This window comes from Adiantum capillus-veneris, chromosome 1, assembly GCF_014529385.1.
Source record: "Adiantum capillus-veneris isolate H3 chromosome 1, ASM1452938v2, whole genome shotgun sequence".
In the NCBI taxonomy this organism is placed as follows: domain Eukaryota; kingdom Viridiplantae; phylum Streptophyta; class Polypodiopsida; order Polypodiales; family Pteridaceae; genus Adiantum; species Adiantum capillus-veneris.
Window position 1 is genome coordinate 118,505,709 of NC_140931.1, and position 72,089 is coordinate 118,577,797.

At 43.1% G+C, this 72,089-nt stretch overlaps 1 protein-coding gene across 1 annotated transcript; it reads right to left on the bottom strand.

The window, feature by feature from the left end:
• Positions 1 to 15,252: 15,252 nt before the first annotated feature.
• Positions 15,253 to 54,969, bottom strand: BTR1L (binding to TOMV RNA 1L (long form)). The gene is made up of 8 exons (XM_086520007.1): positions 54,706 to 54,969; positions 54,315 to 54,556; positions 54,143 to 54,246; positions 16,340 to 16,533; positions 16,177 to 16,250; positions 15,948 to 16,085; positions 15,810 to 15,871; positions 15,253 to 15,670 (listed from the first exon to the last, which is right to left on the bottom strand). Exons 1-8 carry the CDS (start codon positions 54,785 to 54,787, stop codon positions 15,571 to 15,573), a joined length of 996 nt encoding a protein of 331 aa, XP_086376133.1. The 5' UTR covers positions 54,788 to 54,969; the 3' UTR covers positions 15,253 to 15,570.
• Between the last annotated feature and the right edge of the window lie 17,120 nt (positions 54,970 to 72,089).

The window sequence follows — 72,089 nt, forward strand, 5'->3', positions numbered from 1 at the left end:
CTTCATATATACAAATAATAAGGAGATCCTTACCACATTCTTAGAGGTTTGGTCCACCCACACAGTGTATCTTCTACACTTTTCCTCACTCTCACTGCATGCACCACGCATCGCTTTCGCACCTAGCGCTCTCACAAGTGGTATCGAAGCTTCAATTTTGCGTAGGTATAGTGCGACAGTTGAGTCGACGTCTTTGCAACAACAAGTGCATTGGCGGCAACAGATTCAAGAGAAGGGAGTAACTTGGCAACATTTGTACATTATAGGTTTGCAAGTGGTCTTGCTCGTGTACACGAAAGCTTCTACATCGACATTATGTGTGTGCAAATTGCAGTATTAAAGAGAAGCTCAGATCTGAGCTTAGACATGTGTATTTGACTTGTATAGAGCTTATATAGCAAGCCATTGTTAAATTTTGCAGAGAAAAAGCAAGAACAATAAATAATACAACTTGTTTTTGCTATTTTTGGCTCCCTAAACAACATTTTTTGTATATCTCTGTCATAAGGAGTTAAATAGTATGATCCAGGAGTTTAGGTTGGGATTTTGACACATTCTAGATGTGATGGTGATGTCTATTTTTTGAAATTCTAACCAAGATTGTAGAAGATGCAATAGCAACAAGTTCGTGCTTTTTTTTTGGGTCAAAAAATGGTGTTTTTGACTTATGTCACATCAGAATTTTGAAATTTTGAGCGCTGAATTTTTTGCAGCAGCATGCAACAATTTTGACAAATAGAAGCTTGGCAGTTTGGATTCCTACATCGCAAAGAGATTATCTCTCGATATGTATGTTACACTATGGTGCTATTTAAGAGAAAATTTACCTTGCATTTGCATGTGCAAGTCATTTATTAGGATGTGACTTCCAGATTGTTAGACATCTTAATGCGGTTTTGTACGCATTGCATGACTGTGTGGGACATTCCAGAGAGTGATTTTAGCATGGTGTTGTGTGGCTTTACTATGTATGCATATGCGGATACGGATTGAGCTTATTACAGCTTACAAATGAGAGGTTCATAGGTATACAAGTGTTTCCGACAGGTGAACAATGTTGATAGAGCTTATGGTACATGTCTCAATTTCCATGCTTATGGTACATGTCTCAACTTCCATGCTTATGGTACATGTATATTTAAAAATGCATCACTTTTTGTGAAGGGGTGTGATGAATGCCAACGTTACAAAACCACATAGGGGAAGGATAAGATGCCCTTACATCCTATTGAAGTGACTGAACCATTTGAAAAATGGGACTTAGACTTTGTAGGTCCAATTAGTATGACAGCCTGTAACATTTAATCTGGATACATTCAATTTGGCAGCCTGTAACATTCAATCTGGATATATTATTGTTGACATTGACTATGTGACAAAGTGGGCAGAAGCTAAGGTAACACGCAAGGCTGATGCAAGGTCATCAGCTAAGTTTCTCTTTGAGAACATTATTAGACAATTTGGTTGTCCCTTTGAAATTGCGAGTGACAATGGTACCCATTTTAAAATGAAGTAATAGGGGAACTCACAACAAGCTTCATGACGTTGTAGTGTGCCCAAGATTAGAACCCCAAAATGAGTCTGCATTCTCCATAAGTAGGCAACTCCTTATATTACCATCAAGTAGTTACATGAGAGGCATTCACACCATGGCCTATCCGGCCATGTCACCATACACACCACATCTCCCCCCTCAGGGAGAAAAAGAAAAAAATTGTTTTTTTATATAGCTTTGGACAAAGCAACGACTTGAAAGTGGACACGACTTGACTCAACTCCAACGCCTCATGCGGGGGGAGTGAGTTTACAATGGCTTTGGACTTGGGGCTTGAATGACTTGGGACTTGACAAGAGAAAGGACTAAAAAAATGTCGAATAGGATGGCCAAAAATGGGTTGGCTACGTCCAATTGGGCACACCACGTCAAGGCATGGAAAATATCCAAACACAACCACTACACTAGGTCGCTATCCCAAAGCTAGTGGTTATTCACGGTATGACTAAAGGGGTTGCGTCATAGCAGCAAGGACGTGACTCTATTTTTGTGACATACATCTATCTCCAAAAGGAGTTTGGTGTGTGGCTAAGGCTGTTACAACATGCAAGATCATGAGCTATGAAAAATGGAGCTAAAAAGAAAGAAAAATACTAGACTGCATGAAAGTATAATCAATGTCACAAGGAACGGAATCAAATCTGCAAAGTATTCTAGTTGCTTGTATCCAAAAATGAGGACATAAATAGTTGCATCAATCATAATGATCAAGACTAAATTGAACCTTAACAACAAACACCTCTTGCAACAACATTGTTGCAGCTACTCTTGTTGCTAGGAAATTATTCAGGCCATGCTACCATCTGAATCATTCTCACATGCTGGTAATGGGGAGCAACTGAGCAAAAAGGAGCCATTAAAAAATGGGAGGACCAACCACCATTAGTGCATGCAACTTGCATTTACCGTACCTTGCAACATTAGGAGGATTGTTCTAGAACTTATTGTTGAGGGCCTGATTCTCGGAAGGTAGATCATGTAGTTGATAGAAAGTCCGCCAATGCTTGATTGCAACTGCCCTTGCACCCCAATTAGAATGAGGTCGTTGATGAGGTCATTGATGAGGTCATTGATGAGAAAATCCGCCAAAAAATGACTGGTGGATACTCTAATTAGCAACATCATGCAATGATGATGAGCACTATGCTCTGCTAAAACAAATTATGTGCACCCAATGAAGGGGCTGACACCGACGATGAATCTCTAGTCTACTACCTTTGAGGCCCTCCCTATGCATGTGGCCATCTATCTAGGCCTTTGCGCTCCTAGTCTCTCACCCAATATCGAAGGCAAAGGTGCTCATATCCCAAAATGAAGATCAAGAAAACCAAGAAATGCCCCCTAACTACCTAGGTGCCCACCGCCCTCATCACTATATCACACGGGCATGGTAAAAAATGGGATCAATGGTGGAGGAGGAAAAGGCGACGCGCGTCAATTATGGACCGTCAGATCTAAGGTTGCCCCAAATTTACCAATTTGCCCGAATTACAAATTTGCCCCGAATTTACTAATCGGCCCACATTTACAATATGACATACTCAAATCGCCTATATTTCAACGTACGCAGGAGCGTGTAGTGGTTAGTGCACATGGCTCGTGGTGGGGAGGTCGGGGGTTCGAGACATGGGGTGCGGATCGAAACGAATTTACAAGCCTACCCGAATTTACTTTTCTTCTCGATTTACCAAACGCCCCGAATTTACCAAAAGCGCATCCGACGGCCCTGATCACCTCAATTGTCGATCCCATTTGAGCATGCCCGTGCGAGATAGTGTGGAGGGCCCGCCGCCTCCACCAATGTAGTGTGCCCAAGATTAGAACCCCCAAATGAGTCTGCCTTCTCCACGAGTAGGCAGCTCCTTATATTACCATCAAGTAGTTACATGAGAGGCATTCACACCATGGCCTATCTGGCCATGTCACCACACACACCACAATATCCCACCATAAGTCTACACCTTAACACTAGCTAAATTTTTCAAACTATGAAAATTTAGCAAAATTAGTGAAAAGGTACATAGTGCACAAACCAAGTGTGTGGCCATACTGAGGTATGGTGAAGAGTTGTCAAGATGTCTCTCCAAGTTTTAAAAAAAGAAGGGAATTCGCACTCTACCTGGTAGTCTAGATCCTACTACATAGACATGTGAAACTAACAAACTTGAAATTTAGTCGCTTCAATGTGTACACTTTGTCTTGTTTACTTTATTGTCATCCTTCATAAAGTGCAATGTAAGTGCCCTTCCCTATCTGTTGTCCTCGTCAAGCATGGAAGCTTCAATCATATAGTCATGTTGAATTTGCAAGCTACCTGGACCATATAACACAAGTGGGTGAGTTCATTACGTATAAGTGCCTCTTTAACGAAGGTTTCTTGCCTCCTTTCTATTATATGTCTCCCACATGGAGGTGTGCTTGTAAGAAAAGATGGAAACAATTGATGGGATCCCCCCCCCCCCCCCAAAAACACACACACACATATGGCGGGAGGTAAGAAAGGTATCTTCTAATTGCACCCTTTTTAGGTGCAACTAGTGGGGAGAGGAGGGGATAATGAATCATTGTTAGCCCTCTTTGTGTGCATCTTGTACTAGTCCTCGTTATTATTTTGGGGCAAGACTTCTCTCGACACCAATCATTATATGAGAGATTGTGTTAATGATAAAGAAACTTTCCATTGGCCTTCTTACAATAATTAATGAGGCTGTCATTTGAGTAGAGCCAAATTGACAATATAAAAGAAAGATGGAGGGCCATGTGAGAGCGCTAGGTGCGGAAGCGATGCGGAGTGCAAGGGAGGAGAAGAGTAGAAGACACACATTAGGGAATTTTAGAGGTCATTTGGAGGGCCTTTTAGAAGAGAGAGAAGAAAGGGCCCTTCTGAGTCGGTAACACACTTTCCACCAGAAATGTCACCCTTTGCAGATGAAGATGCTGAAGAGGGATTTAACCCCTATCAAAGATGGGGAGTAAATGCTCAGGTGCAAAATTGACACAGAGATGGTGCTAGCTTCAAACCCATTGGAAGAATGTTCCATTCATACATGTTTCTTCTAGTTCCATATTGTCAGATAATAGCGTCTTGAAGGAAGATATGATCATTGCCAGGTTGAGTATTGAATAATGCCTAAGAGGTGACTAGCTAATCCTGTATAAAAGGAGGCCTTGCAATCTTTATAGGGGAGTTCGAGATTACATCTACCATCTCTATAGCTCTGAGTTTTTTACCCTTTGTAACCTCCAACAATATAAGTTTCTTTCTTTTTATCAATGTCCATTGTCGTTATTACATCTAAAACAATGGCGCCTAATGTGCCTTGTGTGACCACAATGCCAACAAAGCATATATCAAAAACTATGAGACTGCCGTCTCTCACAAGTCATACTGTTGACTTTAAACTGCCACACATGTCTATTATATTGCTGCCAAGAAACCAAACTATGGGGAGAAATCCTGGGAGAAAATTGGCAGAGTCTTCCCTGTAAACCAAGCAAAGGACTCAAGCAAAATCTCAACGATAAACCATGCCAAATTGACAACAAAGTGGGAGATCACTTGACCGCTACACAATCATGCAAAGCATGAACTAGCTCAACAATTTGCTATTTGCAGGCATACAATTTGGGACAAACATCTCAATCGAGTATAAAGCGCATAACTATATACGCAAGTAGTGAGTAACACACTCAAAACGCATCCCACAAGAAAACCGCCTACAAAGATATGCAAAAAACAGGTGATACATGTGACTACTTGTAATATGTAGCCACACAAGCATATGCTACTCTCACTCCAGCGAGAGTGGGTACAAGCACACTGAATTGTGTCTAAGTTGACAAAACTGTCAAAGTGGGAGTCAAACTCGATCACTAAACCATCAAAGAGTAAGACTACAGATACGTCCAAAGCATGGCGAGAAACCGGAAAAAATCTGACATAGTTTTTCTTAAAAACTAAGTAAAAAATCAAAAAATCTCGGCCATAATCAATCGGCAACACAAACAATGTGTAAAATGCATCAATGAAATCGTTTCAGCAATACACAAAACAGAGACTCAGTCTCTCATCCTAAAAAGTGACTAAACGCTCTCCAACCACGATAGAGAGAGGCAAGACAAAACCTGTGTGTTGTAATCAAAAGCACATAAAACCTTTTCAAGAGACCAATCCATCTCAATAACAATCCACATATGCAGCTCTTTATAAGCTATAGTCACTTTATGTCCGGATGGACAATTTGGATCATTCTAAGTATCTAAGAAATCTATAAGTAAACAGGTGTAAGAAGAAAATGCTCCACTGTTGCATGGGGGAAGATTGCATCCAGTGCCTTGTGTTCCTTTTCTCCTCTCTCACCTCTTCTCTCTCCATGTCTATGTAGCACTCCGCTCTAGGAGGTGCACTTACACGTCCTTTCGTGTTCTATCTCATTTTCCATCTCTCTTTGATTGGTCTTGTGTTGGATCACGGATGCATATGCATCGCTAGGTATGTCGGATTTGTGGTTTTTATCGTCTATAGTATGGTATTTTGTGTATTTTGTAGGCACCTTGTGCTTCCGTCTTATGTAATGAGATTTGACCAACATATGTTTATCACAAGTGATAGGTGGCAAAACAGGGTTGGTCTATAGAATATGCAAAAGGATACCAAGTTCATTTATTATAGGTAAGTGGTGGCAAGCAGGTTTGGTTTATGAAGTATGTAAAAAGATAGCAAGTTTATTATTAATTTATTATTAAAGGTTTGTATAAACTATGGTCACTTTATGTCCGAGTGGACAGTTTGTAATCATTTTGAGCATTTAAAAATCTATGAGTACATACATGTATAGCGCAAAACCTGGGCAACAACATGAAAATTCTTCACTATCGTCCACCCACAGCTAACTAGAACTGTTGGTCATGCATGTCCACTGGCGTTCGAATGCATGTTGCTTGTTGTAAGCCGTCACCAATCCCCCTCACCAAACCAGCACAGTTTGTCCATGTGTTTGCAGTTAATCTACGGACCCAGCCTACCCAAAAGCCCTCATGCACTTTGTAACATAACGGGTGGTACCCTACCAACTTTCTCACAATTGGGTCGCGTACATGGCTACCATAGCTGAATGCCTACAATCCCTCCCTCTCTCAAGCACCTTTTCATGTGCTTGCAGCCTTGTAGCTACTTTCAATTACAAACCATCGTGCAGATAGGCTTGAACCACTCACTATCTCCCCTTGGAAAACCATCCAACAAGACGTAAAATAGCAATGAACTGATGGAGGCCTAGACACTCTCGGCTCCGTCTCTTCTTACATAATATACAGGCACAATATGAGAAAATGCTTGTAGAACTTCCAAACTAGAACACTCAGGTCTTACGAACCGGAGACAAGCTATTTGCTTTTGGCCGTCGCTTTCTAGACATAGCCTTTGGTTGCAACCACAGAACCATCAGCACGGACGGCGGATGGCCAAAAACCTCAGTCTCTTGGCCAACCTAGTTGTGTCGGGCCGATCATCTAAACACCGTATCCTACTCTCTTCTAGCCGTGTACTCCATAGAGAACTCCCCACTCAGATTTGGCGCCCTTATCCTTCCAATATCTACACTATTCATCACCAACCAGGCTTGCTAGTTAGGGTATTATACTTTGTCAAACTAAGGGGTATAAATTTCAATGGAAACAAAACTACTTTTGCTACCACAAGACTACCTTGACATCAACCTCGATGCGGACGCCAAAGGTGGTACACGTATATCGACTCCAATGCCTCCATCACTACCTCATCAATTCCTATTCGTGGGTGAAGGGTATCATTACTATCTACCAATGGTCTATCACTACAACACGTCGCACAAAAATTGATGGGGATACCGACGGATCAAAGTTTGTTTTAAAAATAAAACCATGGTATAAGCGTCGTTATAAGCATCGGCATTGTATTGTCGGTACACGGACCGTCGGAATAGGTAACGAAATGCGCGTCGGTAGAAACGCCATACCATCATTGCAAAACCATAACCATAACTTGATTGTTAAACCATACTTGCAAAACTATAACCATAACCATAACAGACATACCATCATTACAAAACCATAAGCATAACCTGATTGCCAAACCATAAGCATAACATGATTGCCATACCATCATTGCAAAAGCATAATCATAACATGATTGCCAAACCATAACTATAACTTGTTTGTCTAACCATAACCATACCATGATTGTCATACCATAATTCCAAAACCATAACCATAATCTGATTGCCATACCGTAATCATAATCGTAAACAGAATGCAAAACCATAAACATAAGCGTAAAATTGTACATGTATACAATGAATGAGCACAAATATACAAGGAAGACCATAACTACAATATATATATATATATATATATATATATATATATATATATATATATATATATATATATATATATATATATATATATATATATATATATATATATATATATATATATATATATATATGGAGGTCGTCACTCTCATGGTAATGCCTTCCAGTTGACGGTCTCTCTCTCCTCCTAGAGCTTGTTCAAAAGGGCAACAAGTTCATGTTTGTACCCATACTTCTCCTCTCGGCGTGTCGGAGGACACTTCATGGAAAATTCCTGCAAAATAAACAATTAACCATAAGATAAATCTTTAAATAACATATACATATTCGATAATCTAAAGCATATGTACAATACTTACAAACTGTCGAAGTGTGTCATAGCCCCCACTCCCAAGATGTGACGCTCTAGCAGGTTCTCCAAACATGCCCTAGTTGCATCTCTCTACTGCTGAAATCTGTGAGGATTATCCTATGTCTCGTGCAATCCCCGCCCACTCCTCTACGTCCAGCCATACCGGCTTTGGATTGTCCGCCTTGTACTTGTCTCTCACCTCTGACCGACGGTGTGACATTGTGGCGATTGTCACGCTCAAGATCCAGTCATTCGAGACTTGATCATACCCCTCTACTAGCCTATACTCTCTATGAATGGCAATGATGTAATTCTTTCTTTCATCATCTTGATAATCCTAAATATCCATCTTGTTCAGCAACATGTCATTATATGAACAAGTGAACACAAAGATCATATTATTGAACTATAAATTGGACTTCGACATACTTAGGATACAATATATTTACCTGAAAAGCTCTGTGGTGACGAAGGCTCAAATCACTCGTAGACAGACAATAGATTAAGCATTGCCAAAGTAGTACGGAGGATTGAGATTTTTGCACCATTATAAAGCGGCATACGTGCAAGAGTCTACATCATCTCACCCTCTTTATCGTTGCTATCATGTCGTCAATATGGACAAGATAACTGAGATTAGTTCCCAGTGTTTCCTTGGATGTTTCCATGTCAAAGAACACGTTTAACATTTGCTCCATCTCAAGTTCTTGAAATGTGGAATTGGTATTGGCGGGGTGGACTCCATCAATGGCTGTTCGTTTTGATAATCGTCTTCTCTGGGATAAAATTGAAGTGATATCTACTTGCAAGGGTTGATCTACTGCCTTTGGACCATGAGATCAATAAGGCAGATCTTGTAGTTACTCTATGGGAAAGAGACCATTATTGCATATGTGTTGATCGCAGATTTTTCATTTTCAAAAGATCTGATGCTTGCAACGCGCACAAGGGAAAGAGACCATTATTGCATATGTGTTGATCGCAGATTTTTCATTTTCAAAAGATCTGATGCTTGCAACGCGCACAAGGACACGCCATCCTATCATCCATAATTAATCTACCAATGATGCAACAAATGAACAAATCACTCTTGTTATAAGTACACACCACTAACTACATGACAATGCATGACAACCTCACATTCTCTAGCCATGCCGATCCCCGCACACCTCGATCTAAAGGTGCACAGAGATCAGGACCACCCGGTAATAAGCTCGTCTTTATTGATCAAATGCCTATATATTAGGATTCCTCGTAAGCTTGTTTTTTCAATCTGCTTGCATTTTTTAAGCACACAATTTGTTTTTGAAGACTGTTGTGTTTTTATAGTCCGTTTGTGATTTTTCTACCATTTGTCACTAGCTTTAACAACCTCACATTTTCTAGCCATGCCCGATCTCCGCACACCTCGGTCTAAAGGTGCACCGAGATCAGGACCACCATACATAATAATCTTGTCTTTCTTTGTTAATGCCTATATATCCCGGGAGATTCACTCTATATACAAAATGAGACGCCACCTGCGAGCGAACAACTTTGATAAAACCCCTATATACGATCATATTAGAGAACATGACCCCCTTTCTATACTTATACAACAATCAATGCAAAAAACTACCATACCTCTATCTTACATATAAAATTTAGGTTTCACATGATCTAACTGAGTAAAACTAGTCAAAGAGCATGTAGCATAGTGACTGGCAATGTACTAAGGAACCACTTCAATTGATAACTAAATGTACCCTCAATGTATCTTCGTTTGATTTACAAACTATATGTCCATTCAGCCTACACTCTAGCTACTTGTTCAATTCTGACGCATCTTAATTACTCAAAAAACATGGTTATAGAGTTGTGCTAGGTTCTTCGTGTAAATTTGTATCTATACAAACTCTTTATAGCTTTCATCTCTCAACAAATGAAGTATAATCACAAAACAAGCAATCGATACAAAGCATTGTTAGTTCTTGCATGTATCTTTGTAGCTATTGACTCACAAGTTTGAGGGAAGACTCTTTTGGGAAGCCATGGTTTTGAAGCACAAAAAATTTCTCTCATTTTTTCCTTTCCTCACTCTGATTACCCCACCCTTGTTTTTAATCTTGGGATATAAATTATTGGGGGCCTGCCCCTAACTTATACGCTTATGTAACTTGTAAGAAAACCCCCCTACCTTGCACTTACGTAGTGTCGTAAGTTTTCCATGGTGAATCCCCCGGGCTATATATAAGGGTTCGACATAAGTTTGTTTTTGTAATCTTTTGCATTTTTGAAGTCTATGTGCGCTATTGGTCCGTTTGCGTTATTTTACTTCGTTTATCAAACTCCGTTTGCATTTTTGAAGTACGCAAGTCGTTTATGAAGACCATTGCATTTCTAAGTCCGTTTGCGGTTTTTTTTATCATTTGCTTCTAGCTCTAACAACCTCACATGCATTCTCTAGCCGTGTCAGATCTGCGCACACCTTGGTCTAGAAGTGTACGGAGATCAAGACCACCGTGTAATAACCTCGTCATTATTGGTCAATGCCTATATATCAAGGTTCGACATAAATCTGTTTTTGAATATGATTGTATTTTTAAAGTCTGTTTGTGTTTTTTAAGTCTATTTGCTTTTTTGAAGTCTGTGCGCTATTGAAAATCGGTTGTGTTGTTTTACTTCGTTTACCAAAGTTCGTTTGCGTTTTTGAAGTACACAAGTCGTTTATGAAGACCGATGTGTTTCTGAAGTTCCTTTGTAGTTGTTCTACCACTTGTCGCTAGCTCTAACAACCTCACATTCTCTGGCCATGCCTGATCTCTACACACCTCGATTTAGAGGTGCACGGAGATAAGGACCACCGAGTAATGTTCTCGTCTTTATTGATCAATGCCTATATATCATGGTTCGTATGACCAAACACATAAGCGACTAGCCCTACCTTACTAACGAAGCGGGTAGGCCTAAACATTTTGACGGCAAAGAGGCTGTTAACCTAACCGGTCAATCCTAAGCGATAGACCCGATTCGTCCTAGGCGACTAGCCTTAGGACAGTTAAGCGGCTAAACGGCTAAATAACAAATCGGGTGGACCTAAACGGCATGGCTAAGCGACTAAACACCTAAGCGGCCAACCCTATTTAAGTGGTGTGAATATCGATTAGCCCTATGCGACTAGTCATAAACAGCTAAGCGGATAAATAAAGAAGGAGGTAGGACTAAGCAATGTGGCTAAGCAATGTGACTAAGCAATTGAATACCTAAGCGACTAGTCCAAGCGGCTAGCCCTAAGCGTGTAGCTTTCAACAGCCTAAATATGAAGTAGTTCAACTTGAGTGGCTAAGCAACTAAATACCTAAGCGGCTAGCTTTAAGCGACAAGCCTTACCGTCTAAATAACGATTAGATCTACACTAATAGCCATAAGTGGCTAAGTGGCTAAAAAACGATTAGACCTACACGACTAGCCATAAGTGGCTAAGTGGCTAAATAACGAAGCTAATTGAGCCGCGTGTAGGACTAAGCGGGCTTGGCTAAACTATTCAATACCTAAGCAGCTAGCTTTAATTTAGCGACTAGCCTTCATCGGTCTAAATATGGACCAGTCCTAAGCGGTGAAACGATTTATTACCTAAACGGTTAGTCTTAAGGGACTATCCTTAATTAAGCGAATAGCCCAAAGAAAACAACTACGTCCGATCGACATAACGTCTTTTTGTCCTAAGTGATCGACATAACAACATCGATCGATGATTTGCAAATTAACGAATAAACCTAGCATCAAAGGTACTTCGAACCTAACACTATAAAGTTTTTTACAACACCTACAACAAGTCACAATTAAAAAATAACAATATAATTTTTAAATTTTAATTTATTTACATGAAAATAACAAAACTAATTATAAAATAGCATAAATCAAAATAAATCTTTTTTTAATGATCAAGTGTCGTTATCTTTTTTTTGTTAACGTTGATTTTTACTTAATATTATTTATAAAATTACAAAAGTTATATTTTTTTTATTTTTGTTTTTCTAAATTGAAAAATGTGTGTGCGCCGTATGTAGTGTGTTTATATTGTTTAGTGTGCATTTTTGTTTACTTGCATGCATGTTTATGTGAATGTGTGTGCGTATGTGTGTATGCAACAAAAGAAAATGATAGAGCACACATGTGACCTATTTGAGCAAGAAACACTTGAAGAAATGTTGTCAAACCTGCAAACACACACACACACACACACACACACACACACACAATATGTTACACATACAAAAGTGTCTAAATCTACTACGAATGTTGAAAAGAAGCTTACTAGTTGATGGGAACAGCCTATGAGTGAAAATCTCAAGTCCGGCAAGCTGTGTGGCAACAGATCTATAGCAAGGGAGGAGGAGGAGGGCAAGAGAAGAAAAAACGAGAAAAAATGAGCACGAGAAACCGCGGGTTCTATTTTTGTAGAGCCCGTCGGTACAAGCACCGATATACGCATCTAAAGAAGCGTCGCAATAAGCGATGGTATAGGCATCGATACCAGTGTCAATATACGTGCCCGTATCAACATCGAAAATTCAAAAATCGATTTTTAAAAAATTTGATGTGTCCAGATTTACCTACACATATACCGACGCACGCCATTGGCGTTGGTACTCTGACGTTGGAATTTAAGCAATCTCTTGTAGTGCATGTTCAATTGTCATTTTTTAAAGAGTTTTTCAACAGATTGTATAACAATTGTAGTCCACAACAGTTTACAATAGGGTGTTATCATTTAAGCTCTAGAATCTATCGCAATTTTAGGAGTCAACTATAGGCGCAAGAACTTTCAAAGAAGCTTCAGAATCAGACAGTATTATTGGGTACCAAGGAAGGTAAACATTATTACAACTATGTCAGATAGCCTTTGCCACAATTTTAGGAGGATCTTATTGACCCTTTTATAGTATCATTTTAATAATTATAAATTGTGATTTTATTATTCACAATTTTCCTGATCTTGTTTCAACGAGTATAGAACAGTTCAAAAATCTTTCACTCCTTTTCACAATATCTATAAAAGCATTATATTTAAAATTGGTTGATGCTCTTAATTAGGACAAATAGAGAATGCTATTTGATCATATCTGCAAACTCTTATACTATCAGCTTGTTTTTGCAAACCACTTTTTGCAATTCCTAATTAATGTTAAGCTACCTTGCATGACTTTTGTACAACTTGTTTATAAATTGCTTTTATTAAATGTTATGAATGCATTTGTATCACTTAAGATTTGTGGCACTTACAAATTTGTGGAGGTTTGTTTGCTTTTTTCCTATTTAAATGATTCAATTGTTATATTTATTTTAGCAATCAATTACATCAAAAAAATGATGAAGATCATCACCTTTATTCTATTTACTCAAATTTTAAGGCAATATAATTGATTATGGGACACCAAAATTTGTAATATGTGGCTAATGAAGACATAAACAAATTTATTTGTTTAAGTTTGAGTTTTTATTTTGATACATGATATTTCTGACACATAATTTTAACCATTGTTTTTTAAAAGCATTATTTACAAATTAATGACAACTAAGGATATTTGCTTTTCTAATAGAGAGATATGCAATGGGATTCGACAAACTTATATTTATTACAAATGATAGGTGACAAAGCAGGATTGGTCTATAGAATATACAAAAGGATATCAAATTTATTGCTATTTTTTTATTAAAGAGCTCTTCATGAGCTATAATTACTGTATGTTTGGGCGGATAGTCTGTAATGATTTTGAGCATTGAAGTAATCTATAAGTATATACGTGCAAAAGAAAAATGCTCAACTTGCACGAGGAGAAATTGCGCCCAATGCCATGTGTTCCTTTTCTCCCCTCACCTCTTCTTTTTATGTGCTTGTGTAGCACTCCTCCCTAGGATGTACACTTGCACGCCCTCTCATGCTCTCTCATTCTCCATCTCCCTTCCGTTGGTCTTGTGTTGGATCATGGGGTATATATGCATTGCCAAGTATGCCAATCAATGAATGTTGTCGTCTGTAGCATGGTATTTTGTGTATTTAATAGACATCCCTCACTTCCGTATGTAGCAACAAACTACCCAATACTCATGTAAGACCAATGCTCAATGTTAATAGAACCATATGCTTATTCTTTATACAAATATTTAATGTTAACCTTGGTATATCTTTTGATTAGAAATAAAAACAAGCAATCCTCCAATAGTATCCTACTACATTTTGATAAAAGAAAATGATACAACCCCCCCTCAACCAAGCATGAGGTGCACAAAACAACAAAATTATTAGAGCACTCGTCTACATAGGAGAATAAAATCACGATAAACATTTCTAAGAGCGTGAAGATGCTAATTTTTTGAGAATATAGACTTCCAATGCAAAAACAAATCTTACAAGTCGTAAAAAGTCGTCTTTTTCTATGACTTTGAGAAGAAGAGTAATACAGAGAACAAAGCCTATATTGTGTGCATGAAAAGAGAACAAAACAATACATGCTTGTGTTTCCTTATATATCTAAGGAATGACTAACTATCAAAGGAGATAGAAAATGACAGCTTATTTTTTACATGCTATGAGATAATACACCTACAAAGAGAAAATTCTTGAGGACATGAGTTCATTGTAGAAAACTGAAAAGATATGGCTAGTTGTAAGTCTAATTCGGAGAATTAAAAAAATGCTGTTTAAGTATGTTAAGAAATCAAACCACTTCTGTGCTAATGCTTTAAAAAAGGCATGTTTCTTCCTCTAAAGAGTAGCACATAACCACTTGCTATGCTAAAAATATATTAGGGGCATTGGAGAACGAAGTCCACGATCCATTTAGGGGCATTATGGTAACCCACTATTTTTTTATCGCCGAGGGTTGCAAGCAAGTTAAAATTTTATAACTAACACCATCCTGAACTTCAAAGTTTGCCTAATTGCACGGTAATGGTAGGAAAAAAAATTTGCAAAATAAGGTTAAAATTCCCAAACATGACCACTTCAATGAATCAAATTTCCACTTCTTTTCAAGGCTAGAAATGTGTAAGAGCACAAACGCCCTAGTCAAGAGTCCTCAAAATGCCGATGAGAAAATGGCATGGGCATTCAAATGATACAAAATGTGAATCTCTCGTGTCGGAGATGCTCGCATCAAAATATGTAAACAATGTAGATAAAAATCCTTGATCTTTAGGAGCTAAGAGTAAGAAAGCCTCGCAACATTGTCACTGAGAAAAAGTTACAGAGCCTTACAAGAGTATCAAAATTAGGAAAAGACACTTCCTCATGTTGCACATCCCTTGGTGAACCCCCAAAGGGAATATCACCTCTCTGGATCAGGACTTGAGTTTTGTTGGACTCGTTGGCTCACGAGCTGTTGCGCCTGTCGGACACCCTCTGCTGTCCCAGTAATGGTCACTTTGCTGCAACCCACCAAATAAAGAAAAGAAGGGGTCATTCCCTTTTGAGGCGAAGTTTGTTTCATTGTGCGTAATGAGTTTCTAGGTGTCATGGGTTTGAGGCAGGGCCAAAGCCCTTCCTCACAAAGATGAGAGACATTACCGATTAGTTGTGCTTGGCACATAATCTCCCCGATCCGATATTTTGATTCGAGTGCCACTGCTCTGCATATTTCCAAAACTAATGCCATTGGTTGATTGCATATACATGAGGCCAAGCTTTGATCGCAAAGAGACGTACCTGCTGAATCTCTGTTATTATCTTTCCTCCCCTGCCTACGATAGCCCCTACATGTTCATCTGGAATTGATAGAGTTATAGACGTGCTTGGCCCCCCAGGCAAGACAGAGGGCAACGTTTGCATCGTAGGTATTACACCCTGACCCGGAAAACCCAAAAGCTCAATGAAATATGCAATACGCAAACAGAAACTTGTTCAGTTCATCACATCAGAGTTTCAGTTACCCCACCTTCATACGGATGTTGCCGCCATTCATACCATTCCGCAAATATGGTGCTCCCCCATAACCCATTGCTGGAAATGCTGTAGCATATCCTTGCAAGCCCATTTAAATTAGTCTTTGCAAGAAGTGCACACACTTGAGCCACCATAATGAATGAAAGATGTGTTACCTGGGTAAGACAGTGAAGTTGACGCAAAATGGCTATAGTTTGGATCCTCAGCCAGCTTTGAGATGACCAGTGCTACAGCACGTAGTTGCTGATCAAGGCTCCCAACTATACTAACTATCCGGTCATTCACTCCTGGAATACTCTGATCTAGGGGAGAAAGTTTGATGCTAGCATTTGAGTCCTCCACAAAAGACCTGCACAATACAGAATTTAACATTCAGGTCTGTTCCAATAGTTCTTCATTCTCCTCTTCAATGCTGAGTATATATGTCAATGTAACACTTAACAAACTAAAATTGCACTTAAGAGTAAATCAAAACATTGTAAACACATGAAAAATTATGCCACTCCTGAAATGCTCTAACTCAATCTTATATTTACAACTACGACATTACTGCTTCATATCAAGGCAATCTTACAATAGCACTTACATTCTCAGATCATGGTCTGTTCTAGGGGGCAGAGATAATTTAGCTTAAACCCGTCTCCTTTTCCAAAAATGAGGTCAGAATTTTCGAACAATTACTTAGTACTTCTTAGAGTCCTAGTATTTCAAAAACTTTCTACTGCCCTCCTTGCTAAATAGCGTCCTTGAAGACCACTTTCCACTAAAAGACGATGCTCCATGAGTGTATCAACAGTTTGGGGAATGACAACCACCAAGCGATCTCTATAGTAAGATGTCGCCACAAGCAGCGTAGACAGCTGCCCTTCTCCACCTCTGCAAAGGAAACGTATTGCTCCAAGAAATTGTATATACCTAGATGAATCCAGGATAAGCCCAGATTCACCCTTGACGGAAAGTGCAAGGTATAGACCCATGGTAGTCACCCACAAGACAATATAAACATCAGCTCCATCATGCATAGTATTGACTAAATACCACGACATCCCCACTAACATCGTCAGTGCCCAATAGTGGGTGTAGAACTAGGTACTAACATATGCTCCCCAACACAACACACACCACACGCACACACATGAGCATACATCAACACAAAGTTCAGCGTGCAGAGTTTCTGTCATGACTCTGGAGATCAAGGGCAGACTCAGCCATAATGAAGCCTAGCACTAAAAGAAGCATTAAATCGGAAAAATTAAATCCTGCAAATGAAGATCCGTGGTCAGCCCTGTAAAGAAAAGAGACCAAGAAACCACAACGGCTGATCCACAAAAACTCTGGGAACGTCAAATTGAGAAGTCTGCACTATAAGGTCCTCCATAACAAGAAGAGCCAAACCCGCGGTCTGCGATGTACGTATGTTGCAGCAGTCACTAATAGATTGTAGAACACAACTGGATGGTGTCCTGTCAGTAGGTAAGATTCCTCCAAGATGAGTGTCATGTCTGTTGGTGGGAAACGCTAGGCCTCCTGCCGGTCTTGCTGAGAAGATGCACTGCAGGTTGCTGGAACTTATGTTGCCTCTTTTGCAAGAAAGTGCTAGCGCTAGGTTTCTTACATATTGACTTAGCAAAGTTGCCCTACCCAGTTTCCCAACAAAGTCACTTATTAAATAATAAGTGAAAAATGGATAAATAGGGAAAATGGGTTCTGTGAACTGTAAAATGCTCATGATGGGTACTGACTGTCATGCTGATGATCATGATGTGTGCAACCAGAGGATATGCAACTACTCATAAGTGTCTGGACATGCATGGCCTGCACACAGGCTCACAAAAGTGCCAGAACACTTCCTAAGCTAACTTCAACCTTGGACCCAAAGTAGCTTCTCTACATGCACATAGGGTTAGATGTGCACGTGACAACATTGGCCCCAAACCATAGTTACAGGGGACGGAGGGGACGGACCCTAGGGACGGGGGACGCCAGATTCCGGGACGGGGACGGGCGGGTGGGGACGGACGGCAAAAGGGCTGCCAGGCCGGAACGCAGGCAAAACGTCCCCGGGACTGCAGGGGACGGGAGGGGACGGCAGGGGACTTTTTTTAAAATTTGAAAATTTGATCATTTCTAGTGGCTAGTTCCTCTCCAATAGCCATATGTTTGAACTTTGAAGCACCCCAATGGCTATAAAAGCCACCCTTTGGTCCTCATTTCTCGATGTTTTATAAGCACATTTGCGTCTATATCACTCATGTTATTTGGTCTAATTAGTGTAAATTTGTGGTCAAAGTGATGCTCTATGTGTGTTGCATGTGTGTAAGTCAAAAAACGCCAAAAAAAATCTTCTTTTTTTTTTGCCGTTCCGACCCCCATTCCCGTCCCCGTCCCCGTTCCCGTTCCCGACCCCGACCCGCCATCCCATGTAACTATGCCCCAAACGCTGGTGCCCCTTTCAATATTTCTTTATTATTACTGATCTGCAAAGTACAACAGCCGGGGAGCACCTCCTCTGCAATCTGGGTGTGATGGCTAATTTTACTACGCCGGAATATCGAGTTCCGATCTGGACAAAAGGAGAAGCCCACTCCTTGACAAAGGAGCCGAAAGGAGAAGCCAACTCCTTGACAAAAGAGCCGAAAGGAGAAGCCAACTCCTTAACAAAAAGAGCAAATTGATCCGGGAAGGGGGTAGATGGTAGCGGCGAGGGTGAGAGGCTCAATACCTTCGAGTCCTGAGAAAAAAATTTGCTTTGATACCATTGTGAGGATTAGTGGTGCTAATCCTATAATTAAGACTTAAAACTTCATACTTAAGATCAAACTCAGACTCAAGAGACTGAATGTGTGTTTGATTGATTAATGAATGCTTGAAAACTGAGTACAAAAGGCTCCTTATATTACAGACGAAGAGACACAATTGAAAAGACACGTCTCATGGTGAAGAGACGTGACTTTAGACGTAAAGACACATCCTTTCGGCGAAGAGTTGCAACCATTGGACGAAGAGTCGCAACCATAGAGAGAAGGGGTGGGACCAGTCGTTGAAGGAGTGTGGCTTTTGGCGAAGAGGCATGTCTCTCAAGCGAAGGGTCGTGACCATCCAAGCGTAGGGGTTCTCCTTGGCATGGCACTTTGCGTATTTGCAACTATGAGTAGATGTAATACTGCAACATAGTCACAATCATGACATAGTCTCTGAAAAAAACAGCAGCTCAAAACAAATCTTGGATCCTTCTCTTGCAAGTGATCTTTATGGCTTATGTCCCATAAGACATGAGCGGTGAAGACAGGAGCGCGTTCGATGCGCGATGAAGTAAGGGTGGGAATGGCTAATAAGTCCAGGGTAGGCCCGGAAAGATACTTTAAATAAGATTCCAATAGACTTTGGAAGTGTTGATTTGCTCTGTCTGCTCTTTTGTAGGACCGGTATGCTTTTAGAAAAGCACAAGCCTGATGCTCTGATACCACTGTCACAAGACGGGCACGTGCCAGTAGAAAAGAACAAACTAAAAAACTTTAAGCTCTTCAAATAACAACTGAACTGAAAGAGATGCACAACACGACACCAAGAAGTTCCACCCCAAGAGAGCACTCGCCCCAAACGCTGGCGCCCCTATTTCTTTATTATTATTGATTTGCAAAGTACAATAGTCGGGGAGCACCTCCTCTGCAATCTACGCGCTGAAGAGTGCTAGACAAGGCCCCCAAGGCTCATATTTAAAGGCCCAAAGCCTAAAAGCATCAAATATGAAAAGCTGACAGCAAAAAAACGCTTTCCTAAAATTTCGAGATTTTCTAAAAATCCGTCGCGAATTGCGGAACGTCCATGCAGATGCCACGTCATCATATTTTGATGTGCAAAGTCTTCTGAGTGTGTTTTGCTTTATTTTTAATGCCTTTATGTCACTTGGGCCCCATCGGACGGGATCCCGTAAGTTGGTGGGAACTCTTCTTTAAAAATAGGTCACTCCTCAAAACTTTGTAAGTTTGTAAAACTTCTTCTTCTTCTTCTTCTTCATCTTCTTCTTCTTCTTCTGCCGCTTCTTCTTAGGGTTTTGGCCCCTTGGCCAGGATCTCGAAGTTGGCTCCATTCTCTAGTGGCTTGACACGTCAACGGTTTGTGACAGTCTCTTTTTGAGCTGATAACCTTGGAGGTCAGTGAGATTGCTATGTCTTGGGACTACCATCGCCGCCAAAGGAACACTATCTAACCAAGAGCTGATGGACCATGCTGTGGTCGGCTACAACCTTATGGAAGGAATCTAACCCTAATTTTTGGTGTAGGTTTCACGATGGAAAGTCAGTCGACTTTTCGAGCTCGACTGATGTCGAGATTGCTTTTTAAGTTTGAGTTCTGTTAGGAACTTGTTTGGTAATCCTATTTGGAATTTGTTTGAAATGGATGGTATCTATTTTAAACCTGTATTGGTGCTGATTTGAATTATTTGACTCTGGTTTTAATACTGGTTTCAATGATTGGTGATTTTAGTGTAACAAACTTGGACACCCCAAGTCAAGATTCTACCACGACACAGCAGAGATTCACTTCAAAAAAACTTCACTTCAAATCAAGTTCAAAAGAGAGTCAACACGGCCCGGCATAGTTCCGTGCCCAAAGATATTGGCCCAAAGACTGGCGCCCTTTCGGTATTTCTTTTTATATTAATCTTTGAGCAAAGTACAACTCCCGCGCTGCTCACTCTCAGACTCTGCGTCCAGATGCTCTGCAGAGTGAGCCCCCTCAGGTTCATTATAAAGGTTACAAGGGATGCTAAAAGCAGAGCCCCAAAAACTGTCAACTTTTAAAAGCTTCAAGGTTTCAACCAGCGCAAAAGCAGGAGATTCCGTACTGTTGTCCGTACGCTTGCCACGTCAACATGTCAACGGAATTTGCGTCGTGATTTCTGGGATTTCCGTACAGAGTGACACATCAGTCTGTCACAGCGGAGCTGTTGCTAAATTGGCTTTATCTTACAGGAAAATAATTCTAAATGAATTATTGGATTTATAAGTGAGAGGGTTTTCTCGCTTGGAACACCAAGGAAAAATAATTCTAAATGAATTATTGGAATTTTAAGTGAGGGCTTTTCTCACTGGAGACATCTGAGTACAGAGTATTCCTAGTACGTCATTCAAAGTAATGACGGGAGCACTGAGAACGGGAATATCTGTAAGGCCACCAGGAACGGGTACTTCTGATGCGTCACATCGGATGGGTGACAGGGAGCATCGGAAAGAAGTATCCGACCATCCGGGAACCGACATCTCTGATGCGTCATAGGATGGGTGACATAGAGCATCGTGAAGGAGATCGTACCGTAAGTTTGGTAGGAAAGGACTAGGTGATGGGTATTCCTGATGCGTCACAAGGTGGGTGACGGGTGCATCGGAAAGGGAATATCCATAGTCGGGAGGAAATTCCGAACTGTGTTGGAATTGTGCACAAGGAAAAGCAAGCACTTGAATGAAGATGGGTTCAGAGGAAACTTTGAGGAAAAAAACAGATGCTTTCTGAGAAAGCAGATTGCTTTTCGGGAAAGCAAATGCTTTCCCGCGAGGAAGTTTATGTTTGCATTGCAATTGTGCGTGTGATTGCATCCAGGGATGCCTGGGAAGTGCTGTGAAAGCATTGTTTTTAACTTATAAGGTTTTATTGAGTTTTTGGGCAGGTTCAGACTATTTTTAAAATACGCCGGCCACCCATTTAATAAGTGGGCAGCCATCTGATAAATACGGCAACAGATCAGCCAGCGTTTTCTCTCTCTTTTTTTCCGGCAGAACGGAAAAAAAACTGAAAAAAAAATTTATTAAAAAAAAAAAACGGCCGCGATATTTACGCGAGCAGCTATTCGTGTTTGTGGCTAGGAGCTATAAAAGTATCACATGCCCTCACTCAGAAGAAAAGACCAATCTTTGCAAGGAGGAGATGCTGCTGCAGATTTCAGCCGTAAAGAAGACGTTGCCGGTGATGCCCATGGCTCCCCCAAGTGTACCAGATGTCGCCAAGACTCAATGCGCGAGTTCCCTCGCGAAGAAGTGCCTACGGAGCGTGTTTCCATCGCGAGAAGTTGCTGTTTTTCTCTGTTTTCAGCCCATAAAAGTCGTAGACGGGGCTGATTTACGAGAAGGAACCCGAGAACACACCTCTTCTGTGTGTAAGATTGGAAGAGAGGATTTTCTATGTAGAGATCTCTTCCGGGGAATTGTTTTTCGAGAACCGAGTTGCGTTTCGAGCATCGAGACTTTGAAGGTAACGATTTTCATGTTATGATCTCTGAGTATTTGATTGCAGGTGTACTTCCTCTTCGTGAGGGAGTAGGAGCAGAGGAAGGCATGAGCCTCTGCACCAGAAAAGCGCTCTGAGGAACTAGAGCCAGATCAGCCCAAGGGTTTCGTACCCAAGTTTGGGAAGCAGATCCACGGATCGAAGAGAGGTAGACTTTTGAGATGTGATCCAGAAGTTGAAATTCCCAAGGGAAGGACTTCGTGTCCATGAAAGCGGAGTTAATCTGCAGGAAGAGGACTCTGGAAACAGAGTTAGAAAAGAGTTGCAGGGATGTCACGCCCTGAGTCTGGAAGGTGAGATCCAGAGGCGAGAACCTTGGTTCTCAAGGATTTGGAATAAGGAACGGAAGTTCCTTGGAATAGGGTTTTGCCCTAGGAATCGGAAGCTAAGGCTTCCAGGAACCACCAAGTCTTATTCTAGAACGAACGTGGTAATACGTTCGGTTCAAGTGCTTGTATAGACTTCTGCTCAGTAATAAAGATACTATTACGGGGGGGGGACCAGCCCATCTTCTGGTCCCCAGTACTGTGTCGATCTTCTCACTCTCTATCTCTCTCTCTATTTATTTCTCTCTATATCCTCTGGCTTCAGTAATAAGTGATAAATCCTATTTATCCGAATGTATTTTATATTGTTATGCGCTCTCGTTTGTGACAGTGGTATCAGAGCATGGTCTCCTCTCTTTCTCTGTAAAGAGGACGACTCTGGGAAGATACGAGAAGAAGCCATGACAAGCCAAGAGAGAAGTAAGCAGGCGGAAACCTAAGTCCTGCAAGAAAAGCTTGCAGAGTTGGAAATTTTTTTCTCTCTGCAAGAAGGTGACACAAGATTTGGGATTCTCTGAGAAGGCGACAAGAGCATGATGCTCAAGAACCTAGAGAATCCAAGGAGCGGAATGCTCGAGATCCTTCAGAATCCAGAAGATATCCATGAACATCAATCCAGAACCATAGCCAAGAAATCCCGTCATCTCGGGAAGGATATGAAGACGGTCTCTAGACCTAGAAACACTCCAGTCAAGTTTGATACTTTTGACGGAAGGGAAGATTTCTTGAAAGCTACTGCTTTCATTCGACAGTTTGAAGTTGCCTTTGCAAACGGCAATTTCTAAGAAGTATCGAAGGTGAGGCATGTGACCAAACACCTCAAGGGGATTGCAAGTACTTGGTGGTATACTAAAGCTCTGCAAGGAACTTACAACAACAATTCAAGGCTGAATTCTCCGACAAATTTTTTTCCTCTACGCTTTGAGGAAGGCATTTAAGAAGATTGGGATCGGTTTGCCTAATAGGAACACGAGCGAGTCAAAGCAAGTAGTGGTTCACTCTTGCCAAGGTAGCTCCATTCTTGATCCTCTCTGAGGAAGGAAAGATGAACAAATTTAACGAAGGACTTTTGCCCGAATTTTGTAAACGCATCTGCAAGATACTTTGCAGCAGATGGTGGAGTCAGCAATACAAGCTGAAAGTGTACACCTCAGTGTACATAGAATCTAATCCCCACAGTGGGACGGGAACCATTGAACACAGAAACATTGAATTTTTGTTACCTCTCCTCGAAGGATACATTGCTATCCGGAGAAAGTTTGGAGTAAGGGAATTCAATCTAACTTGTGAGATTTTGAACAAAAGACCCTCGAACTTTAAGTGAGAGGGCAGGTCTTTGATCAAAGTTAAATCTTTGAGGAACTCATAAACTGCGTATTGCTTTTATGCACAAGATATGCATGTGTCTAACCAGGACAATCACTCTCAAGTGTTTATGAGAATAGAATTGAGTTGAAACATTGCTTTATGCGATGAATTGGTTTGCTCAACCATCCGGAAGGTCAACTATTGATATCGTATCCGGTAGTTCACCAACAAATTACGTGCTATTGCGGGTAGGACGGCAGAAAGGAAGGAACCATTCCGAGATTTCAACCAAAGAAAAGCTTTCACTAAGCTTGAGGACCTTATGAACCAACACCCCCTACCCGGTAAGGGAAGATATGGTAGTGCTTTTCGCACAAGTGAATGAACACTCTCTTTACGAGGGAAGGAACCAACGACGACTACGGCTTGTGCTCGAGAAATCCAAGAATTATTTGATGAGCGAGTTTTGCTCTAAGATCGAGCCAAGGGATCGTCAAGTTGAGCGTCTTCGCTCTAAGGATCTTACGAAGGGAAGGAAATTTCCCAGGTTCACCGAAACTCTAACACAGCTTAAGAATTATGTACACTTTTGAGTACATGGATAACACACGAAGATGCAGACCTATGCCAGGAACTGGACGAGAGTTTGTTATACTCTCTTGAGCGCCTTTTTGCGCGCAAGGATATTCCAACACGAGAATCTCTATTTGAGATGTGTTCGGTAGAAGGAATTTGAGTTTCTCTATGGAGAAGAGGTTTTCTTATGGTCGTGATCATTGAGTACGCTATGTGCTTTTACCATTACAGTAGCAACTTTTGGTTGCGGTATATGTTTCTCCATGAGCAGGTCAAGTAGCATTTACATGCTGCTTGAATAAATTCGAACTATTATGTTCGTAAGAGTCAAATTCGCCAACCGTTTTAAAAATGGTAAGAATTACCTTAACCACATATGAGAGAACATCATTGAGATCTAAAGCGTGTTCGCCCTTAAGTGGGCCGAGTTTGAACTTATGTTCACAGAATGATATGGTTAGAATTTTATCTGCCTAAGATTTTGCGAGTCCTAGATGCTTGCAAAGATGGCGTCTGCAAGGAAGAGACGCTAATGGGCGTCAAGAAAACACTGCTAGTGATAATAACTTGCAGGAGGAAAAGATTGGAAGGAAGTGCCGCCGTGCACAAGGAATCTTCGGATTGGAACCATTCGCCTACGTTGAGCGATGGCCCGAAACAAGAACCTTCTTTAAGGTGATCGCAAACTTTGTTTGTGAAAGAAAAACATCGAGCTTAATGCTCTATGACTTGAGCATTCCCTATGTGGGAGGACACAAGAGGTTTAATACCCTCTAGACTAACAGCGCAGGATTATGCGCAAGGACAGATACCTAGATTGATTTCTAGGAGGATTATTCTTCTCGAGGTTGAGAAGGCGAAAGTGAGTTAACAGATTCTCGGATGAGGAAATTTTCGATCTGTTGGAAAGACACAAATGACGAGTTCTTACATGGTTCGTAAGTTGAATGAATGGTGAAGGATATCCTCAAGGTACTAGAGGAAGGACATGAACTGGTAAGGTAAGTATTGAATTATTGAATCTTTGTTTAATTTAATTTTTAAGTTCTCTTTTGAGAAAGGACTAGCTCAACTCACCATTGAGCAAGATTTGGAATCTTTCCGGTTTCTCCCCGGTAGTTCAGTTGGACCTCTACAGTTGAGGACAACTGTTTCACCAGGAACGGGTACTTCTGATGCGTCACATCGGATGGGTGACAGGGAGCATCGGAAAGAAGTATCCGACCATCCGGGAACGGACATCTCTGATGCGTCATAGGATGGGTGACATAGAGCATCCTGAAGGAGATTGTACCGTAAGTTCAGTAGGAACGGACTAGGTGATGGGTATTCCTGATGCGTCACAAGGTGGGTGACGGGTGCATCGGAAAGGGAATATCCATAGTCGGGAGGAAATTCTGAACTGTGTTCGAATTGTGCACAAGGAAAAGCAAGCACTTGAATGAAGATGGGTTTAGAGGAAACTTTGAGGAAAAAAACAGATGCTTTCTGAGAAAGCGGATTGCTTTTCGGGAAAGCAAATGCTTTCCCGCGAGGAAGTTTATGTTTGCATTGCAATTGTGCGTGTGATTGCATCCAGGGACGCCTGGGAAGTGCTGTGAAAGCATTGTTTTTAACTTATAAGGTTTTATTGAGTTTTTGGGCAAGTTCAGACTATTTTTAAAATACGTCGGCCGCCCATTTAATAAGTGGGCAGCCATTTGATAAATAAGGCAACAGATCAGCCAGCGTTTTCTCTCTCTCTTTTTCCGGCAGAACGGAAAAAAAAATTGGAAAAAAAAAAAAAAAACGGCCGCGATCTCTACGCGAGCAGCTATTCGTGTTTGTGGCTAGGAGCTATAAAAGTATCACATGCCCTCACTCAGAAGAAAAGACCAATCTTTGCAAGGAGGAGATGCTGCTGCAGATTTCAGCCGTAAAGAAGACGTTGCCGGTGATGCCCATGGCTCCCCCAAGTGTACCAGATGCGCCAAGACTCAGTGCGCGAGTTCCCTCGCAAAGAAGTGCCTACGGAGCGTGTTTCCATCGCGAGAAGTTGCTGTTTTTCTCTGTTTTCAGCCCATAAAAGTCGTAGACGGGGCTGATTTACGAGAAGGAACCCGAGAACACACCTCTTCTGTGTGTAAGATTGGAAGAGAGGATTTTCTATGTAGAGATCTCTTCCGGGGAATTGTTTTTCGAGAACCGAGTTGCGTTTCGAGCATCGAGACTTTGAAGGTAACGATTTTCATGTTATGATCTCTGAGTATTTGATTGCAGGTGTACTTCCTCTTCGTGAGGGAGTAGGAGCAGAGGAAGGCATGAGCCTCTGCACCAGAAAAGCGCTCTGAGGAACTAGAGCCAGATCAGCCCAAGGGTTTCGTACCCAAGTTTGGGAAGCAGATCCACGGATCGAAGAGAGGTAGACTTTTGAGATGTGATCCAGAAGTTGAAATTCCCAAGGGAAGGACTTCGTGTCCATGAAAGCGGAGTTAATCTGCAAGAAGAGGACTCTGGAAATAGAGTTAGAAAAGAGTTGCAGAGATGTCATGCCCTGAATCTGGAAGGTGAGATCCAGAGGCGAGAACCTTGGTTCTCAAGGATTTGGAATAAGGAACGGAAGTTCCTTGGAATAGGGTTTTGCCCTAGGAATCGGAAGCTAAGGCTTCCAGGAACCATCAAGTCTTATTCTAGAACGAACGTGGTAATACGTTCGGTTCAAGTGCTTGTATAGACTTCTCCTCAGTAATAAAGATACTATTACGGGGGGGGACCAACCCATCTTCTGGTCCCAGTACTGTATCGATCTTCTCACTCTCTATCTCTCTCTCTATTTATTTCTCTCTATATCCTCTGGCTTTAGTAATAAGTGATAAATCCTATTTATCCGAATGTATTTTATATTGTTATGCGCTCCCGTTTGTGACAGGAGCCTCCCGGACTAAGTCCAAGTTCCTCGTGAACTGATCGGCTTCAACAAAAGAATCTTATCTTTCATGCTTAGTCGTAGCACCTTCAATAATCTCAAATGGCGCCTTCCCCATCGAAGAGTGGATCATGTTATTGTAGGAAAATTCCACCAAGGGCAAATACTTTTCCCATGAGTCTTCTGATCCGAAATGTAAGACTTTGATAAATCCAGTACAACTGAATTTGCAATCTCAGATTGCCCATCTGTCTGTGGGTGGAAAGATGATGAGAACCGCAACCGTGTACCAATGTTCTCACAATCGGGGATCTCTGTCAGAGACTATTGTCTCAGGCATGCCATGTAATTTGAATATCTGGGCAATGAATAGTCTTGCTAAACGATCTGTCAATAACAGTCCAGATACCATTGTGCCCACTCTGTGTCTTCACAAGATCAAAAATGAAATCCATAGCAATACTTTCCCAAGGGCGGGTGGGAATGGGTAAAGGTTGTGTCACGTTTGTGACTTAGTTACATTACATACTTACTCATTGATGCAGATATGCGAAGTGCCATGCCAAGTAGAACCCCTACGCTTGGATGGTCACGACCCTTCGCCCAAGAGACATGCCTCTTCCCCAAAAGCCACACTCCTTCGACAACTGGTCACACCCCTTCGCTCTATGGGTGCGACTCTTCGCCCAACGGTAGCACGTCATCGCTACAAAACAGTGAAGTCGGTCTTCCCAAAATTGCGACCTCGCTTCTATGGACCTTTCAAAATCATCAAGAAGAATTTCGTTGTCAGCTACAAGTTGGAACTTTTGCCTTCATGGGAAAAAATTCATCCGACTTTTCACATTTCTTGGCTCAAACACTATATTCAAGGAGATACGCCTGTTGCAGACTTATGTTCCTATGTGCCAGAAATTGAAGATGAACACATTATTCTTGTCCCAGAAAAGATTCTCAACGTTCGTCAAAAAGAAACAAGACAAAAGATCATAACTGAGTTTCTTGTTAAGTGGATGGACTTGGATGAGTCAGATTCTACTTGGCAAACTGGTAAAGAAATGCAACAATACCCTCACCTCCTTCAAGAATTCTTCGACAAACGACAAACTTTCATTTGACACACGGGTTTTATTTTAAGAGGGAGGGAATGTCACGTTTGTGACTTAGTTACATTACATACTTACTCATTGATGCAGATATGCGAAGTGCCATGCCAAGCAGAACCCCTACGCTTGGATGGTCACGACCCTTCACCCAAGAGACGTGCCTCTTCGCCAAAAGCCACACTCCTTCGACGACTGGTCACACCCCTTCACTCTACGGGTGCGACTCTTCGCCCAACGGTTGCAGCTCTTTGCCGAAAGGATGTGTACTTACGTCTAAAGTCATGTCTCTTCACCAGGAGACATGTCTTTTCATTTGTGTCTCTTCGTCTCCTATATAAGGAGCCCTTGTATCACACTTTCAATCAATCAAACATAGAGTCTTTTGAGTCTTGTTTCTGAGTTCAGTTCAAGTTTCTTAAGTCTTAATCATGAGTTTAAGTACTTAATTGAGGATTAGTACCTAGAATCCTCACAGGTTGTAACAATCCCTGTGCTTCATGTCTATCAAACTTGACCTTCTTGCATACCAAGCAACTGCGTACATTCGTCCTTCTTGAGTCTCGGCCAAAACAAGTATCGCTCCACACCTTTCAAGGTGGTATCAATGCCGCAGTGACCCGTAAATGGTGGACAGTGGCATTCAATTAGAATCTTTTCCCTCAACGGTTGTGTAACGCACAACATCGTTTTCTTCATTAAGTAGACATCCCGAATGGAATATCCTCCTACTACCTCCCCATTCTGTATTCGACTGAATACATCTGAAAAATCTGTATCTATGGCATACTGATCGACCATGTCCTCTAAGCTTCTATGGTGTATTGCGGAAATAGCCAAAACCAACGGCTTCCGAGACAAAGCATCTGCCACCAAGTTCTTTTGTCCCTGCACATGGACAATCTGAAAATGAAACTATGACAAGATGTTTGCCCACAGCATCTGCTTTTCAAAAAGCTGCTTCTGTGACAAGAAGTAACGCCAACTCTGATGGTCAGTGAAGACCATAAAATCGGCTCCGAGTAGGTCATGTCGCCACGAGTAAGAGCATGGATAACCGCCAAAATCTCTTTCTCATATATTTGTGCTGTCAATTCCGGCCTTAAAAACAATCGGCTCTCATAGGCAATGACATGGCCTTCTTGCATTGAGACCGCACCCAGACTACGACCACAAGCATCACAATATACTTCAAATGACTTCTGCAAATCCGGCAAAGTCAAAACTGGTCCTGTAGTCAATTTCTCTTTCAAAGTCTGAAAGGCAGTCACCTCTGTGGGTCCCCACAAGAAAGGGACTCCTTTTTGTGTCAAGATATGCAAAGGGGAAGCAACCTCTGCAAACTTTCTAATGAACCGCCAGTAGTAAGAACATAAGTCCAAGAAGCTTCTAATGTAACAAACTGCTGACGTGTCAAAGCCTAAAGAATGGAGCCAACTTACAGATGTCGGCCGAGGGGCCTAAACCCTAAGAAGAACAAGTAGCAAAAGAAGAAGTCCTACCAACTTATGTGACCCTGTCTGATGGGGCCCCAAGTGACATAAAGATTAAAATAAAGCAGGACCCGCAAAAATTGATGACGTGGCACATTTCCGAAAATTACGTTGACATGATGACGTGGTAGGCTGTACGGATTTCCGCGTTTTGCACTGGCTGATGACGTGGCAGCTGTATGGATTTTCGTAAATTACACTCGCACCTTTTGGCATTGCTTTTGGGACCAGAATCTTTCCATGAGTAATCCGCATACATCAGTACTCATTCATGAGTGAATCGTGTTCATCGTACAATATGGCATGCCTGTGAAAAGGGATCACATAATGACGGTGACTAAAATACAAGAAAGCATCACGGATGAAACACTCGAACAATGCGTACTGACTATCATTCGAACACATAATACTTCCTGTGGGGGTTCCTTGGACCTAGGCTCGAGAGCCAAGATCGATTCTTCTTGATTGATCGAATCTTCCTGTGGGGGTTCTATGGACCTCGACTGGAGAGCCAAGATTGGTTCTTGGTGATTGATCGACTCTGCAATGAGGTTAGCTTAACTAGAAAAAGTATCAACTAAACCATCATTCTTGTGAACAATCACATCATGCTCGTGAGAAATCACATCTTGATCATGAAAATCATCATGCTTATCCTTATCATTCAAATCTTCATGTTTGTCATGCTTTGGAGAAGAACAGATTGAAAGAGTCTCCTTCTCCCAAATCTCTTGCATCTCTGCTTGCACTTGAGAAAAGAATCGGAACAAGGCGGCTTGCCTTTCGTTGTGCTAATGCTCTATGGCTGCCATTCTTTCTTCGTGTTCACGCTGTATTTCTGCTTTTCTTTCTGGGGCCTCCAAGCGTGCTTGCTCGCGCTCACGCTCAAAGTCGGCCTTTCTTTCTGCTCGTCTTGCTTCGCGTTCTAACTTCCTATCCATCATCATCTTGTCGAAAAGCTCCATAGGAGTTAGTGCAATCCTTGGCGTAGATGGGGAAGTGGGATGTCACGTGACACATCCAGCCCTATGTATCCGTGGACAAGCTACAGCATGATCAAGGTTCAGTTAGTCTAGTAAGTCTAGATTAGAAGTGATCTGGCACTTTTTGTGAGTCTATTCGTAGACCGTGCATGCCCAGTCACTTAGCATAGATACATATCCTCTAGTTGCACACACCATGATCATCAGTATTCCCTTCAGAATCCATCAGATTCAGTCAGGGGAATTTTCCAGTGCATTTAGCCTATTTTCCCTATTTTTGGTATTTTCACTTATTATTTTTAAGTGACTTTCCAACAAAAGTAGGTAGGGCAATTTTGCTAAGTGAATATATAAGCAAACCCAAGTTAGCACTAAATGGCAGAAGAGGCAGCAGGAGCACATGCTCAACAGGCACCTTCTCATCAGAACCCCGCAAGAACCCTTGGCGTTTTGATCTCCCCATCCTCGCCACACCCTCAAGCACCTAGCATTTTCTGTCCTAGCAGTTTCCCGCATCAACAGTACCCGATTCCCCTTGGCGTTTCCAGTCCTTGCATCATCGCCATATTCAGCCTGGCGTTTTTCACATGATTGCCAGCTTTCCCCGGATAGCCAGCGTTTTTCCTAACGCTCAGCAGAAGCAGCAGCGTTTTTTGATTTTCAGCCAAAATGCAGCAGAATAGGCAGCGTTTTCAGCATGCTTGATCAGCAGCAGATTCAGCCCTAAGTACACGTAGAGGACCTCCATTTTCAGCCTTCGAAAACGCAGCCAAAACAGTCATTTTCAGCCACCGAAACAGTCCCGAAATTCAGCAGTTAGAAGACCACAGATTTCAGCCCTAAAGTCGTCGTCGTCATCACCGTCATCGTCATCAGCATAGTCCCAAGTTGCATCAGTCCATTGCATACGCATTGTACCACTTTGTGCAATCAATAAGTAGACCACTCTCGCCGACGAGAGTGGGGCTCGCGAGAGTGGGGCCTTCGGAGGAGGGTTTTACAACGTCTCTGGTGTTGTATCTCTCTTCTCTCTCTATCTCTCAGTCTCATACACTTGCACGCATAGTGTCCATTCACTTTGTTTGTGATCGTAGCATTCTCTCATTAAGAACGGAAGGCTCTACCTTCCATAAGAACAAAAGGAACCTTGAGCACAATTCGGAGCACTCATCTTGAGCAAAGCGCAAACATTCATTCCGCTGCACCTAACATTGGTATCAGCGCTTTGGCAATGTTCTGTATCAATCAAGGAAAGAACCACAAGAATCACAATAATTTTTTTTTGCTTGTTGCGGTCGCACGAACCCAAGTTCGCTTGGGCGTGTCGATTCCTAATCCTATTTTGTTGAAGAGTGACAGGAATCCCAAGAAAGAAGGGCTTGTCCAGCCTCCCCTTGTGTCTCTTTTCACTCATTGAGAGCGAGAGCGGACCGTGCACTTAGCGGCCGGCCAATCGACGTGAGGTGGGAAAAAACAACCTTGATGTGAGCGCAAGGCCGCCAAGGGGTGCGCCCGCGGAAAAGAGTAGAGCTCAGGTGAAGAGAAGATCCTTCTCAACGCGATTTGCAAGCGAAAGAAAACCTCAAGAACCTAAGAACCCAAGAACCAAGACCCTCAAGAACCCAAGTTCCTCGTGAACTTAAGAACCAAAGATCATAGTGCATGGTCGTCACCCGAAGCGGAATGGATACTTCACATACAGGTGATGAGTGTGAGAGAGGCAGCGAAGATTTTTCCCCACCAGGAGACTTTTTCGACCCTCCCCCTTCGCCATCTACGCCACGAGTTGTACTAACTCCTATGGAGATGATGGTCAAGTCAATGATGGACATGATGTTGGCACAACAAGAAGCGACTCGCCTTACTTTAGAAGCGAATTGAGTTGCGTTGGCACAACAAGAAACCAATCGCCTTGCTTTCGAACGCGAGCGCGATGAACAAAATGAACGACAAGCAAAAAGGCAGGCCGAGCGTGAACGCACTCAAGAATTGCTTTCCCAAGTACTTGCCTCGAAGACCGAACCACCCAAAGATCGTGGGAGTTCCTCAAGTGGTGCAAGCCACGATGCGGATTCCAACAACCCAGTCACTGAAAAGTTGACCTTCAGTAAGTACGATGGTAAGATGGATGCTACAGTTATTCATTCTTGGTTGCATCAATTTAATGCTTATTTTGCGACAACTAAGAAGACAGGAAATAGCAAAGTTTTGACGGCAACAATGTACCTTGCCGGTGATGCCATTAATTAGTACCACGCATGGCAAGAGGCACAGCTAGCCGCGCACCTAGAGGAAGCTGACGGATTCACGCCCCTTTCCTTCGATTGGGATGATTTCCAAGACAAGCTCAAGGCGCGGTTTATGCCACCTCAGTACCTCGCACGATTGAAGGACGATTCGCGCTCTCTCAAGCAAAATGGTATGCCAGTCATGTCTTTTCCTAATCATGTTTTGCAGCTAGGCAATCAATTACGAAAATCGGATGATGAGCGTAAAGAGGCTTTTCTTTTTTATTTGGACGAGTATATCAAGTACGATGTCGAGGTACTCGATCCAATCAATCTCAACAAGGCGGTAGCGAGTGCTCTCGCACAGGAGATGAAGCACAACAAGGGAAAGCCTAAAAAGAACAAGACTTCCACAAGTACCTCGCAGACTTCCCAGAACCCTCAGAACGGTAAGGACGGTAAGAATGGTAAGAACGACAATTCTTCTAACCAATCTTCTAACAGTCTCTCATCAAAGAATTCTTCCAATGAATCTAAGGGTAAGGCTAACACAATTGCTAAAACTAAGCTTACTCCAAATGAAAAGGTAGCATAAGGAATTGTAGGAGGATATATCACGTCGGAAGAACAAAGCACTTATTCTAAGGAAGGGATTGTTTTCATTGTCACATTAAGGGTCACATAAAAAGAACATGTCCTAAGCTTGAATCGAATGAATCTAAAGAACCCACAGCACCCACTTCCTCTGTCAATGCAATGAATGATAACACGAGTGTGCCCCAAGTGTCTCAGACCCTCCCATTGATGATTCTCTTATTAAATGTTATGGTCTTACGTCGGGGCACCATTTTGTCATATTGTTTGACCCAGGTAGTATGCATGATGTGATCAGTTCCTCTCTTGCTGAGAGAACCCACCTCAAAGTTAGTCCGCGATCTCCTATCGAGGTCTCTGGCTTTCGTCCCGATATGGACGCTCTCATCACGGAGGAGTGCCTTGATGTGTTGTTTGCAATTCAACAAACTGCCTTCACTAGAAGATTTGTTGTTTCTCCTCTCTCAGGATGTGATATGATTTTGCGCATTCGATGGTTTCGTGATACTAACGCTCTCATTGATTTTGAGGCTAACACTTTAACTCTCAATGCCAAAAGTGATTCTCCTATTGTCATTCATGGAGAGGACATTGCTCATTCTCCATCTCTCATTGCTAATATGCAGGACAAGATTGAAAGAATTTAGGAGAAGGAGACTCTCTCAGTCTCTTTTTCTCTACAGCATGACACACAAGATTTGCATGATTATGAGAAGCATGATGATTTGCATGATCAAGATGTGATTTCTCACAAGCATGATGAGTTGCATGAAGATTATGTGATTGTTCACAAGGATGATGTGTTAGTGGATGCTTTTTCTAGCAAAGCTAACCTCGTTGTAGATTCGATCAATCACGAAGAAGCAACGATCTTGGCTCTCGAGCCTAGGTCCAAAGAACCCTTACAGGGAGTATTATGTGTTCTCATGATTGATACGCACGCATTGTTCGAATGTTTCATTCGTGATCGTTTCCTGTATTTTAGTCAGCATCGTTATGTGATCCCTTTTCCTAGGCATGACATATTGTATATTGAGCACGTTTCTCTCATGGATGAGCACGAATGTATGCGGATTTTTCATGAAAAGCTGAAAAGTATGTATGTAAGAAAGTCACATTCCATGTCTCTTCCTTGGCATGACACAGTTTCCGAACAAGCACATAAAAGTATGAGCACCAAGAGTGGGCATTTCCATTGTGTTTTGCCACAATTGATTGCTCTAGATCAAAAGAGAAAGATTAGATCTCATTGTTTGCGTGTATGTGGTGAACGCTTTAGCACTCCGTCTATTTGTTCATCTACATTGCATGCATAGTCTTTGAGAAAGACAATTTTTTTTCCACTCACTTTACATGGAATAGGTATGTTCATGATTTTGTGTTGGAAATGGTTTCAGGAATTTTCAGCCATGGAGATTCTTGAAGAAGGAAGAAGCACGACTCTAAACGAAGTTGAAGCATCGAAGGAGCCACAGAAGACTTTGTGTCGCTTTCGGCACGGCCCAAATAAGCAAGCGTTGCAGACCTTTATGAAGTTCAAGTACAGCACAACCCACACATCAGAGTAGGCCGGCGAAGAGTCCCTTCCAGGATTCCGAATGCTATTGGCGATCTCAACACCATACAGTTCAGTACCAGTACCTCACTTTCAAAAGGAGGGGATGTCACGTGACACATCCAACCCTATGTGTCCGTGGACAAGCTACAGCATGATCAGGGTTTAGTTAGTCCAGTAAGTCTAGATTAGAAGTGATCTGGCACTTTTTGTGAGTCTATTCGTAGACCGTGCATGCCCAGTCCACTTAGCATAGATGCATATCCTCTAGTTGCACACACCATGATCATCAGAATTCCCTTCAGAATCCATCAGATTCAGTCAGGGGAATTTTCCAGTGCATTTAGCCTATTTTCCCTATTTTTGGTATTTTCACTTATTATTTTTAAGTGACTTTCCAACAAAAGTAGGTAGGGCAATTTTGCTAAGTTAACATATAAGCAAACCCAAGTTAGCACTAAATGGTAGAAGAGGCAGCAGGAGCACATGCTCAACAGGCACCTTCTCATCAGAACCCCGCAAGAACCCTTGGCGTTTTGATCTCCCCATCCTCGCCACACCCTCAAGCACCTAGCATTTTCTGTCCTAGCAGTTTCCCGCATCAGCAGTACCCGATTCCCCTTGGCGTTTCCAGTCCTTGCATCATCGCCATATTCAGCCTGGCGTTTTTCACATGATCGCCAGCTTTCCCCGGATAGCCAGCGTTTTTACTAACGCTCGGCAGAAGCAGCAGCGTTTTTTGATTTTCAGCCAAAATGCAGCAGAATAGGCAGCGCTTTCAGCATGCTTGATCAGCAACAGATTCAGCCCTAAGTACACATAGAGGACCTCCATTTTCAGCCTTCGAAAACGCAGCCAAAACAGTCATTTTCAGCCACCGAAACAGTCCCGAAATTCAGCAGTTAGAAGACCACAGATTTCAGCCCTAAAGTCGTCGTCGTCATCACCGTCATCGTCATCGGCATAGTCCCAAGTTGCATCAGTCCATTGCATACGCATTGTACCACTTTGTGCAATCAATAAGTAGACCACTCTCGCCGACGAGAGTGGGGCCTTCGGAGGAGGGTTTTACGTCTCTCGTGTCGTATCTCTCTTCTCTCTCTATCTCTCTGTTGCTAATTGGACTATTTTCTTATTTTTAATGATTAATCTTTTTTTTAGGATAGTTTATGGTGTGCACCAAGAACTGTTAAAAGATTGTAGCTACAGGAACTGCCATCAAGAACGGACAACTCTGATGTGTCATTTGATGGGTGACGGTAAACATCGTGAAGGAGTTTCCGTAAGTTCGGTGGAAAGGGCCGCGTTACGAGTGCCCCTGATGCGTCACATGATGGGTGACGGGTGCATCAGTAAGGGGGCATCCCGTAGGCTAAAGAGGAAATCCGAACTGAGTAAGAAAATACGCGTAAGAACGCAAGCACAAGAATAAAGATGGGTTCAATGAATCTTTTTACGAAAAGCAGGAACAATCGTGGGAAGGCGGACGCTTTCCCACGAGGAATCTATGTTTGCATTGCATTCGTGCATGTGGTTGCATCCAGGGACGCCTGGGAAGTGTTGTTAAATGCATTGGTTTTAACTTATAAGGTTTTATTGAGTTTTCGGGCATGTTCAGAACAATTTTAAAATATGCCGGCCGCCCACTTAACAAGTGGGCAGTATTAAGTGGGCGGCCACTTAAGAGATAAAGCAACAAAACCAGCCAGCGAATTCTCTCTCCCTATTTCGGGTAGAACAGCGCAAAAAAAAAAAAACGGCCGCGATCTCTACGCGAGCAATTATTCGTGCCGTGGCCAAGGAGCTATAAAAGCACCACATGCCCTCACTCACGGGAGGTACCAACATCGTAGTCTCGCAAGAGATCGCGAGACTACGAAGCACGGAAGTCGCTTTTCCCGCGCAAGAACGACAGGTATCTATTGTGGATTCGCCATACGAATTGTTGTGGCGTGTTTGTGTGGTTTGTTTTGCAAGAATCTCCCGTCTTACGGGAAGGCCCTTCACGGGAAGTACGGCTTCACGCCTAAGTCCCTTACGGGAAAGTACGGCTTCGCGCCTAAGTCCCTTACGAGAAGGAACGGCCTTGTGCCCAAGCCCTTTACGGGAAAGCACGACCTTTGAGTCTAAGATTACAGAACGGAGGGGTTTCCTCGGGTTCTCGTGCTTGTATACGAATTCTCCCTGAATAAAAGAATACTCTTAACGGGGGGGGACCAGCCCATCTTCTGGTCCCCAATACTGTGTCGATCTTCTCCCTTCTCTCACTGTCACCAAGAGGTGTATTTTTCCTGTTGCCTTCCGTAAATAAGTATTAGATATATTTATTTTATTTTTACTTGTTTGTCCCAAAACCCTTGAAAAGGTGCAAGTGGACATTGCATGGCCAGTGTGAAACGACTGCAGCCAAATGGGTTTCTCACATCGGGGATCTAGGTCGGTCAGACAGGGACTGCCCGGGCCAGTTAGCACTGAATTCTGATGAGTATGGAAGCTCGTGTGCGCCAAACTGGAATTTGGGTCACTCGTCAAGTCACTGCAACTTTATAAGTTGAAAGGGGCCAATAAATTAACCCACATTGTAGATGGTGGTCAAATGGTAGTCTTCAATGATGGTCAGGAGACCGATAGGGACTCCATGGAAGTATCTCCTAAAATTTAGGGAACTGCTATTTTTGACCGGAAAATGTGTTCGCGTCATTAGCTCTGGAATGACAAGGGGAACATTTTATTGCTCTGCTGCCAAGTCAACTGACGCACCAGTTGAGATATTTTTAGCACGGAAAGCCCAAACTCGGAAACTGGGCGACGTGTCAGCCTGTGAGCGATTCTGCCACTTTGGGAGGCAAAATTGAGCTGCATATCAACAAAGGGGGCGCCATTTTCAGCCGGAGGTGGATTGTAGCAGGTCTAAGATTACAGAACGGAGGGGTTTCCTCGGGTTCTCGTGCTTGTATACGAATTCTCCCTGAATAAAAGAATACTCTTAACGGGGGGGGGCAGCCCATCTTCTGGTCCCCAATACTGTGTCGATCTTCTCCCTTCTCTCACCTTTGCAAAGTATTTTAATTTTCAGATTTTCAAGTGCTCGTGTACGCTCCCGTTTTGTGACAGTGGTATCAGAGCTGGGACTCCTCTCTTTCTCTGCAAAGAAGGACGATTCCGGGAAGAACGGGAAGAACCATGTCGAGCCAAGGGAGAAGCGTTGAAGAGGAGCTTCAACAAGTGCAAGCTCAGCTTGCGGAGTTGCAACAAATCTTACTGTTGCCAGACGTCCAAAAGCTTTTGGGCGGAATGAAGAAAACAAATGGAACTGATGCAGCCAAGCATCCAGACAACACTGTTGGCGTGAGACCACAGGAGACAAGAGAAGAAGAATGTGCCGAGGTGCACAAAGGATCTTCGGATCGGAATGAACGGCCTACTTCAAGGAAAGGCCAGGGAAAAAGCGCTCTCTCTCTGCTAGACGAGAGCAAGGACATCTCTATCTCATCTCCATCTTACTCTCCTGATTATACTTCTACTTCTCGATCATCTCGTAAGAAGAAGGAAGCAGCTACTACCGCCACTACCATACATCAACCTAAAGATAAGCCTCGATTCAAGAAGCAAGGTCGCAAGTCTCAACATCGCATGAGAGTCTTCAAATCAGGCGACAAGGACATCAAGTTCGAAACCTACAACGGACGGAGAGACATCTCCAAAGCACTGTCCTTCATCAGACAGTTTGAAGTTGCCTTTACCAATGGGCACTTCACAGAAAAATCCAAATTACGCCATGTGGGGATGCACCTCAAGGAAACGGCAAGTAATTGGTGGTTAGCCAAGATTCTGGAAGGTTCTCAGGCCACAACTTGGGAGAGCTTCAAATCTGAATTTTATGAACAATTTCTTCCACCTGACTTTGAACAGGACATATGGAAGGAATGGGACTTGCTTGCCCAGAAGGAACAAGAAAGAGTAACGACTTATGTGGACAAGTATTGATCGGTTCTTCTGAAGGTCACTCCCTTCATGAAGATTGCCGACGAGGAAAAGAAACGAAAGTTCGAAGCGGGTCTCCAACCGCAGCTTCGAAAGAGTATGAAGGTGTATCCGCATGATACTCTTAAGAGGATGATGGAGTCAGCAATCATTGCTGAGGATTTGCACTCAACTGGGACGCCCAGAAAGATGGAGCATAGCACTTACCGTGCAAGACAAAGAGGGGTCTACGATGACCAAGGGGGCCAAGGAAGAAAACGTCCTCCATCTAGAGACAATGAACATTCTAAGAAGCTAGAGGGCACTGGCAAGCGAACTAAGTACCTTTCTCCTACTCAACTTCAAACTTTCAGAGAGGAAGGAAGATGCTTCTACTGTGGCGAGAAAGGACATATGAAACCGGACTGCCCACTAAAGCAGCAACGGCCAGAGCAAGCCTCTACGAGGCAAGAGAAAGCAAGGAAGGAACCCGCACCACCAAGCTCGAACTCCATTCCAGATGTTCAAGGAAACACAGAAATGGAGAAAGGGAAGCGTCAACTTCTGAAGGGCTGGGGGTCTTTGAACAACCAGCGAGTACTGATTCTTTATGATCCAAGATCCACGGATAACTTCATCTCCCTGGATACTGCGGAACGTTTGTGCCTCACACCGGCTCAGCTTGGCACACCGGTTACATCCGGATCGGCATTCGAGGGGTGGACAACCAATGCAACTCCCGTGCAAGGACAGCTCAATCTTCGGATTGGCGAGTACAAGGACCGCGAATCATTTTTGATGGCACCCATCGAGGGATGTGATATCATCTTGGGTATGCCATGGCACTTTCACATGACACCTATTCCCGATTATGTGGAAAAGACGCTCACTTTTGATCATGGGGGTAAGAAAATAAAGATTCAAGCTGATGCAGGAGATTGGCAGTTCCCAATTGTAAGCCATATCTCCACTCCATTAAGAAAGAAATGAAGAAGTGTGTTTCTACTTACTTGATTTTTACAAAGGATAAAACTAGTAGGGACTCTCTCTCTAGTTTGGAAATTAAGCGTCTTCAATTTATTGAAAAGTACAAGGATTGTTTCACGGAAACACTTCCTGATGAACTCCCTCCGATATGCCCGGAAGATCACCGCATAGATCTCATACCGGGTAGCTCGCCTCCCAATCAACCCCCTTATCGGGTGAGTCTTGCTCAGCAAGAGGAAATTTTGAAGCAAGTCAACGAGCTTCTAGAGAAAGGGTTAGTACGACCAAGTGCTTCACCCTACTGCTCTCCAATTCTACTGGTGCAGAAGAAAGATGGCACGTTTCGAATGTGCATATACTATCGGTCTTTAAACAAGATCACAATCAAGAATCGCTTTCCGATCCCTCGCATTGATGATATACTTGACAAGTTGCAGGGTGCAAGTGTCTTTAGTCGCATAGACTTAAAGAGTGGGTATCATCAGATACGGATCGCCCCTGAGGATGTCCATAAGACTGCTTTCTGCACAACCTTTGGACTATATGAATTTTTGGTAATGCCTTTCGGCTTGACAAATGCTCCTGCGACGTTCAATCGCATGATGGACCGCATTTTCAGCCCGTATCGAGCTTTTACGGGAGTATTCTTTGACGACATACTCATCTTCTCTAAGTCAGAAGAGGAACATCGGAAGCACTTGGACTTAGTGTTTCAAGAATTGCGAAAGCATGAGTTGCATGTGAATGCAAAGAAGAGCGAGTTCTTTCTCTCAGAGATACACTATCTCGGCCATATAGTCTCTCACAATCAAGTGAGTATGGATCCTGCCAAGATCCGAGTGGTAGAAGATTGGCCTATTCCCACTACGGTACATGATGTACGTAGTTTCCTGGGATTATGTTCGTATTATCGAAGGTTTGTTCGAGGATTTGCTCATGTAGCAGGACCACTTTATGACTTGACAAAGAAGAAGATTCCTTTCAGATGGGGATCGAGACAACAAGGAGCTTTTGATCGGCTCAAGTACTTGCTAAGCCATGGACCTATTTTGATAGTGCCTAACTTAAGAAAACCATTTGAGGTTCACTGCGATGCTTCAGGCGATTGCATCGGAGAAGTGTTAAACCAAGAAGGCCATGCAGTGGCCTACGAAAGCAGACGGCTTAAGGATGCAGAGTTGCATGCATCAATCTACGAAAAGGAACTCACGGCTGTGATTCACGCCTTATCCAACTGGAAGCACTATCTTCTAGGAGCGGATTTTGTGATCAAGATTGATCACCAGAGTTTGCGGTATTTTCTTACGCAAAGGAAACTATCTGAGAAGCAGATGAGATGGACAAACTTTTTGTCTATGTTTCACTTCCAGATCCTTCACATGGCTGGGAGTAAGAATGTGGTCGCGGACGCATTGTCTAGGCGGCCAAGGGTGAACGCTATCACTTCGGTGTATCATCAAGAATTAGAAGCACTACCGGATTTGTATCCGAATGATCCAGACTTCTCCACCGTTTGGGGAAAGCTACATCGTAGAGAGAATGAGTTTCCCTATTCCATTCGGGACGGTTATCTCTACCACCATCAGGTCATATGTATGGCGGAACCATTAAGAAAGAAGATCATGGATGAAGCACACGCTTCGCCTTATGCGGGTCATCGAGGTATTCTCCCTACGACCTTAGCAATGGAAAGATATTTCTTTTGGCCTAGCCTTAAAGCAGACATTGATAAGTATGTCAGGGAATGTTTGGTTTGCCAAAAAGTGAAGTATGATCGGCATAAGACGCCTGGGTTGCTACAACCTTTGCCTGTGCCTAATGAACCTTGGGAAAGTATTGCCATGGACTTCATCATGGACCTCCCTAGAACTCAGACTGGAAATGACGCGATCTGGACCATTGTGGACAGGTTTAGCAAGCAAGCACACTTTATACCAGTCAAGAAAACGATAGAAGCAGATCATAATGCTTTCCATGTCAGTTTACTCCGGCCGTATGTGGGACCGCCTCCAAGCCAGCCTAGTGTTGAGGAACCTCCTGAGGTTGAGGAAACGGAAGAAATACTCCAACCAGAGCAGATAGTAAGTCATCAGGAGCGGTCTCTCAAATCCGGAAAGATAACACGGAAGTCTTTGGTTAAGTTTAAGAACTATTCGAATCTAGATGCTCAGTGGATGACGCAGGAGGAATTAGCAGCTTATCCCGAGATACTGGAGGTATATGTCCAAGCACTACAGTTGAGTTCAATTGTTTAGAAGCTAGAGGGATGTTGCTAATTGGACTATTTTCTTATTTTTAATGATTAATCTTTTTTTTAGGATATTTTATTGTGTGCACCAAGAACTGTTAAAAGATTGTAGCTACAGGAACTGCCATCAAGAACGGACAACTCTGATGTGTCATTTGATGGGTGACGGTAAACATCGTGAAGGAGTTTCCGTAAGTTCGGTGGAAAGGGCCGCATTACGAGTGCCCCTGATGCGTCACATGATGGGTGACGGGTGCATCAGTAAGGGGGCATCCCGTAGGCTATAGAGGAAATCCGAACTGAGTAAGAAAATACGCGTAAGAACGCAAGCACAAGAATAAAGATGGATTCAATGAATCTTTTTACGAAAAGCAGGAAAAATCGCGGGAAGGCAGACGCTTTCCCGCGAGGAATCTATGTTTGCATTGCATTCGTGCATGTGGTTGCATCCAGGGACGCCTGGGAAGTGTTGTTAAATGCATTGGTTTTAACTTATAAGGTTTTATTGAGTTTTCGGGCATGTTCAAACCAATTTTAAAATATGCCGGCCGCCCACTTAATAAGTGGGCAGTATTAAGTGGACGGCCACTTAAAAGATAAAGCAACAAAACCAGCCAGCGAATTCTCTCTCCCTATTTCGAGTAGAACAGCGCAAAAAAAAAAAAAAAAAACGGCCGCGATCTCTACGCGAGCAGTTATTCGTGCCGTGGCCAAGGAGCTATAAAAGCACCACATGCCCTTACTCACGGGAGGTACCAACATCAGCAAGAGAAGACTCTGCCGCAAGAGATCGCGAGACTACGAAGCACGGAAGTCGCTTTTCCCGCGCAAGAACGACAGGTATCTATTGTGGATTCGCCATACGAATTGTTGTGGCGTGTTTGTGTGGTTTGTTTTGCAAGAATCTCCCGTCTTAAGGGAAGGCCCTTCACGGGAAGTACGGCTTCACGCCTAAGTCCCTTACGGGAAGTACGGCTTCGCGCCTAAGTCCCTTACAAGAAGGAACGGCCTTGTGCCCAAGCCCTTTACGGGAAAGCACGACCTTCGGGTCTAAGATTACAGAACGGAGGGGTTTCCTCGGGTTCTCGTGCTTGTATACGAATTCTCCCTGAATAAAAGAATACTCTTAAAGGGGGGGGGACCAGCCCATCTTCTAGTCCCCAATACTGTGTCGATCTTCTCCCTTCTCTCACTGTCACCAGGAGGTGTATTTTTCCTGTTGCCTTCCGTAAATAAGTATTAGATATATTTATTTTATTTTTACTTGTTTGTCCCAAAACCCTTGAAAAGGTGCAAGTGGACATTGCATGGCCAGTGTGAAACGGCTGCAGCCAAATGGGTTTCTCACATCGAGGATCTAGGTCGGTCAGACAGGGACTGCCCGGGCCAGTTAGCACTGAATTCTGATGAGTATGGAAGCTCGTGTGCGCCAAACTGGAATTTGGATCACTCGTCAAGTCACTGCAACTTTATAAGTTGAAAGGGGCCAATAAATTAACCCACATTGTAGATGGTGGTCAAATGGTAGTCTTCAATGATGGTCAGGAGACCGATAGGGACTCCATGGAAGCATCTCCTAAAATTTAGGGAACTGCTGTTTTTGACCGGAAAATGTGTTCGCGTCATTAGCTCTGGAATGACAAGGGGAACATTTTATTGCTCTGCTGCCAAGTCAACTGACGCACCAGTTGAGATATTTTTAGCAAGGAAAGCCCAAACTCGGAAACTGAGCGACGTGTCAGCCTGTGAGCGATTCTGCCACTCTGGGAGGCAAAAACGAGCTGCATATCAACAAAGGGGGCGCCATTTTCAGCCTGAGGTGGATTGTAGCAGGTACAGAAGCTATGGAATGCTTACCTTGCCCTCTATGCACAGTATGGTGACGGGAGTGATGCCCCGCAAGCTACATACTGCTCTCTTTCTCCCCTACGTACAGTATGTTATGCCCCACTAGTGGGCTTCTCATTTGACCTATGTACAGTTCTGGGGGTTTATGCGCGTTTGCCAAGGCAAGAGCCTTCTGAACAGGAACCGGATTAGCTAATTGCTAATCCCCCACAGGTACGCACAATTCCATCACGAAAGATTGCGAGTTTGGAGAGTTTTCTCGCGTGAAAACTCGTCCAATTCACAGGGGAACTGTCCCATTCCGTGCGGGAGCCCTTGGGACACGCGTAGGCATGTTCGCTCCGCTAAAAACGATCCGAAACAGGGAATTACAGCCGGCTGTGTTTTTCTGCAGGTTTAGGGTTTCGCACCTAAACTACAAGGGAACATCGGGGGAGTCTCGTGAGAGCCTTGGGATGCGTGTACAGGCTTTTGGGCACCCGACAGTGAAAAACAGGGAATTACAGCCTGCTGAAATTCTGTGACAGCTCGCCAGAAAGCTTCCAGATAGCGAGGGAATCCGTCCTAGACAGGTGTTTTTGACCTACAGGGATTTTTGCGCCGTTATGCTACCAAAATCAGGTCGAAAACCTGCGTTTTCAGCCCTCGCCAGGTTTGGACAGCTTTGTGAAAGCTTGTGCGAAGTGGTCGGATCGTCTACTTTAATTTGAATAAAGAAATACCGAAAGGGGCGCCAGTCTTTGGGGCCTACAGGGTGTCGGTCTCGTGTGCGCAGTGACATTCTAGTCGCTGGACGCAACTGTGTTCTCTTCCCTTCTCAGTGCTCTGTGTAAAGTTAGCAGGTAATTGAAATAGTACCGCCCTCTACGTTGTATAGGCCGGTTATATGGTTCCATCGACGGGATAGTCACTTTTTCTTCAAAAAGTGCAGCGTGGATTGTTGTGGGTGAAAGCAACACAGAGCTTGTCGATATGGCAGAGAAGAGAGACCAAGTACCTGAAGAGGGATCTTCCTCACATGGCACAGAGAAAATTCCTTCAACTCTTCAAGAAGAGGACAGGTTGTTTAGAACTCAACTGCGTTGTTGCATGGACATGTTTCAGCAGTTGGCTAACAACCCAAGGATGCAGGAATTCTTACAGGCTCCGACACAGGGTTTTCAGCCTCCTACAGAGGGCATGACTGAGCCGTTGCAAGAAAAGGAGATTTCCAATGCGCAGAGGACTCATGATGCTCGAGGGAAAGCCCATGTCGTTGAGCAACTAGCGGTGTCCAATGATCCAAAGCAACTTGCTTTAGCTGGACAGGAACCGTTTGTGAATGGTCAAGGGAGCAATGAACAGGCTATGCGTCAGACCCTTCCATTACCTAATACTTATCCTGGCTATTTTGGAGACGGTTCAGTGTTTCAAGCTATGGCTGGACCTTCCACAGGTTATATGCCAGGGAATGTGTTCGGGACAATGCAAACAGGCATGGGTAACCCTATGTACGCGAACATGGGTGTCCAACCAGGTTTTCAGGGTGCCTATGGTCAGTTTCGAGTGCCTGGAACACAATTTGGTATGGCTGGTTTTTCGCAGCCATGCGTACAAAATGCAGATATGACAGGGAAAACAGTTGATGCAAGTGCTGGAATGAACACTCATGGAGCACCACTGTTACAGGCACCTGTTTATGATAATGTGGCTCCTTTGAGTCAGCCTAAGGATTACAAGGAAGGTGGGCAGGGAGTGAAGTTTGAAACTTTCAGAGGAACTGAGGACCAATTAAAGGCTTTGACCTTCATACAGCAGTTCGATGCAGCTTATGCTGGAGGCAACTTCACGGAATCTTCAAAGATACGCAAGGCTACCATTGTCTTATGGCTCTTGGTTCTTGGGTTCTTGAGGATCTTGAGTTCTTGAGGTTCTTGAGGTTCGTGAGGTTCTTCTTTCGCTTGCAATCAGTGTTAGAGAAGGATCTTCTCTTCACCTGAGCTCTTCTCTTTCCCGCGGACCACCCCTTGGCGGCCTTGCGCTCAAACCAAGGTTGCTTTTTCCCACCTCACGTCGATTGGCCGGCCGCTAAGTGCACGGTCTGCTCTCAATGAGTGAAAAGAGGCACAAGGGGAGGCTGGACAAGCCCTTCTTTCTTGGGTTTCTTGTCACTATTCAAAAACACGATTAGGAACCGACACGCCCAAGTGGACTTGGGTTACGTGCGACAAAAAATTCTTGTGGTTCTTTCCTTGAGTGATACAGAACACTGTCAAAGCTCTGATACCAGCAGAAGTGAATGTTGAACTTTGCTCAAAATGAGTGCTCCGACCTCTACTCAAGGGTTCCTTTTACTTAGGGAAGGGAGAGCCTTCCGTTCCTTTAGTGAGAGAAAGTGGATGAACATTGTGAATGAAGGTGCTGAGACTGAGAGATAGAGAGAGAAGAATACGACACCAGAATGTTGTCGAACCCTCCTCCAAAGGTCCCACTCTCTATGGTGAGAGCGGTCTACTATTGATTGCACAAATCTCTACAATGCTTGGACTTGCCGACGATGAGGACGACGACAAGACGGGCTGAAATCTGGAAACGCTAATGGCTGAAATCTGCAAATCTTTATCTGCTGAATTCTGACTCTAGGTCGGTGACAATGTCGATGGCGACGATGAGACGACAACGCGCTGAAAACGCAAATGCTGAAATCTGCGTTTTCCGGGCTGAAACTGCAAACTTCGGGGGATTTGATCGTGCGGCGAGGATCTGCTGCGGGAAGGTGAGGTCTGCGAGGTTTGGGAACTCTACTGCGGTATCTGACTGCTGGAAACTGAAAACGCTGGTCCTAGGGCAGAATCTGTCGCGATGGAATTGCAAAACACTGAGGGTGATCTGCAAACCAAAAATGCTAGGCTGAACTCTGCTTCCTACGGTGGAAATCTGCTAATGCTAGGAATCTGCTGTCTTCTGGGGAATCTGCTAAAGATTGGGCTGATTTGCTGTCTACTGTGGGCTGAGAATCAAGTGCAAAAACGCTGGCTGATCTGATGCAAAAACGCTAGCCCTTCTGGTGAGTGAAAATGCTAGAGTTGTCCGGGGGCGGGGGGGTTCTTGCTGAGAAGTTGCCTGATGAACACCGGGTTCCTACTGCCTCTTTTGCCAGAAAGTGCTAGCGCTAGGTTTCTATATATACTTCACTTGCTAATTTGCCCTACCTAGTTCCCAACAAAAATCACTTAAAAATAATATACCTAGATGAATCCAGGATAAGCCCAAATTCACCCTTGAAGGAAAGTGCAAGGTATAGACCCATGGTAGTCACCCACAAGACGATATAACCATCGGCTCCATCATGCATAGTATTGACTAAATACCACGACATCCCCACTAACGTCGTCAGTGCCCAATAGTGGGTGTAGAACTAGGTACTAACATATGCTCCCCAACACAACACACACCACACGCACACAGACATGAGCATACATCAACACAAAGTTCAGCGTACTGAGTTTCTGTCATGACTCCGGAGATCAAGGGCAGACTCAGCCATAATGAAGCCTAGCACTAAAAGAAGCATGAAATCAAAAAAATGTCAAAAATAGGAAAAATAGGTTTTCTGCTCTGTAAAATGATCCTGATGGAATCTGATGGGAATCTGATGATCATGTTGTGTGCAACGAGAGGATATGCATCTAATCTAAGTGCCTGTACATGCACGGTCTGCGAACAGACTCACAAAAGTGTTGTATCACTTCCTATCCTAGACTGACTTGACTGAACTGAACCCTGGTCATGCTGTAGCTTGTCCACGGACACATAGGGTTGGATGTGTCACGTGACAGGTCTGGGTGTGATGGCTAATTTTACTACGCCGGAATATCAAGAGTTTCGATCTGGATGAGAGGAGAAGCTAACTCCTCGATCAAAAGAGCCGAAAGGTGAAGCTAACTCCTTAACAAAAAGAGCAAATTGATTGTCCCTCGGAAATTTGTGAGCTAACTGAGTTGTTTTGCAGATATGCTGTAATCGCGGACGATTACTCTCTTTCAAGAAGGGGAGATGTAACAAATTGCTGACGTGTCAAAGCCTAAAGAATGGAGCCAACTTACAGATGTCGGTCGAGGAGCCTAAACCCTAAGAAGAACAAGTAGCAAAAGAAGAAGAAGTCCTACTAACTTATGGAGACCCGTCCGATGGGGCCCCAAGTGACATAAAGAATTAAAATAACGCAAGACACGCACACACACAAGAATTGTGAAGCTGGCTAATGATGTGGCAGATTTTCGAAAATCACACTGGTTGATGACGTGGCATGCTGTATAGATTTCCGTGTTTTGCGCTGACTGCTGACATGGCAGGTTGTACGGATTTCCGTGATTTATGCTGGCAGCTTTTTGGCTTTGCTTTTGGACCAGATGCTTTTGAGTTTGAAGGCTTTTTACTGTAAACTGCTTTTGGGGCCTAGGGCCTTTAAATATGAGGTTAGGGCTCATTCTTTGGCATGCTCCCTGGAGAAGGTGCAGAGTCTAGAGTACCTGCTTGTACTGTGTTGATACAATATAAAGAAATACCGAAAGGGGCACCAAGATTTGGGGCCAATACTCTCTGGGGTGGAATTCCGCCACTCCGTGTTGCGTGTCGTTTCTCTCTCAGTTCAGTTGTTATTGAAGTGCTAAAAGTTTGTTCAGTCTCTTCTTTTTTGTTGGCACGTGGTTCCCGTCTTGTGACACAAACACGACTCACATGAGAGCACACAAAATTAGATTCGTTTTGGAAATTCCCATGTCGAATGTCACGTGACACATCCTACCTTATGTGTCCGTGGACAAGCTACAGCACGACAAGGGTTCAGTCAGTCCATTTAGTCTAGATTAAAAGTGATATGGCACTTTTGTGAGTCTATTCGTAGACCATGCATGCCCAGTCACTTAGTGTAGATGCATATCCTCTGGTTGCACACAGCATGATCATAAGCATTCCCATCAGAATCCTTCAGGGGAATTTTCCAATGCATTTAGCCTATTTTACCTATTTTTGACATTTTTCACTTATTATTTTTTAAGTGACTTTTGTTAAAAAGTAGGTAGGGGAAATTGAGTAAGTTTGTATATAAGCAAACCTAGACTAGCATTAATTGGCAAAGAGGCAGCAGGAGCCAAGCTCAACAGGCAACTTCTCAAGCAAGAACCCCTTGGTGGATTTCCCTCCAAGCAAGAAGAACCCATCAACCTAGCGTTTTCTCCAAAAAGCAAGCCTAGCGTTTTTGGACATCATCGCCCAGCACATTCCAGACATTGGCGTTTTTCATCATGAGGATCATCACCCACACACCCTCAGCCCTAGCGTTAGTAAAATCCCCAGATCGCCCCCTTCTAGCTCTTCTGGCTGGCGTTTTTCAACAATGAAGCAACCTCAATTTCGACCATAAGACCATCAGTTTTCAGCCTACAAGCAATGCAGTTTTCAGCCATAAAGACCAGCAGGAAATCAGCGTTTTCAACAAGCCCAATCAGCATTTTTCCGCCGCAACAGAATTCAGCCATTAGCGTTTTTGGACAGCAGTAGAAGGACCTCAGATTTCAGCCCATAGCGTTTTTGGACAGCAAATAAAAGATTGCAGATTTCAGCCCTTAGGTCGGTTTCGCCATCCCCATCGTCATCACCGACATAGCCTAGACTTGCATCAGTCACATGCATTCAGTTTGTAACAGTTTGTGCAATCATAAGTAGACCACTCTCGCCGACGAGAGTGGGGCCTTCGGAGGAGGGTTTTACAACGTCAATGGTGTCGTATTTTCTCTTCTCTCCCTATCTCTCAGTCTCATTCACCCTTGCACGCACAGTGTCCATTCACTTTGTTTGTGATCATTGCACTCTCTCATTAAGAACGGAAGGCTCTACCTTCCATAAGAACAAAAAGGAACCTTGAGCACAGTTTAGAGCACTCATCTTGAGCAAAGTTCAAACATTCATTCCCCTGCACCTTACATCGAAGTACTTCTTTCATGAAGTCATACAACAGAATATTGTCAGCCTGTCAGTATCCCGCGACACAAACCATTTATGCAAGAGGGTTCCAAAGCTGGAAAACCTAATCTAATGGATTCGTCCGGGCATGCAGATCCTGCAAACAGCCTCACAAAATTGCTAGTACTAATCCTCCTAAGATTCTAGACACTCATATCTAGGGATAGGTGGAAAACTAGCTCTAGCAGTCGATCAAGCATGTCCATGTGGCACACAGAGCCATGTGCACATGACGTGCCATCCATGATCGTCGGTCTTAGCGATGCTAAAGACTAGAGTACTCTGCTCAGCAACAATCGCGAGGATCGAAGTACATCCACCATCCTTGATGAGAAGGTAAAGGAGTCTATCCCTCGATGAAGGTATGCCAATTGGGTGGAATGGCCTCATTAATCGCTCTCATACAGGCAACAACCCCTCTGTGAATCCCGTAGATTGCTCAAATAACCAGTGCCCCAACCAAGGAAGTATTTGACCAACGACGTAAAGAGCTTACTGGCCCATCATTCCATCTAGCCCAATCAATGTAAGTCCTCGCCTAGTTGACGGCCTTCTATATCTGTCACATATGTATTCCGTACAAGTGGCTGCCTTGCTACCTTCTCGCCACAAGAAGCCAGGTGTCGGATCAACAAAAGAGGTAATGCATTCCAAATCCGTAGCAAGCAGCCCATAAATGGTGACAACCCACAAAGCCAAAGTAGGCAATACCTAAACAATCTGCTGCCACACCTCAGCTCTCTTGAGTTGAAATGGGGACATAGATGCACATCACACCAACCAGGGTGATGTATGATCGATCTCTAACCCACATCGCTCTACCATGTACTAATGTACCATGGTCACATACACAATGGCTGTAACAAACTGCTGACGTGTCAAAGACTAAAGAATGGAGCCAACTTACAGATGTGGCCGAGGGGCCTAAACCCTAAGAACAAGTAACAGAAGAAGTCCTACCAACTTATGGGAACCCCGTTCGATGGGGCCCCAAGTGACAAAAGGATTAAAATAAAGCAGTTTCCGCACACACGCAAAAAGTGATGACGTGGCAAATTTTTGAAAATTGCACTAGCATGATGACGTGGCAAGCTATACGGATTTCCGCGTTTTGCGCTGGCTGATGACGTGGCAACTGTACGAAATTCCGTGATTTACTATGGCAGCTTTTTGGCTTCGCTTTTGGACCAGATGCTTTTGAGTTTGAAGGCTTTTCACTCTAATTGCTTTTTAGGCCAAGGGCCTTTAAATATGAGGCTAGGGCTCATTCTCTAGCATGCTTCCTAGAGAAGGTGCAGAGTCTTGAGTACCAGCTTGTACTGTGTTGATGCAATATAAAGAAATACCGAAAGGGGCGCCAAGGTTTGGGGCCAATACTCTCTGGGGTGGAACTCCGCCACTCCGTGTCGTGTGTCGTCTCTCTTTCAGTTCAGTTGTTATTGAAGTGCTAAAAAATCTGTTCAATCTGTTCTTTTCTATTGGCACGTGGTGCCCGTCTTGTGACAATGGTGCCAGCGGGGTCCCCACAAAAATGCATACACCACTGCTACAATACTTCTCTCCAATCGTAGTTTTCCAAAATGTATGAGAATCTCAAGGTAACAACTGCCCACATCTATGATAACTACCTATACATAACTTGTGCTCCTGCAGAAGAAGTATATCCACATCTCGATCTACATGAGAACGCAAATCTCTATGAAGCAAATTATCTGTAGGACCACTAATGCTAGTGTGATGCAAGCCATTGACATTCCAAGTGACAATATGTAGATCCATGTGTCAACTAATGATGAATCTGAAACTTACATCAACCGTGTCAATAGCTACAAGACCGAAGATCAACGTTGAGCTCTCTCGATCCATGGCCATAGCCGTGGAACAAGAGTAAATAGAAGTGCATCCTCATCATGTGGTAGTGGTCGGAGGAGCTGTCTTGCAGTAAAGGAGCGAGTAGTTATAAGCCAAGAACCACAATATTCATAAGAGCATCTTGATTCCGACCATACTCGCATGGTGCGAGGGATCGGGGTAGTATGGTCCACAGACACAACCACTGGTAAACAGTAGCAATCCTCTGTATGTGGCCATTGTATGTCTCGTGCTCTATACCAGTCTATCTATAGCAATGCATGATGGAATGCAGCCTCCCAACTCTCTCTCTCTCTCTCTCTCTCTCTCTCTCTCTCTCTCTCTCTCTCTCTCTCTCTCTCTCTCTCTCTCTCTCTCTCTCTCTCCCCGAACAGATCTTTGAGGTCTCTTGGGATAATTTCCTACAACGTTAAAATCATAGTTACCCGAAACAGGAAATCGGAACGGGGAACGACAACACGCATGAAATGCCATCCCCTCTTTCGGATACTCACGTTTGAAACACGGAACGGGGATCGGAACGGGATACCGGGAATGGGGACATGAAAATGGCCATTACCTGCAACTTAAAATTCTCTTCTTCTCGGATGTGTGTGTGGGTGTATGAGTGTGTTAATAAAAAGAGGAAAATGGTATAACCTTTTTCTATCACCCAAATGTGGTAGATTGATTGGGACATTTCCCTCTTCAATAACAGGTCTTGAGTTCAACTCTCGTCGGATAGATCTTTGAGGCATCTTCGGATAGTTTCCTACGACATTAAAATTCTCTTCTTCTCGGGTGTATGTGTGGGTGAGTGTGTTAATAAAAAGAGGAAAATGGTACAACCTTTCTATCACCCAAGTGTGGTGGATTGGTTATGCCATTTCTCTCTTGCATAGCAGGTCTTGAGTTCAACTCTCGTCAGATAGATCTTTGAGGTCTCTTGGGATAGTTTCCTACGACGTTAAAATTCTCTTCTCTTTCAGTGTGTGTGGGTATGTGAGTGTGTTAACCCAAGTGTGGTATATTGGTTACTCCAATTCCCTCTTGAATAAGAGGTCTTCAGTTCAACTCTCGTCGGCGGATAGATCTTTGAGGTCTCTTGGGATAGTTTCCTACGATGTTAAAATTCTCCTCTCTCTCTCTCTCTCTCTCTCTCTCTCTCTCTCTCTCTCTCTCTCTCTCTCTCTCTCTCTCTCTCTCTCTCTCTCTCTCTCTCTCTCTCTCTCTCTCTCTCTCTCTCTCTCTGCCCGTCACCCTGCTCTTGCTGCCATGCATCCCTCTTCCACTACACACTTTGACATTGCAATGTTTTTCATGATCAATATAGCCTTGAGGAGCACATATCAGTTCTATATAAGTTTTATTGATTCACTAATTGCCAACTGGTCTTATTCTTTAAACCACTTGACAAGCTAAGTTGGTGAAACCTAAGGAAGGTTCAATACACTAAATGAAAGTGAAAATTACAGGTAGAATCTTGATCTTTCTTGGGAACAAATCATCTACAGTCAACTGCAATGTATGCATAATCACTGTGCAAATGCCATAGCTAAATAAAATTTTGCTAGAGGCTCCGACTTACATCATGTCTGCTGAATTGCAACTTTAAAGCAATCAATTTCATTGATCCCATGCACTTTTCCATTAAACCTTTGAAACACATGAAAATCACAACAATGGCACACGTAGAAAGTACTTGATTGTGGCCCCTCCTCTGCCAATGATTGCTCCACATGCAGCATTAGGGACCACGAGCCTGACTTGATTAGATTTCATATCCTGCCCTGTATCTTTCTCTGCCTGTTGTGGAAAAAAAATAAATGTCTGCAGAAATAGCAGAGATGCATAAATCATCGTCAAGGGCATACCTCACTCAATATCTTGGAAAGTATTAGATGAAAAGCTGTTAGAACTTCTTTGATTGTGCCACTGAGAGCAATGATTCTGTCAGATGTCCCGGGAAAAAATTCATGGTTCCGGGAAAGCTGAATCCGTGCGCCTGACTGGGACTGAAACTCATTAATAGTAGCCCCTCCCTTTCCAATGACTGATCCAGCCCCAGCATTTGTTATAAGGAAGCGGATGCTGGCCGAGGCTTTATCCATGTGCTCTGGCGACAGAAAGGGCATAAAAGCTTCAAACAAGTGCTACATACAAGCTTAGATCCTACGAATCCGTTAATTCGTTCGCAATGCGGCGGCAAAAACGTGCATTTGTTATTTGACAAGGGATACCTGCGCATAAAGAGAAGAGAGAAACCTGGAGATGACACAGGGGCAGCAGCGGGCGGCGAACGAGGAGAGCACGATTCGCTCAATTCGGGCGAACGCGAAGAATCCATGGTGGGCTTGCAGAAGAAACGCCAATTGGAGAGGGGCGACGACCAATGCAAGCAGAAGCGCAGCAGTGCCTCTTCTCCAACGCAACAAAGGTAGGTGTCCCTCCGAATTCTGTGTATGTGTGCGCATTCGACGGTGCTTACATGTTCACAGGTCGACAACAATTTTTGTCAACTACCCTCTGGATTTTGATTTTCTAAACTTGCTCCTAGGGTTTTGTCCGACTGCTCTTCCTCTTTGGCGGTCAACTCTTGTTGACACCCAACATCTTTTTTGGCCCACTCAAAGGCCTTTTTAGTGTTGAATCTTGATAGAAAGATGTTCCCATTCAGTTGGCGATACCTTCCACTATTGTGTTGTGCTTATCCTTACCAAGAGGTTTTTGCAAGCGCTGTAGTAGTTGAGTAGGTCGGTGTCAAAATCCTCTCTCTCTCTCTCTCTCTCTCTCTCTCTCTCTCTCTCTCTCGTGGGTTGTTAATTTAACATGAAAATAACGAAAGTAAGGTTTCTTCGATTTCTCTGTGTATTTGCTAGCGTTTGGGGCTTTTTTTTTTCACATCAAGGTAAAAACCTTATCAAGGGTTTTTGTCAAGGGAACTCCCATCAAAAGTTGGCTCTTTGTGAATCTTGCTACATGAGACCTTTCTAACAGTACACTTTGTGCATGTGTGTAAATGCCTTCATTTGTGTGAATAAGCACCTTATTTTCCATCAAATGTCAGCTGACCTCTCTCACGATGCACCTCATGTATGCGTGTAAATGCATTATTTTATTTGAAAAGGCACCTTATTTTAAACTTGTGTGCAATGGAAGCTATATTATGGCCTCATAGTTTTCATTATAGTAGGTAAGAGACTTGAGTAAAATTTGAAATTAGGTTCTATCAAAGGCTCGATTGACATTCAGTGCTGGTATTTCTTGTGTCTCTCTTTACGTATGTGTCTCCTACTTGTCATCAAAAATCAGTTTTGATGTATTTAGGCTTTACCATGACTATACTTGAGAGAGAAAACACATGTTAAAGGACAACAAGGCATGCAAGGAAGTGCACTCATGGTTAAAGAAGTGCCGAAGGATGAATGCTTCTTTATAAGTGCATGAAATTTTTAATGAAGATCTCACAAGAATTTCATGAGGCTCAAATGGAAAAATACAGATTCTAGTGGGTGGGAACAGAAAGCAAAGTGGTTAGAAGGGCATGTGGATGGGCATAAGGGCTTAGAATATTCATATGCCTCTTCAAAAATCTCAAAGGAGGCTAAACGTCCACGTTCATACTCCCATACTTTGAACTCTTTCACCTCCTCCTATAAAATCAAACTTCCTATTTCTTAAAATAGGGAAAGATGTAGTCTGTTGAATCTTTCATTTCTCACATTTTTAAGTACCATGGTGTGCCAAGTTCAATAGTCTTTGATAGAGATTCAGGTATGAAACGTCTCTTTTGGAGGGGGGCTATTTGAGAACCTGGACATACGTTGGATGGGGGGAAAGGGGAACACACCCAGAACCCAAACAGTTTGCCTCTCTATAGCCCAAGATAATCATTGCACCCTGACACACTAGAGTTCACCTTTAAAACTCACACAATCCACACCAGTTTTGCCCGTTTACGACCATGCTGCAGCACACACCACTCTCTCTTTCTCTCTCACACACAGAGGCCCGGGGAGGCACACAGATCTCCAACACGGCACCACACAGTTGGAACAGAGCAAAGAGAAGAGGGGGAAAAAGGGAAGAAACGGCACCGAAAACTTGCACGCTTTGCTTCAATCGCGACCAAAAAACCTTTCTACAAACGCCATAAAAATTTGACTACAACCTGCTCGGCATGGAAAACTCGAGCTTAAAAAACACTGGCAATCCAGGCTTCACAGCTTATGAGAGCACGGTAAGCATCAGGAAAAAACACTGTCGTCGAAGCCCTCATTGGCTCAGAACTGCTCTTCCAAAGCTTTCTCCTTCCACTCCTTCTTCGGCTCCAAAGAGATCTCTCCCTCTTCCTGCCTTGGGAGCTCAGGAACACCCCCTCCCTTGAGCAAAAAACCAGCCTCTTCTTCTTCCTTGACGCTCCCCAAAAAGAGCTCCCCAAACCGTAAAAAAACTCCCCCTTTGGGCATGGGAGCACCTCCCTTTCTATCTTCGGATTCCTCCTATTATTAGCCTTCCATAGCGTGTGACAGGCCGCCTTTGCTATTTTCGGCACCCTTGCTTGCACCCAAGCTTTCCATATGCACTCCCTCTTATCCGGGGCACCGACGGCACCGTCGTTGCTCCCACCTTTACCCTCAAAAATTGTTTTCCCACATGGGGCATGGGAACAACATCGCCACGTGGGTTGCCTCGTCAGCATATGATTGTCCGCCAGCGACGCCATCGCCCTGCCTTGTTGCGCCACCAAACGGCCACCCACCAGCGCCCCATGGCTTTGAGCTCTTCGAGCTCTCACACCACCTCGACATGCCCTTGTGAGCTCCATACTACAGCCCAAGTATCGTGCTCTCATGGCTCTGAGACTGCATGTGGGTTTGGTACCTGCCACATGGCGCCTGCTCATGAGCTTGGCCCTCAAAGCCCTCCAAACTTTTCAAGAAATTCACCACACAAAATTAATTTTCCTTGCAACTTCAATCCCCTGTAGTCTGATGCCCAAGAGTCGGATGACCGAGCTGTAAAAAACCAGTGGGAGCTCCCCGTCCCCGACTTCAACTTGTCATGCCCTTGTTACTTTTTGACTTTGTCGGGCCCACCAACCAATACGACCAAACACTGGTAAAATTATCTTGCCTCACCTCACCGACAATCGTCATCAACTTCAACAGTCTGCATCTTCTCGATCCGGACTCCTTTTGAGATGCTGTTAGTTTTTATCTGCTCCATACATCGCATAGAATGCATACAATCCCTAGCGAAGCTCCAAAATTATCAGATGGCACATCTACCGAGGAGGCCAACCCGGCACGAACGTAGCCCCTAACAAAACTTTGATTGTCCATATCTTGGCATCCAGAACTCAAATTGCCAATCTAAAAAGACCGACATGCTCCATAAATCAAGCACTACACACCCATAACTTCCGATTGGCTCCGAACACCTGTCATAATCTGGCGTGTCCATCTAAGATTTGCAACCACCTCCAACTTCAAACTCAAATATCTTGCAGTTTACAACTCCGTTTGACGAGCCGTCTGGACCTGTTCCTTCAGCACTTCAATCTCTACATACCAACACCTCGGACATTCTTCACCTGCCACCCTATCAGGCCCTATCTGGATTCCATCTGCTCTAGAAAACCACATAAAGCATACATCTCTGTTGTCACTTGCCTGCCTTGGTCTTCTACACCTGCTCTAACACTCTACCATGCATCTGTCATCATACACACTATTGCATGTGCCCTCTGTTAGGGTTGACACACTTTGGCTGCACCATCATTTCCCAACCCCATTGTTGAACATTGATGTTCAACCAAAAAACAATTTTTTTCTTCTATCAACTGCATAAACTAGCAAACATTATTAGCAAACCAAAAAGCACTACCATATGTACATGGCCCTACTCCTGCGTGCTACTTCCAAGCCTCAAGTGGGTTGCCCCACCCCCTGCATTACATAGCTCCCACCTAGATCAAAAACCTTGTACTGGTCTTCTCCATCCACCTGCAACACCTGCTAACAATGTTTAATCCATGTCCGCAGCCATCCATGCACACAATATGCCCAAAGCACTTCTCCGCATCTTTACTTGCCTCATTAGCACACCTAGCCGTGTAAGCATACTACCTGAACCAACCAATGCATCTGGCCCTTCAATCACACCATCTGCACCGACCAACAATTTTGACCCTCCCTCCCAACCATGTGAAGCAGAGTTCATCTCCATGGAACTTTGTATCTGGCAGATAACATGCATCACTGATGCACTTACAAGAATACATTTCAACCATGTATTGCGTACCTCTTTTGACAGCTTGGACTCACCCTCGACATCTCTTCCTTCTCCATAGAACATGCCCATGGCACTGGACTCTCCACCTATAGAGGGGGTAACCCTCGCATCACCTGCACCCTGGTCAAAGCCTTATCCACAAGCACTTGCATCTCTTCATCCATGATATCATCAAAGCCCCAATCATCTTCACTTTCACAACATACCTGATCCAAAAAACCGGCATCCATAGCATCATCATGGAAGTCCATAGGTACCTCCAACTGCTCTTCTCTTTGGTCAGCATCCATCACCTCATCGCTTCAAAAGTATGCCCACTCCCTTCGGTTTTTGTTTCATCACCATCTCCTTGTTGACTTGGTAGGCCAGCTTGGCTATCCATAGACTCAGATTTATCCTCCTTTGCACAGCCTTGAACAAATCGTACTGCCAAAGCAATTTCCCCTGCTACCTTCATCAGCATGGCTGCCAACAGAGCATTGCATGTCACCTTTGACAGCATATTCTCTCTCACTTGCTTGGCACTTCAACCTGTTCTTCTTCTACATTGGCTATGATCACATCATCAGCTAAACAAGAAGCATCTTTACCCTTACCATCACTGGCTCATCAGACTCGGTCTCCTTGCCATAGGATGTGGGCTCATCCAATTCATCTTCCTCACTTGCCTCACAGAAATCGGAACTGGCCTTTCCATCTTCATCAGCATCATACACTGACTCAGCATCAGCATCTTCAACCTCTTGCTGCTCCACAAAAGCTTGACCATCATCTAGTCTTTGCACACTTTCTTCGTCTCCTTTTGAACCCTCGATATTTGCAACTTGATTCCAATCTGCTACCTTCTCGTACAAGCTTTCCACAAGAAAAGTCTCTACTTCTTTAATCTCCTCTGGAAACCCAACATTCGCTTCCTCTTTGGCACACTGGCTCACTTCAACAAGGGGCTTATCCTCTTTGACAAGCTCTTCCATCACTGGCACATGCACATAATAAACTGGAAACCTCCAAGGAACATAATCCACTATAGGCCTTACCTCAACAGGTTTTGCATTCCACACAATTGGCATTGCCTCTGGTTGAACCATAGAATACTTTGCTAGCTTTGCAACAGGCACATAATCTGCAGGCTTCAGCAAACCCAGCTCCAGCTTTCGCTTCACCTTTTTGCTCTCCATCTTGGCCAGATACACCATGTCTCCATAGGTATCATCACCGTCTTCCACCTTATCTCTGATCCTCGGATGCAAGCACTCAAGAAACTTTAACAGGTTCAAAAATTGATTGCCTTTCACCCCAGTGGCAACCTTTAACTGTTTCCAACAAGCTTAAAACTGCTCAAGAAAAATGGAAAAATCCTTACTTATGTCTTGGCGTACCGCTTTTAGCCTTGCACTAGCCTCTGTCAGGGTAATCACTTCTGGAAACCGCTCCAAAAACTGCCTCTACAATTCCTGCCATGAACTTTGACCATCATCCTTCAAATAATCATACCAAATCTTTGCACGTCCACACATCAGCAGCGGCACCGTATGTAGCTTCTCCGCATCTGTCACCATATGCATCGATAGCATCCTTGCTAACCAATCTTCAGGGTCTTCAACACCTGTAAATATGGGGCCAAATCTTGGCTCCATCATCTCTGCTAGCTTCAAATCCGACCACCAAATATCTCACGACCATTGTCAACCGCTTGTCAGCTTTCAAACACCGCTTTAAACTTCAACTCGGAGCATCAGCGCGCTCCTCTGGGGGGGAACAAAAAGATGGATGGGGGGAAAGGGGAACACACCCAAAACCCAAACAGTTTGCCTCTCTATAGCCCAGGATAATCATTGCACCCCGACCCACTAGAGTTCACCTTCAAAACTCACACAATCGAAAGCAATCCACACCGATTTTGCCCGTTTACGACCACGTCGTAGCACACACCACTCTCTCTTTCTCTCTTGCACACACAGCAACTCAGGAAGGCACAGACATCTCCAACACGGCACCACACAGTTGGAACAGAGCAAAGAGAAGAGGGGGGGAAAAGGGAAGAAATGGCACCAAAAACTAGCATGCTTTGCTTCAATTGCGACCAAAAAACCTTTCTACAAATGCCATAAAAACTTGACTACAACTTGCTCGGCATGGAAAACTCGAGCATCAAGAACATTGGCAATCCTAGCTTCATAGCTTATGCGCCAATTCTTGCTGAGAGCATGGAAATCAGCAAGAAAAAACACTATCATGGAAGCCCTCGTTGGCTCTGAACTGCTCTTCCAAAGCTCTCTCCTTCTACTCCTTCTTCGGCTCCAAAGAGATCTGTCCCTCTTCCTGCCTTGGGAGCTCTGGAACACCCCCTCTCTTGAGCCAAAAACCGGCCTTTTCTTCTTCCTTGGATCTCCCCAAAAAGAGCTCCCCGAACCGTAAAAAAACTCCCCCTTTGGGCGTGGGAGCACCTCCCTTTCTATCTTCGGATTCCTCCTATTATTGGCCTTGCATGGCCTGTGACAGGCCGCCTTTGCTATTTTCGGCACCCTTCCTTGCACCCCAAGCTTTCCAGAAGCACTCCCTCTTAGCCGGGGCATTGACGGTGCTGTTTGTGCTCCACCTTTACCCTCAAAAATTGTTTGCCCACATGGGGCGTGGGAACAACATCGCCATGCGGGCTGCCATGTCAGCGTATGATTGTCCGCCAGTGGCACCGCCGCCCTGCCTCCTTGCGCCACCAAACGGCCACCCACTGGCCCCCCATGGCTTAGAGCTCCTCAAGCTCTCGCACCACCTTGACATGCCCTTGTGAGCTCCACAGTGCAGCCCAAGTACCGTGCTCTCATGGCTCTGAGACCCGCATGTGGGTTTGGTACCTACCACGTGGTGCCTGGTCATGAGCTTCTCCCTCTAAGCCCTCCAAACATTTCAAAAAATTCACCACACATAATTAATTTTCCTTGCAACTTGCAGTATGATGCCCAAGGGTTAGATGACCGAGCCGTAAAAAGCCAGTGGGAGCTCCCGTTCCCGACTTCAACTTGTCAAGCCCTTGTTGCTTTTTTAGCTTGTCGGGCCCACCAAACAATACGACCAAAAACTAGTAAAATCATCTGGCCTCGCCTCACGAGCAATCGTCGTCATCAACTTCAACAGCCTGCATCTTCTTGGTATGGACCTTGTTTCAGATGCTGTCACTTTCTGTCTGCTCCATATACCGTATATAATGCATACAATCCCTTGCAAAGCTCCAAAATCATTAGATGGCACATCTATCAAGGCGGCCAACCCGGCATGAACCTAGGCCCGGACAAAACTTCGACCGTCCATATCTTGGCATCCAGAACTCAGATTGCCAATTTCAAAAGACCAACACGCTCCATAAATCAAGCACTACACACCCATAACTTCAAATTGGCTCTGAACACCTATCATCACCTGGCATGTCTGTATCAGATTTGCAACCACCTCCAGCTTCAATACTAAAAAATCTTGTAGTCTAAAGCTCCGTTTGACGAGCCGCCTGGACCTGTTCCTTTAGCACTTCAATCTCTACATATTTGGACCAAAAACCAGCACCTCGGACATTCTTCACCTGCCACCCAATTAGGCCCTATCTAGAGCCCATTTGGTCTAGAAAACCACATAAATCATACATCTCTGCTATCACTTGTCCGCCTTGGTCTTCCACACCTGCTCTAGCACTCTACCATGCATTTGTCAGCATACAGACCATTGCATGTTCCCTCTGCTAGGGTCGACACACTCTTGTTGCATCAACATTTTGATTTCTCTTTAGCATATCATTCTCAAACAGATGGGCAGAGTAAAATCGTGAATATTCTTGATCTTCTCAAAAACTATATTGATGAGGAGGACCAAGATAATAACAAGGAAAATTACTTACCTTTGGTAGAGTTTTCATACAATAACACAATGCATGCTTCGACAAGCAAGTTTCTATTTGAGATAATCAAAGGCCGCCCCAAGCCTTTGTCTACCTTAAAAATGTATCAAAAGATATTTATGAAAATGTGTGTGAAATCAAAATATATTTTCAAAAGATAAAAGAAGTTGTTCAAGTATCACAAGAAAAGCAAAAACAATCTTTAGAGTTTAAGAAAGAAGAATGGATTTTGCTTAAATTCCTTAAAGCTCTATTATTTCAAAAGATGGGAAAGAACTAGCAAGGCAAGCCCACAAGACATGAAAAGTTCTATGTTAAACTCGAGAGGTATTATGATCCATGCCATATTCTTGAAAAAATCAATGATACAACAGTTTGTAAACTCAAGTTGCATGAGCATTGTCATGTACATAATGCATTTCATATGAGTCTACTTAAGCCGCTTAAGGGTACACCTCCAATGGACACCATTGAAGAGGATCCTCTAGAGTTGGATGAACAAAATGAGATCCTATATTTGAGGTTATCCTTAAACACGAAGACAAGGTTCTACAAAGTGGAAAGGTAATATGAAGGTATTTGATTAAGTTTATGAACTACCCACTTGAAAATGACAAATCAATGTAGGAATTCTAGTTCAAGGATGCTCTTCCTTTATTGTAAGACTATAGAAGGATATGCTATCTTAATAGTGTTTTTAGATGTTATCTTGTATAGTCTAGCATAGCCATTCATCTAGCTATCCACCTAACTAGCTAGCTATGTAATTAGTTAGGTTTTTAGCAAGTCAACAAACTCGTTAGCTTTTGGATGTTTCTCCTTGGTTATTGGGTGTAAGAACCCAAGTGACTAGCTTAGGAGATCCACCTCCCTACCACCCTATATATAGAATGTGTGGCTCATAGCCCTAGTCTAATTGGATCCTAGGTCCACATTCTAAGCCATCCAGGCCCTTGGCCTAGGTCCGTGGCCCTTGGGTTTCCCTTGGCCTTACATTACTCCTCCCTTGGAGAAGTGTTTTGTCCTCAAAACTAAAAGTGGAAAACTTCTTCTTTGGAACACTAATGTTTTCCCAACTGGCACCTTCTTCAGGTCGGTCTTTCCACTTGGCTAAAACTTTTGACGTACATGATGGTGAGTTCGTAAATCATGATAGTCTAAGATGCGTTCAAGTTCATGCGGTTGGACTAGAAGATCAATGAAATTAACCAAAATTTGTTGGCCAATGACATTGTTGTTCCCATGCAAGCGTTTGTGTAAACAACTTACATGAAACACCGGATGGATATGAGAGTGCACATGTAATGAGAGTACAATCACCAAATTGCTTGATTATCTTGAGAGTCCCACAATATCTTGGAGATAATTTAGGTGTTGGCCCAATCTTCAGACTTTCTGAATGCTCTTGCACACGCAAAAAGACGTCTTCCCTTTTTGTAAAGGTAGCTTGCCGACGTTTCTCATTAGCATACTTCTTATACCTATCATCTACTTGTCAAACATTTGGACGAGCCAGTCTCAACATTTTTATATGGTCCTGGAGGAAATCCTTGACCTATTGGAGCTTTTCAATTGCCAACCCACCGTAATTGGTGACCTAGGTTGAAAACCATACATGAGCATGAAGGGACTAAATTCAGTCGTAACATGCTTAGCATGCTTGTAAGCAAACTCAAGAATAGGAAGATAATCTTCCCAATTTGATTGCTTCTTGGTAGTGCATTCTTGTAGCATATCCTCTAGCACTTGATTGACTCTTTCAGTTTGATCATCCGTTTAAGGGTGATCTGCAGGACTTAGGTTGAGTTGTGTACCCAATCGTTTAAATACAACCCTCCAAAAATGACTGTTATACTTGGGATCATGATCACTCATGATGTTACTTGGCAACCCATATAGCCTGTACAGATTATCGATAAATAAATGAGCTATTTTTGGAGTCTTTATTGTTGATTTGGTTGGAATAAACTTGCAAAGTTTAGAGTCAACCGATCTACAATCACCCCATACAGAGTCATCGCCGCGAATAGCGGTTGGTAAACCCACAACGAAATCCATAGAAAGGCTTTCCCATTTTCCATTGGGAATCTCCAAAGGATGTAGAGTCCTCTTGCCTTCAAGCACTCTGCTTTATTGACTTGACATTTTTGGCAATGCAATACATAGTCTTGAACATAACCATATAAAGCAGGCCAATAAAACTATCATCCTACAAGAATATAACTATTCCTAATGCCTAGGTGGTTTGCACTGTGTTTGTTGTGACATTCATAAAGAATTTGACACCGAATGTTCGCCATCGTCGGTACACATACTCTTCCCTTGTGGAGTGGGTACCCGTCATCAATGGAAAAATTATTCCATCTCTATAACTCATCCTCGATAGAGGAGAACTGAGTGTGGAGGTTAAAGACGCACTACCAGGATTTATAAGGATCCCTCATGTGTACATGGGTCCACATTTTTGGAGTATGCCTTGTCATGCTCACATTTGCCCTTAAGAGATTCCAAAAACTCGCTTCGTATCTCGGTAAAGAGAAGGGAGTTGATCTCATGCATTCAACTAAGAGCATCAACTACCACATTATATCGTCCTTTATGGTACCAAAGCTTAGCATCATACTCTTGAAGAATCTCATACCACCCGGTCTTTCGACCCTTCAAGTCAGATTTTTGTGTAAACCATTTTATGCTTTCATGGTCAAACACAATTTCAAATTGTACCCCATACAAGTAATGCCGCCAAGTTTTCAAGGCTAACACTGTTGCATAGATTTCTCTTTCATAAGCAAAATAATCATGCTGGGCTGAATCAAGCTTTTTGCTTTCGAATGCAATTGGCCTTCCCTCCAATAGAAGGAGTGCTCCAATAGCACATTACTGGCATGTATTTCTAAAATGAATGACTTCAAAGGATCCACAATATCTAAAATAGGAGTTTTAGCTAGTGCATCCTTGAGAGCCTAAAAAATTTGTTGTTGAGATGGACCGCACTGAAAAGTTTTCCCCTTGGCCTTTAATTGGCCTGTCTCGGAACTGCAATATGAGCATAGTCTTTAACGAACCTTCGATAAAAACCTGCAAGTCCCAAGAAAATCTGAAGCTCTTCCAGATTTATAGGAGAGGGCCACCTCCGAATGGCATCCACTTTGGATCGATCCATGTGTAGCCCGCCAATGGAAATAACATGCACCAAATAGTGAATCTCCTCTTTGAGAAAATCACACTTTGATTCTTTGGCATATAACTTATGCTCCCATAGCAAATCAGACACCTTCTTTAGATGTTGTAAATGCTCTTCTTTTGAGGCACTGCATATGAGAATTTCGTTGAGAAAAACAATAACAAACTTGCCCATATATGGTCTTAAGACGCTGTCCCTAAGCGTGATGAAAGTAGCTGGCACATTGGTCAAAACCCTAAACTCTAAACCGTGTTTGGAATGCAGTATTGGGTATATCTGCATGCCTTATGCGTACTTGATGATACCCTAACCGTAGATCTATCTTTGTAAAGATATGAGCGTGATTAAGCTTATCAAATAGCTCACTCACTCTTGGTAAAGGGTACTTTTTCTTAACAATAACCGCATTCAATCCTCAATAGTATACGCACATGCGCATGCTACAGTCTTTTTCCTTCACATAAGATTGAAGAACCCCATGGTGAGGAACTGGGTTGTGTAAAACCTCTATTGAGATAGTCAGCAAGCTAACTTTCCACCTCAGCAACCTCAGAATGACTCATTCTATAGGGTGGTTTACTTACTGGTTTATTACCTACAACCACGTCTATGACATGTTGCACAGCCCGTGTCAATGATAACCCTGGTGGTAAATCATCTGGAAATACATCTTTATATTTCGTTAATAATTTTCTTAAACTACTAGCAACATTTTCTTGTTCAAGGGAGAGAGAGAAGTAGCCATAGATGGAAGAGAAGAGAGAGAAGCATGCGGCGTTGAGGAATTGTTAAGTAAACTATTCCGTGGAGAGAGGATTCCTAGACCCCTAGACCCCTTGGGTTTTTTTTGAGGCCTCCGATGCAACTACTAGAAACTTTATTTTATTGTGTCCATGTTGTGTGTGTGTATTTGCATGTGTAGTGGTAGGCACATGATTATTATGCAGTGGTCTCTCATTGGGATCGTCGTGAATATGGGCTTGCACTATAGCGTCCTCTAGCATCTTGGCATCCTGACTCTTGACATGCTTCTTAAGCTCTGGTGTCAGACCACGAATAAAACCCATGCACCTGCTGAAAGGTATCTAACCCCTCTTGCTTGAGAATGACATCACGGTAGTGCGAGATATATTCGAATAGTGTTTTATGATGTTGCATGGAACACTTATCCCAAACAGACCAATTTTTGTTCGCTTTATTTGTGGGCAAAACTTCTTTTCTAAATAGAGCCTCAAAGACTGCCCAAGTTTGTGGTATGATGTCCTTCTCCTTGAGAGACATCCACCATTTGTAGGCCTTGCCTTCTAATGTCAGACTTTTTTGCATTCATGAATCCCATCAGGAATATATTCACTGCATCTTTATTGCGTTCTCTTTCCTCTCTCCCTAAAAATCGATGGTTTTGTATTTTTCAACAAATCGTCCGCCTCTTTTTGGGTGAGAGAGTCCAGAGAACCTGATTGGAACCCTATCCCTGATTGGAGCCTTACTCCTGCATATGTGTGCCAGTAGAGCCCTTGGTCTGCTGTTGCATATATTGCACTACTAAATTTGATAATTTAGTAACATTTTCATTAATTCGTGAAAAATTAGTCTCTAATACAAACATGTGTATTTGTAGTGAACAAGAAGAGGCCCATCGGGGGGGGTAGCCTTTTCCCCAGTGTTCATGTCGCTCTTCTCTACCTCTTCTTCTCTTGCTTGCATGGATGTGTAGCACTCAAATCTTGGAGTTCTGCATGTCGGCCACGATCTCTCTTGCTATGTCCCTCTCTCTGCTTGTGTGCACATGACTCTTCAAGGTATGATGTTGCGGTTGTAGTCTTTGTATCTCTTTGCTTTACGTTTTGGTGGTTTGCCATACCTCCAACTATTGCAAGTTTGGTAGAAACCAAGCTAGATAATATAGCTACTTAATTTAGATCCACTCTTCGTAGGTGGAAATATTTAAAGTTGAACTATCTATCTTGCCAAGTTTTGTGATGGTCAATCTTGATGTCCTTGTCTCACCTAACGAGCTAGACTAGTTGGTTAGTTATAAATAAAATATCCAGCTAGCTAGTTTCTTTCACTCTTTTGAATATAGATAGTGATGATTAAGCTGGAAAAGTGGCTATATATAACCAAAATAATTAGATAGCAAAGATAGTATAGTCTTGAAGTTTATTTAGTGTCGTTAGGCATAGGCAAATAGTTAGCTATTCAACTTGCTATTCAACTAGATAGTAGCTAGCTAGCTAGCTAGCTATTTACTAAGGTTCTTAGCTAGGTTAACTACCGAGTATGTCAGTTAAGCTGGTTATCTAAGTATCTTGCTATGTAAGATGCAAGCATCTATATTATTGATTTTTTAAAATTGAAATATGCAACTAGCTTTGCAAGAGTAAGTGCATAGCTACATGCAAGAAAAAGTACTAACTAGCTAGATGTTTGACAAAGGAACGAGAGGCTAGCTTTTTGCTTGCATGAAATGAAACCCTTCTCTAGCCAACTTGCAATTGGATAGCTTTGCAAGAAAAGTTTTAGCTACCTAGTTTTGTCAATGATGTCTTTTTTCAGCTTAATAAATGTCTTTCTTGAATATCGATGCATATACAAAGTCTATGTATGATTATCAATACTTTCTATAATTTCAATGGAAAGTCTTGATTATACCTCCAATGTATAGGAGTCTCCAATTGTAAAACTATTGCCCAAGCTGAAAATATGTTGAGAAAAGTGATACCCTAGTTTAGTTATATACTCGTAATACCTTTTGTAATTCTATCGAGTCAAGACATACATTATGAATGGTGGACTATCTCTTTGGTACACTAGTGCTGTATCAAATAGAGAGAGAGAGAGAGAGAGAGAGAGAGAGAGAGAGAGAGAGAGAGAGAGAGAGAGAGAGAGAGAGAGAGAGAGAGAGAGAGAGAGAAGAGGATCCGACTTATGGGTGGATCTCTGCTATCATTGCAACACAGAGACTAGATCCCTATTCTCTTGTTGACAAAGATATGAAAGGCCAATATATGTGGTTAATAAGTTGACAGCTAGACATCAATAGACAATGGCACTTTACCCAAAACCTTCCACTTAAAGGCCAATGTGACTTTAAGTGAGCTATGTACAACATATATAGTGTGGAGTGCGTAGTGCATGCAGAGTGTGAGGGAGGAGAAGAGCAGGCTCAGAGTGTTGGTGGAGCTCAGCATGAGGATTTACCCCTCACCTCTCCTTATTGTTCTATATGATCAAAAGAATAGATAAGGTTAGTATGGTCAGTGTGATGGATGCCCGGCTAGTTGGCCTGAACCCTAGGATATAGAGAGTACATAGATTTTTGATCTCTATCCAATGCCCATAAATACTTGACAAAGTGCAAACTTCTTGTAGGATAGAGCTTTCATTAGTAGCTCAACAAGTTCATCATTTTGTGTGAATCTTGACCTTATCAAAAAGCGCAATGCACTTGTCCTCAAACATCTTGCAAATGAAGTTAGACCTCACATCAATGTGCCACATCTTTGCACAAAACACTAGATTTCATATTAATTGGATAGCACTTTGACTATCTGTATGCAAAACTATAACTTCTTGGAGGATAGAACTTTGATTAGTAGCACAACAAGCTCATCATTTTGTGTGAATTTTGACCTTCGTAACAAGCACAATGCACTTGTCCTCAAACACCTTGCAAGTGAAGTTATACCTCACATCAATGTGCTTCATCTTTGTACAAAACACTAGATTTCATGTTAATTGGATAGCACTTTGACTATCGCCTGCAAACCTAGAACTTTCAAATTAATGTCCACCAATCTCAAACTAGACGAGTAAGCCATATAGCTCCTTTGCTCGGATGCAATATAGCAACATTTTGTTTGCCTCCAAATCAAATGCACAACTCTCTTGTACCATTCAAGTATCTCATCACCTTTCACTACTACCACACCTTCCATTGTCTCCAAATGCTTCTTGCTAGAATTCACCATAAACGTGCTAATTACTCCCATCATTGAATCAATGTCTACACGCCTCCTAATCATGGTGCACATTAAAAAATCACAACATATGCATAAGGAAGGTTGGCCATCTCAGCCCTTTCCTCATTACATGTGGGACAATTCTCTTAGCTAAGTTTCACAAATGCATGGAATAAAGTAAATGGCAGCTTACCTCCCTCCATATTGAAACACTTTGCTACATGAAAGCCAACAAGTAAAGAACCTTCTTTGACCTATCTTTCATAACTCACATGTCCAAGAATATGATTGGACCAAAATGCAATGTCCAACGTAAAATACACTTTAAATAAATAACAACAAAATCAAAATAGCTTCTTTTAACCCGCACGTGTGCTCAACTCAAGCACTACCCTCTTTTCTTCTCTGTGTTGACCCCATTCAATTTTATCCTAGTGTGCAAACAACAACATATATACCATTATCATCTATTGTTGCAAAACTTAGACGTGAAAGTTTGTCAAATTGGCAAACATTTATATCATTTCATTGGAGACAGGGGTGAGCTAGGTGCAAATGATGCAAGAGAATTCTTTAATTGTATGGAAATTAAACTAGCCTTAACCATGGCCTACAATCTTGACGGTAATGGGAAAAGTGAAAGACTTTAGCCACCCATCATTAAAGCTTTGGCTAAAGCATGCAACGAGCATATTGTTGATTGGCCTAGTCCATTACCATATAGGCTTTATGGGTGGATCGTACCACACCCCATCATAGTTGATGTATGGGTCAAAATGACAACTGAAAAAGCAATATTGACATGGAGAAGTCTATCTGGAAGTAAGGCCTTGGGACCATTGATATGTACTCTTAGGTCGTGCAGTACTTGCAATATTACTGCTTGCTGTAAGTACAAGTGTTGAAGTGCTAGGTTCATGGGCAGCCGACAAGGACGAGTTAACCACTTTCGTTTGTGAATCTTGGCTATCCTGCAACTTTGCTAGAGTCTGCAACGTAGGCGACTTTGCTTCAATGATAGGAGTAAGAGTCGGTGGTCGCGTCATGACACTACCAGTACCCCAATCAATAGTGCATTTGGTTGCCAATATCCATGTGCGTCAAAGGTTGATGTTGCCCTCCATAGTTCCAAAAGGCATGACCAAAAAGTCTTGACCTACAACCCCATTGTCATGACTGACAAAAGTGTGCCAGATACCAAAAATTGTGGTTTTTTTCTTGTTGACACCCTTGACTTGGGTAATATTCTCAGATAGAGATGGCTTTCCTAACTGACACCACACCCCATTTAATAACAGATTATACTTAGCACCCGTGTCCAATAAGGCATTATATAGTACTTTTCCATAGGCGCTGTTTAGCTCAATAGGGTATCGTAGAGGTGTGTCAGAGTCCAACCAATCCTCGTCGGTTTCAACGTGGAATGCATGTGTAACTCCAAGGTTAGCCTCTCATTGGCGTCTTATGCGTTGTTGTCGCTCCTTAGCCTCAGCTTGAGCTTGTATCTTCTTCAATTCTGTTTGTGCCTTGGCTGCCTTTTTTTGATGGATGGCACGTAGTTCCTCTTGTCTTAAAGGATCATGGTATCTTTTGAATTTACTCCCATTAAGGAATCCAATGGTTTCAACTCCATCTAGAGTCTCCACACAAATAGTACCTTGTGGGGTAATTTCACACACTCGACATGTTTCCTTACCAACGTATTTTAATTTTTTCTCTTCGTTATGTACCCCGTACATAAGAAGTTTATCACCAACCTTGATGTCTTTATCTTTTAAATGGCGATAAAACCACTTCTTTCTCCTATCCTTCTCCACTAGGATATTTCGCACAGCTAATTGCCTCTCTTCATCTAGCCTTTCAAGGATATATAATCGCTCAACTAAGCATCCCAAACTTCTTAAGAAGCTACTCGAAGACTTGGAATGACAAACTCCGATGGCATAACCGCTTCTTGGCCGTACACCATCTTAAACGGTGTGCAATTAATAACAACTTTGTACGCAATACGATAAGCCCATAAAACTGATGTAAGCTTTAGGTCCCAATCAGTGCGATGTGCCTCAACTGTTTTTGTCAAAATGGAGATGAGAGTTTTATTGGTACTCTCAACTTGGCCATTTGCTTGGGGATAATAGGGTGTAGACTTGTGGTGAGATATCATGAAGTTTAATGTGAGTTCTTTTATTACTTCATTTATAAAATGAGTTCCATTGTCACTCACAAGTTCAAAGGGGCATCCAAAATGTGTGATAATGTTCTCGAAGAGGAACTTAGCTGTTGTTTTTGCATCAGCCTTTTGTGTTGCTTTTGCTTC

Excerpts from the sequence above, each read along its gene's own strand:
- BTR1L (XM_086520007.1), bottom strand. The coding sequence starts at position 54,787 with ATGGATTCTTCGCGTTCGCCCGAATTGAGCGAATCGTGCTCTCCTCGT. Across the intron at positions 16,534-54,142 it reads AGAGGAGGGGCCACAATCAA|GTCTTTTGTGGAGGACTCAA; the intron begins GTACTTTCTACG and ends TGTATTGTGCAG. Across the intron at positions 15,872-15,947 it reads TAATAACAGAGATTCAGCAG|AGCAGTGGCACTCGAATCAA; the intron begins GTACGTCTCTTT and ends GGAAATATGCAG.